The 72,089-nt window shown below is 35.7% G+C and overlaps 2 protein-coding genes across 2 annotated transcripts; both read right to left on the bottom strand.

Annotated features, from left to right (window-relative positions):
- Positions 1 to 35,554: 35,554 nt before the first annotated feature.
- On the bottom strand, positions 35,555 to 50,075 carry LOC142342211 (uncharacterized). Its single transcript, XM_075393460.1, has 3 exons — positions 49,663 to 50,075; positions 44,767 to 45,132; positions 35,555 to 35,933 (listed from the first exon to the last, which is right to left on the bottom strand). Exons 1-3 carry the CDS (start codon positions 49,714 to 49,716, stop codon positions 35,664 to 35,666), a joined length of 690 nt encoding a protein of 229 aa, XP_075249575.1. The 5' UTR covers positions 49,717 to 50,075; the 3' UTR covers positions 35,555 to 35,663.
- A 123-nt stretch (positions 50,076 to 50,198) lies between these two features.
- Positions 50,199 to 56,717, bottom strand: LOC142342210 (four and a half LIM domains protein 1-like). The gene is made up of 4 exons (XM_075393459.1): positions 56,566 to 56,717; positions 55,996 to 56,352; positions 54,918 to 55,044; positions 50,199 to 50,554 (listed from the first exon to the last, which is right to left on the bottom strand). The coding sequence occupies exons 1-4, from the start codon at positions 56,605 to 56,607 to the stop codon at positions 50,328 to 50,330; spliced, it is 753 nt and encodes a 250-aa protein (XP_075249574.1). The 5' UTR covers positions 56,608 to 56,717; the 3' UTR covers positions 50,199 to 50,327.
- Between the last annotated feature and the right edge of the window lie 15,372 nt (positions 56,718 to 72,089).

Below are 72,089 nucleotides of genomic sequence, written 5' to 3'. Positions count from 1 at the left end.
CAATCAGTTTTCTCCTCAGAATGACAATCTTGATTTAATTGTGCGGTTTACGTTCCAATGATTTTCTGTTTGATCTCAATCTTCTGAATTTTTTCAGGTCTTGAAAATGTCTGCTGCTAAATTCAACTGGTTAATTATGAGTAATCAGAAGGATGACGTTCGAATTATTGACGCAGACTCAGATATGTGGGGCTGTTTAAGCTATTTCGAAAAAGTGAAGCTGGAAGCGGGTAGTAACATAATGCTTAACAGGGATGGTAATTTGTGTGGTTACTCAATTGTGCTGCAAGGTATTGATGATTTTTCAAGCGAGCTAGAAGAGTTAAAGCCAATTACAAAGCCTCTCAAAGCTGTGGAACCTGTGACTGTGGAAAATTGCCCAGCAGCTTCGGAAGTATCCAGCGGCAGTTGCTTGAATCCACAATCTTCGTCAAAGATTGCGAAGGGATCTATTGTCTCGGTATGATTATCTTTTACTTGCATCATTGAAATCCTAGTCGGCTCAAGCACTGATGATTGTTTCTTTTTAGTGTTGTGCAAAACATAAAGGAATGCCTGAAGTTTTGCTAGAGAATGAGAAACGGATGCATGACTTGGTCGACCTTCTGCGAGGCTCAACAAGTCAGGCCGCCGATGATTTGCTAGCCGTGAAGCGCAACTTCAATAATTACGTTAGTCTAATTTGACAACTTAACTTACATTATCATTTTAAAAAGTTTGTGTTCTCTTGAAGGTCACCAGCGCGCTTGCAAGTATTGACGAGATTGCAGAACTTCCGGAAGAACCTGGTAACGTTGAAGATAACCCAGACGAGGATCAAACGGATAACCACGACGATCTTGATGAGCACACAGTCTTTCGGTTTGTGGAGAAGAAACCTCCTGTGCAGTTTGGTCTGAACGGGAAAAATCTAGACCATGTCTACAGTGGGCACAAACCCTCCGAATACGGACTGGCACTTCGTAAGTGGATTTACGGAGTTGATGGATTGGCTTACGAAATGATTCTACCCACAAAGAGCCTGACAGATGGAAGAAAGTGTGCATCAAAGGAGTCCTTGCTAAAATTTTTTCGTGAGTTAGAAGATTTCTTGTTTCTGAAAGATGTTTGACGTTTTCCCAAAATCCCGTGAACTCCCTTTAGTAAGTTAACGTTTAACAAGTCTCAATTTTAGGATCAGTTGAGAGAAAGTTTCCGAGCTCATCATTCCCCGATGCCAGAAAACAAGCCAAGAAAGCGGCCAATAAAGCTGGATTAAATGCGAAGCAGAGGTTAGAAGGTGAAGGCAAGTACAGCGAAGAAGCTAAGAATAAGAAGAAAGATTTGTTTCGGGGAAAAAAAGCCAACCAAGAAAATGCATAAACATAGATTTATTGAGTTCACTCACTTTGTTCCAGATCCATAGCTCATTCAAGGTGCTAAGAGTATACTTTACTTGTATGTACTTCTATTAGTTCTATAACTGTCAGATGCAACAGGACTCAGATGCAGCAGTTAAATTTATGAGTTTGTTTAGATTTCTAATGCTTTAAACTGAATCAAAGCTTCCAAATTTGTTTTATGAGATAGTGTGTAGTTTCACTCATGAACCCACAAGAAACATAATGACTTTCAATCTTATTTTCTTTGATTCTACTTGTTTGTTTTCAACTATTTGACTTGCTTCGATGTGAATAATTTTCAATCTGTCTTTCAGATCTATGGCCAATTCCAGCGATCGCCCTAAGAGGCAAGTAAAAATTCCCAGCTTTGAGACGGACCCGGAAACACAAGTTGAACGCAGCATTCGTCATGAGCATAGAAATACGTTGTTTGTTTTCATATACGAAGAAGCTTGTGTATCGACGGGTCTCAATAGTATTGCTTGTCCCAGAGGTTATTCTGACGAAGCGAACCTCGCCTTACAACCTGGAGAGTACGAATTCATACGACACAACCCCGATCCTCGCAGAATGCTGTATTTGGGTAGAGGTCCGGCCGAGAGAGTGCGCGAATACAAGAAGCAAGCGGCCGAAATTTATAAGAAAGGACAGCGACCCCCCTTTCTCTGGGAGGGGCCAGGAACAACAAGCGCAACTCAACCTGCAGCTACTCATGTCGAATCACCTGATCTGCTTTTCTCGTCTCCCGAACTGACTGAAGCTACGCAAAGAGAGATGCCTCAAACGTGCCCAGAAAAAAGTCTTGGTCCCGCAATAGCCAGAGCAAAAGTAACAGAAAAAGTGATGGCCCCACAAAAGCAGTCGCAGAACCAAACAAAGAGACACGGTCACTTCTTTTTCTGCCAAAGGCGACAACGGCTGCTGACAAATCAGAGGTTTGTTGTTTTGCTGTTGAAAAATGGCGTAAGCTTTTGCTTTCATTGTTCAATCCCTTAATTGGAAAAAGTTACCAAACCATTGGCTGACATTATACATATTTTTATTGTAAAGTGTCCAAAACTTTGCTCTCTCAATACTTTTTTTTAATTTCTAGAGCTGCTCAACTTCCATGTGCAAAGAGTTCGAAGACTTCTTGAAAGGTCACGACGAAATAATGAACCGTGCACAACAAGTGGGGGTTGGAATTAAAGCAAAGCATGACAAGAAGCGACGCAAAATTCTGGGCAAGCTCGATGATACGGTTGGTTTGAATTTTTTTTTTCAATCAAACACGAAACCTTTTTTTCCAAGGTGTTCTATTTCAGCTCGAAGACGTTCAGGAAATCTCCATTCTTCAAAAGTTTGGGTTTCAAAGCATTGACGAGAATCCAGATTTGAGGACCGCATACCCAGTTCATAGAGTTGAATTCGAGGGAGAAGATCTGATGAAGACCCATGCGGCAAACTGCTATCCATCTCAACTTGGCCGTTGTTTGGGCAGAAAAACTTTGGAGTTGACGGCTTGGTTGATCAGATGATGTACAGTCAGAGCTCAGGCACACGTACAGAAGCGCCTCTAGAAAAACGAGATTTGTTTGAAGGTTTTTGTACTTTTCTGTTGATCTCACTCTCCAAAAAATAGTTCTAGAAAAATTGCAATAAGTTAGCATCTGTCTTTTATTCTTAAAAATTATTACTCATGCAGAGTTTTCTCTTGTTTAGACGTCGTGAAGCAAAAGTATCCTTTGACACCTCGAATGGCACTGAGGAAGGCGACAGATTCTGCAAACCAATCAAGAAGGGAGAGGAAAAGCTATCTGAAAAATGCTGAGGTTGTTGAACATAGGCAAGAAGTATCAGAGACGCCGACGACTGCGAACAATCAGGCGGAATGAAATAACAATAGTTTTCTTGTAAAACTTTTGTAGCCAAGAGGAAAGGTTTCAGTTAGACCTCTAAGTTAGCTATATTTAAACTTGACATTTGATTTAAACTTATCATGACAGTGGTTACAAAGAAACAGAACATTTGTCTAGTTTTTGCCTAAATTTTACGGCGCAGTTAGTTGTAACTCTAATCGTTGTTAGTTATGACAAAATTGATTCATTTTGTGGATTTGATTTGTAAATGAAGTCATTTGTCTAGTTCTTGCTTAGATTTTCCTTCTGATTTAACGATTGGTTTGATTTAATTCATCGGTGGCTATGTGTTCTCTCATTATGCAGCTTTAGCAGGCAGTTATCAAAATTACTCCCATTTATGTCGATTTTTTGTGCTAGAACTGAAGGGAATTTTGAAGTCGGACTTTTTTCCCTGTATCATATTCATATTGCAATAGCTCCTCAAGAATTTGTGTTTCTCAATGTAGTTTTTAATTTAAGATGAAATGGATAATATCAAAAAATTGGCCCAAATTGAAGGTTTTGTCGCTGAGCGTTATGTTCAAAAAACGGCCAATGAAATACATTTGCTCAGAGAATTGATGTCCCAAGAAAGTTACATGAATTTGATTGATTCTGACAGAGATTTCAAAAAGCTGAGTCAGGATATGGAAGAAATTTACAAATGTGCTCTCACTGAAGGTTTTCGTATCGAAGCTGACAATTTCGGCGGGTACTGTTTGGTGAATCGCAGTGGAAAAATAATCAAAAAAGGTGAAATCAAATGTGCTGTAGGCTTGCTGGCAAAAAAACCAAAAGATCGTGTGATTGATGACTGGTCACTTATGGAAGGCGATAAATTGTTAGTTGGCGTCGCAAGGTGGGCAAATCACTCGTGTGTCCCAAAATGCGATTACTACATGAGTAGTGGCTTCAAAGGTAGAGAGTGCGTACGACTGCGAGCGATTCGTGAAATCAAGCCGGGCGAAGAACTGACTACTTATTACAATGAAGATTTTTTCGGAGAAAATAATAAGTTTTGTCTCTGTGGACATGTATCCGAGCACGGTATAGAAGCAGAGGAGTCAGAAGATAAAATGAGCGAAGTAGGTATGAAGCCCTCAAAACGAAAACGAACAGTGATTCCCAGAATAAAAGTAAATGCAAGGGATGTGCGTTCCTCATTGCTCACTGACCTTATCAAGTTCTATAGCGAAGATTCAAATGCCAGTTTTGTTTCGGAGACAAGCTCAATTCCTCTCAACTGTGGCCCCGCCTGTGACGGAGATGATTTGGCAAGATTTGGAAGTCCAGAATGCAATGATTCATCAGATGGAGTTAGTAGCACCGTTATTAGCTTGCCTTCGGACCATTTTCAGAGCAACACGGCATTTGATCTGTTCAGCAACCACAGTTTTAACGATAGTGGTGATGAAATTGTGTCGTATGAACGTAATGATTCAAATGGGCTTTTGCATCAAGTATCAGGTGTTTCTGTGGAGAATTTGAAAGCCTCGCTTTTGGCTATTGTTTCGGTCCATAATGCTTCTGATGCGCTTTTGAACGATCTCTTGAAGCGTGATCAGCTGCTCTTTGACGGTCAATCTGTTTCGCCGTGGGCAGTTAAAAAACAATTTGAAGATTTCTGCAGCTCTTATCAGTGTGACAGGACGTTGGTTGAGAAAGGGGAGCTGATTTTAATGAATTTTCGCCCGTTGCTTGTCGATATTGTGAAGACTTCTCTTTCCGAAATGTTTGAGTACGCTGAAAAGAAACTTACCACGCGCGATATTCTAATGCCAAAATTTGCCATGAATGATCAAAGGGAGGTGATTGTGAGGTTAATTGTAAACACAGATGGAGCTGCTGTTTGCAAGACTCCGACAACCTCGGCGTGGCCGCTATTCTTTGCTATTGCTGATCTACCACCTAAGCCGCGACAACTTTTTAAAAATCTTGTACTAGGAGCGCTGTTTGTTGGTTCAGGCTATCCAGATTTTGATGTTTTTTTTGAGCATATACAAAACGAGTTGTCTGTTTCGGAGAAGCTCACTTTCAATGAAGAAGAATTGACAATTACATTTGAGCCAATCTTGTTAGTAACTGATCTGGTTGCAAAATCCAAAGTACTCAAAATGAAGCAGTTCAACGGTTACTATGGTTGCACTTTATGCACACAGAGAGGAATTCATCTAGCATACACACATCGATACCCTCATGATCACTCTTTTGAAATGCGCTCATTCGATTCGCATTTGAGAAACATACAACAGCTAGAGAATGGAAGCATTGATAAATTAAGAGCGGAGTTGGGACCAAAAGAGGACTGCGAGGTCAAAACTCATGGCGTAAATGGTAGAAGCAAAGCTTTTGATGTAATTTCAAATCAACGCCTTTCGTCTCTAATTGACCCAATGCACCAAATTTTTCTTGGTGTAGCAAAAGATCTTCTTCAACATCATTATAATAAAATGGATGCAGATCATAAAGCTGAAATTAATTCGTTCCTCGAGTACGTTGACTTACCGAAAGAGTTCAAAAATAACGTCAGAAGCCTCGAAGCCTTAGCCAGCTTCAAAGCCAAGGAAGTGAAGTTTTTGTTGTTTTATTTGTCAGCCATAATCTTCCCTCCGTATTTGCATGGTGAAGAACGAAGAAGTGACGCAGTGGATCTCAAAAAATTGGTTTTTGCTCTTCGTGAACTTTTTGAATCTAACGAGAATGCTAATTTTTGTGATAAACTGCTGTCAGAATTCTGCATCAGCTTGTCGGAGAAAACAAATAAGATGGAGTCGATAAATTTTCATCTACTCCGGCATCTAGGATGGCAGGCGAAAAATATAGGACCATTGTTCACCGCATCTGCTGCCATGTTTGAGTCGGCCGACAGACTTTTGATTGCACCACTCACAGGAACCGTAAACCAGCGTCAGCTGCTAGTACGAAGATTTGTAAGAGTAAAAATGATCGCGAAAATGACTGTAGAAGACGACTGTCTGACTGAAATGCTCACAACTTTTAACGAGAAGAAAAAACTAGATGAAGGTTACAGATTTGTAGAAAACACTGAGACAAGGAAGTTTCGCACAGAAAATCCAAATTTGAAACTGTTTTGTCGTAAAATTGGAAATTTTTTCTTATCATCGGCGGCCTACGGACGAGGATGTGTTGCTGATAAGTTTGTTTGTGTCTCAATTGACGACGACCTAAGTGGCGACGACTATTTTGTCGGCGAAATTCTCTTCTTTTTTCGTGGAGATGTGGAACGCTGTGTGCTCCGAAAACTCCGAGTTGTCAAGAAAATGAAATTAGTTACAATGCAAGAGCAAAAATTTGTTCCTTTTGGTTTCGTTGTGGAAGATACAGAGGAGATAATGGAAATAGTTTTGACGGCCATTAAATATAAACTCTTCTATTTTAAATTTAATGAAGTCTCCTATCTGATTACAAAGCTCAGCCTCTTCGAGCACAACTAAGGAGCCCAAAAAATTTTTAGTCTTTTGTTAGTTTCGATTTATAGCGTGTTTGTTCTTTCCTAACAAATTTTTCAATAGATTATTTTGCGGCATGGTTTTTCGGACTTCTGTGTTTCTATTATAGGCAAATTCAAAAGGGTCAAAAGGTTGTTGTACATTATAGCACGTGTATACAGAGTGCAAGACGAAAAGAGTTTTTGATATAGCTTGCGAGGGAAAAAAGTTAGTTTTTCGTACGTTAATTTCCGATTAATTCGAATAATTAATTTTAAATAATTTTTAAAAATAGGTCTTCTTGATTAGGTCTTAGAGTTGTCCAAATTGAACCAAACCTGGTATGGAGTATCCCCTGTGTAGGTAGAGTGTAGGAAAAAAAGAATTTTTGCTATAGTTTGTCTAGGAAAAAAGTTAGTATTTCATACGGAACTTTTTGAATTTCTCGAAAAAGGAATTTTAAAAATAGGTCTTTTTTATCGGATCAAGAAGTTGTTCAAATCAAACCAAAATTGGTATGGAGTATCCCCAGGGTATGTAAAGGGTAAAACAGAAAGATGTTTTGGTATAGCCTGGCTAGGGAAAAAGTTAGCTTTTCATACGGAAATTTCTTATTATTTCCGTAAAATTTTGAATAAGTAATTTTAGAAATAAGTCGTTCTGATTAGGTCATAGAGTTGTCCAAAGTGAACCAAACTTGGTATGGAGTATCCCCAGGGTATGTAGAGTGTAAAACAAAAAGAATTTTTGGTATAGCTTGCCTAGGAAAAAAGTGAATATTTCATACGGAAATTTGCGAATTTCGCAAATAACGAATTTTGAAAATAGGTCTGTTTCATTGGGTCAAGGAGTTGTCCAAATCAGACCAAACTCGGCATGGAGTATCCCAATGGTATCGAGAGTGTAAAACAAAAAGAATTTATGGTATAGCTTGCCTAGGAAAAAAGTTAGTCTTTCATACGGAAATTTGCGAATTTCGCAAATAACGAATTTTGAAAATAGGTCTTTTTCATCGGGTCAAGGAGTTGTTCAAACCAAATTAAACTCGGTATGGAGTATCCCCAGGGTATGTAGAGTGTAAAACAAAAAGAATTTTTGGTGTAGCTTGGCTAGGAAAAAAGTAAGTTTTTCATACGGAAATTTCACATTATTTCCGTATAATTTTGAGTAAGTAATTTTAGAAAAAGCTCTTTTTGAATAGGTCTTAGAGTTGTTCAAATCAAACCAATCCCGGTATGGAGTATCCCATGTGTAGTTAGAAGGTGAAACGGAAATAGTGTTTGGTATAGCTTGCCTAGGAAAAAAGTTAGTATTTCATACGGAAATTTGCGATTATTTCAAATATTTAATTTTAAAATATAGTATTTTTGATCGGGTCAAGGAGTTGTTCAAATCGACCCAAACTCGGTATGGAGTATTCCCAGGGTATGTAGAAGGTAAAACGAAAAGAATTTTTGCTATTGCTTGCCGAGGAAAAAAGTTAGTATTTCATACGGAAATTTGCGATTATTTCAAATATTTAATTTTAAAATATAGTATTTTTGATCGGGTCAAGGAGTTGTTCAAATCGAACCAAACTCGGTATGGAGTATCCCCAGGGTATATAGAGTCTAAAACAAAAACAATTTTTGCAATTGCTTGCCTAGGAAAAAAGTTAGTTCTTCATACGGAAATTTGCGATTTTCGCGAATAAGGAATTTTAAAAATAGGTCTTTTTCATCGGGTCAAGGAGTTGTTCAAATCGAACCAAACTCGGAATGGAGTATCCCCAGGGTATGTAGAGGGTAAAACAAAAAGAATTTTTGGTATAGCTTGCCTAGGAAAAAAGTTAGTATTTCATACGGAAATTTGCGAATTTCGCGAATAAGGAATTTTGAAAATAGGTCTTTTTCATCGGGTCAAGGAGTTGTTCAAATCGAACCAAACTCGGAATGGAGTATCCCCAGGGTATGTAGAGGGTAAAACAAAAAGAATTTTTGGTATAGCTTGCCTAGGAAAAAAGTTAGTATTTCATACGGAAATTTGCGAATTTCGCGAATAAGGAATTTTGAAAATAGGTCTTTTTCATCGGGTCAAGGAGTTGTTCAAATCGAACCAAACTCGGAATGGAGTATCACCAGGGTATGTGGAGGGTAAAACAAAAAGAATTTTTGGTATAGCTTGCCTAGGAAAAAAGTTAGTATTTCATACGAAAATTTGCGAATTTCGCGAATAAGGAATTTTGAAAATAGGTCTATTTCATCGGGTCAAGGAATTGTCCAAATCAAACCAAACTCGGTATGGAGTATCCCATGTGTACCTAGATTATAAAACAAAAAGAATTTCTGCTATAGCTTGCGTAGGGAAAAAGTTAGTTTTTCGTACGTTAATTTCCGATTAATTCGAATAATTAATTTTAAATAATTTTTAAATATAGGTCTTTTTGATAAGGTCAAGGAGTTGTTCAAATCAACCAAACTCGGTATGGAGTATCCCCAGGGTATGTAGAGTGTAAAACAAAAAGAATTTTTGCTATTGCTTGCCTCGAAAAAAAGTTAGTATTTCATACGGAAATTTGCGAATTTCGAGAATGACGAATTTTGAAAATAGGTCTATTTCATCGGGTCAAGGAGTTGTCCAAATCAGACCAAACTGGGCATGGAGTATACCAAGGGTATCGAGAGTGTAAAACAGAAAGAACTTTTTGTTTAGCTTGCCTAGGAAAAAAGTTGGTTTTTCATACGGAAGTTTGCTATTATTTCCGAAAAATTTTGAATAAGTAATTTTAAAAATAAGTCTTTTTGATTAGGTCTTAGAGTTGTCCGAATTGAACCAAACTTGGTATGGAGTATCCCCTGTGTAGGTAGAGTGTAAAACAAAAAGAGTTTTTGGTATAGCTTGCCTTGAAAAAAAGTTATTATTTCATACGGAAATTTTCGAATTTCGAGAATAACGAATTTTGAAAATAGGTCTATTTCATCGGGTCAAGGAGTAGTCCAAATCAGACCAAACTGGGCATGGAGTATCCCAAGGGTATCGAAATTATAAAACAGAAAGAATTTTTTGTTTAGCTTGCCTTGGAAAAAAGCTGGTTTTTCATACGGAAATTTGCTATTATTTCCGAATAATTTTGAATAAGTAATTTTAAAAATAAGTCTTTTTGATTAGGTCTTAGAGTTGTCCAAATTGAGCCAAACTTGGAATGGAGTATCCCCTGTGTAGGTAGAGTTTAGGAAAAAAGAATTTTTGCTATAGCTTGCCTAGGAAAAAAGCTGGTTTTTCATACGGAAATTTGATATTATTTCCGAATAATTTTGAATAAGTAATTTTAAAAATAAGTCTTTTTGATTAGGTCTTAGAGTTGTCCGAATTGAACCAAACTTGGTATGGAGTATCCCCTGTGTAGGTAGAGTGTAAAACAAAAAGAGTTTTTGGTATAGCTTGCCTAGAAAAAAAACTATTATTTCATACGGAAATTTTCGAATTTCGAGAATAACGAATTTTGAAAATAGGTCTATTTCATCGGGTCAAGGAGTTGTCCAAATCAGACCAAACTGGGCATGGAGTATCCCAAGGGTATCGAAAGTGTAAAACAGAAAGAATTTTTTGTTTAGCTTGCCTTGGAAAAAAGCTGGTTTTTCATACGGAAATTTGCTATTATTTCCGAATAATTTTGAATAAGTAATTTTAAAAATAAGTCTTTTTGATTAGGTCTTAGAGTTGTCCAAATTGAGCCAAACTTGGAATGGAGTATCCCCTGTGTAGGTAGAGTTTAGGAAAAAAGAATTTTTGCTATAGCTTGCCTAGGAAAAAAGCTGGTTTTTCATACGGAAATTTGCTATTATTTCCGAATAATTTTGAATAAGTAATTTTAAAAATAAGTCTTTTTGATTAGGTCTTAGAGTTGTTCAAATAGAACCAAACTCGGTATGGAGTATTCCCAGGGTATGTAGAAGGTAAAACGAAAAGAATTTTTGCTATTGCTTGCCGAGGAAAAAAGTTAGTATTTCATACGGAAATTTGCGATTATTTCAAATATTTAATTTTAAAATATAGTATTTTTGATCGGGTCAAGGAGTTGTTCAAATCAAACCAATCCCGGAATGGAGTATCCCATGTGTAGTTAGAAGGTGAAACGGAAATAGTTTTTGGTATAGCTTGCCTAGGAAAAAAGTTGGTATTTCATACGGAAATTTGCGATTATTTCAAATATTTAATTTTAAAATATAGTATTTTTGATCGGGTCAAGGAGTTGTTCAAATCGAACCAAACTCGGTATGGAGTATTCCCAGGGTATGTAGAAGGTAAAACGAAAAGAATTTTTGCTATTGCTTGCCGAGGAAAAAAGTTAGTATTTCATACGGAAATTTGCGATTATTTCAAATATTTAATTTTAAAATATAGTATTTTTGATCGGGTCAAGGAGTTGTTCAAATCGAACCAAACTCGGTATGGAGTATCCCCAGGGTATATAGAGTCTAAAACAAAAACAATTTTTGCAATTGCTTGCCTAGGAAAAAAGTTAGTTCTTCATACGGAAATTTGCGATTTTCGCGAATAAGGAATTTTAAAAATAGGTCTTTTTCATCGGGTCAAGGAGTTGTTCAAATCAAACCAAACTCGGTATAGAGTATCCACAGGGTATGTAGAGGGTACAACAAAAAGAATTTTTGGTATAGCTTGCCTAGGAAAAAAGTTAGTATTTCATACGGAAATTTGCGAATTTCGCGAATAAGGAATTTTGAAAATAGGTCTTTTTCATCGGGTCAAGGAGTTGTTCAAATCGAACCAAACTCGGAATGGAGTATCCCCAGGGTATGTAGAGTGTAAAACAAAAAGAATTTTTGGTATAGCTTGCCTAGGAAAAAAGTTAGTATTTCATACGGAAATTTGCGAATTTCGAGAATGACGAATTTTGAAAATAGGTCTATTTCATCGGGTCAAGGAGTTGTCCAAATCAGACCAAACTGGGCATGGAGTATCCCAAGGGTATCGAGAGTGTAAAATAGAAAGAACTTTTTGTTTAGCTTGCCTAGGAAAAAAGTTGGTTTTTCATACGGAAGTTTGCTATTATTTCCGAATAATTTTGAATAAGTAATTTTAAAAATAAGTCTTTTTGATTAGGTCTTAGAGTTGTCCGAATTGAACCAAACTTGGTATGGAGTATCCCCTGTGTAGGTAGAGTGTAAAACAAAAAGAGTTTTTGGTATAGCTTTCCTAGAAAAAAAGTTATTATTTCATACGGAAATTTGCGAATTTCGAGAATAACGAATTTTGAAAATAGGTCTATTTCATCGGGTCAAGGAGTTGTCCAAATCAGACCAAACTGGGCATGGAGTATCCCAAGGGTATCGAGAGTGTAAAACAGAAAGAATTTTTTGTTTAGCTTGCCTAGGAAAAAAGCTGGTTTTTCATACGGAAATTTGCTATTATTTCCGAATAATTTTGAATAAGTAATTTTAAAAATAAGTCTTTTTGATTAGGTCTTAGAGTTGTCCAAATTGAGCCAAACTTCGAATGGAGTATCCCCTGTGTAGGTAGAGTGTAAGCCAAAAAGAATTTTTGCTATAGCTTGTCTAGGAAAAAAGTTAGTATTTCATACGGAACTTTTTGAATTTCTCGAAAAAGGAATTTTAAAAATAGGTCTTTTTTATCGGATCAAGAAGTTGTTCAAATCAAATCAAAATTGATATGGAATATCCCCCGGGTATATAGAGTCTACAACAAAAAGAATTTTTGCTATAGCTTGCGTAGGAAAAAAGTTAGTTTTCCGTACGTCAGTTTCCGATTAATTCGAATATTTAATTTTAAATAATTTTTAAAAATAGGTCTTCTTGATTAGGTCTTAGAGTTGTCCAAATTGAACCAAACTTGGTATGGAGTATCCCCTGTGTAGGTAGAGTGTAGAAAAAAAGAATTTTTGCTATAGTTTGTCTAGGAAAAAAGTTAGTATTTCATACGGAACTTTTTGAATTTCTCGAAAAAGGAATTTTAAAAATAGGTCTTTTTTATCGGATCAAGAAGTTGTTCAAATCGAACCAAAATTGGTATGGAGTATCCCCAGGGTATATAGAGTCTACAACAAAAAGAATTTTTGCTATAGCTTGCGTAGGAAAAAAGTTAGTTTTTCGTACGTCAGTTTCCGATTAATTCGAAAATTTAATTTTAAATAATTTTTAAAAATAGGTCTTCTTGATTAGGTCTTAGAGTTGTCCAAATTGAACCAAACTTGGTATGGAGTATCCCCTGTGTAGGTAGAGTGTAGGAAAAAAAGAATTTTTGCTATAGTTTGTCTAGGAAAAAAGTTAGTATTTCATACGGAACTTTTTGAATTTCTCGAAAAAGGAATTTTAAAAATAGGTCTTTTTTATCGGATCAAGAAGTTGTTCAAATCAAATCAAAATTGATATGGTATATCCCCCGGGTATATAGAGTCTACAACAAAAAGAATTTTTGCTATAGCTTGCGTAGGAAAAAAGTTAGTTTTTCGTACGTCAGTTTCCGATTAATTCGAATATTTAATTTTAAATAATTTTTAAAAATAGGTCTCTTTGATTAGGTCTTAGAGTTGTTCAAATCAAACCAAACTTGATGTGGATTGTTCCCGGTGTTCCTAGAGTGTAAGGCAAAAAGAATATTTGATATAGCTGGTGTTGGTGCAGAAGTTATGTGTTTTAAGTGTTGATTGGTTTTTTTTTTAAAAAAATTAAAAATGTAGAGTTAAAAATGGGTGGGACGCCTTTCGGGCGTCAAGATTTTTCGGTGCTCTCCCTTCCCCCTCCCTTCGTTCCCTCGCCCTTGTTTTCGTCTCTCGTTCGTCTCTCGCTCGTGTCTCGCGTTCTCTCGCTCGTCTCTCGCTCGTCTCGCATTCTCTCGCTGGTTTTTCGCTCGTCTCTCGCGTTGTCTCGCTCGTCTCTCGCTTCGGTGTTTTGGTTTGAGTCTATGATGTGTGTTTATGATGTGTTATATATGTTTATGTTGATTTTAGCTTTCTGGAATGAGTGTCAAAAAAAGTCTTATCTTATTAGAGGTTCATTTTATTCTTAATGCTGATAGACAGACACCTTGAATAATTTTGCTCACGCCAGTAAAAAACGATGTCTACTATTAGTATAAAGATGTTCATGTACCTCACGTAAAAAAAAGACTTTAAATATCTGGATTTGTGGAGTTTTGGAACCCTCTCTGTCTTCAGCTTCAAAGATCTGCACTGCACCCCAGCAGGTAATATTTTTTCCGTCTGGTGAACGCACGAAAGTCTGGACATGAACGCACGATGGTCTGGACATGAACGCACGATGGTCTGGACATGACCGCACGATGTTCTGGACATGAACGCACGAAAGTCTGGAAATGAACGCACGAAAATTTTTCGTGCGTTCATGTCCAGACTTTCGTGCGTTCATGTCCAGACCATCGTGCGTTCACCAGACCATCGTGCGTTCATGTCCAGACCATCGTGCGTTCATGTCCAGACCATCGTGCGTTCATCCGTGTTTCCAGACCGTGTAATTTTGAACGCACGACACCCCCTTCGTGCGTTCATTTCGGTCTGGACATATCTGGTTTCTGTCTGGGACCTCATCCTGGGTAAAAGCTTTTATTAGGTATTGTTGAGTAAAACTGGTTATCTTTCCTTAATTTTCCTCTAACTTATTATTTGAAAAATTATGAACATCTGTTTTAAGTTTTTCCAAATGGCGATCCAGAAAATCTCTAACTCTCAAATTCTTCTGTAGTGCGTTATGCTATCCCAGGTTGCCCGAACTCGGAAAACTTGGTAAGGCCGTAGTACGGCACCGTATAAGTCTTTGATCAAAACCGTACTAAGATCTTGTTAAGTTTTCTACGTGCCGTAGCAAGGCCGTACTAAGATTTCTAAGGTACCGTACTAAGGCCGTACCAAGATTAATAAGGTGCCGTACTACGGCCGTACCAAGATTAATAAGGTTTTTAAGGTCAAATAATAGCTGGAAAATTGTCGGAAAAGGCTCCAGTCAAGTTGAAAAACCGACTTTTTGAGACTTTTTCAGTATGTTCTGGGTGTGTTTCCCTCCTCCTTTCTCATCCGGGCTGGGGACCGGCTATGGCGGAGTTACAAACTAAGGCTATAGGAGAATCGAGCAGAGCACTAGATAAAAAACTAGGCCCGAAAAGCTCTCTCCAAAACAAACAACTTTTAAACGTCACTTTTGAGTACCGTGGATCAAATATTGTTTTTGGAGGAAAACCTATACAAAAAACGGAACTGCTACGTTGGTTTTTGTCAACATTCGACAACTCTAAGACCCGATTGAGAAAAAGACGTTTTAAAATAAAGTTTTCATTTAAGCGAAAAACCTCAACAACAAGAATTACTTTTTTTTTACAAGCTAAACCAAAACCTCTTTTTGCACTTGGACCCAGTCAAAACGTTGGACTCCTACGTTGCTTGTTGTTAGCTTTCGACAACTCTAAGACACGATTCGAAAAAAATTCGTTTTAAAATAAAACTTTCAAATAAGCGAAAAACCTCAATTAAGAGACGAACTTTTTTTCTATACAAGCTAGACCAAAACTTCTTTTCGCACTTAGACCAACATAAAAAGAGGGACTCCTACGTTGCTTTTCGTTAGCTTTCGACAACTCTAAGACCCGATTGGAAAAAAAGACGTTTTAAATTAAAATTTTCAAATAAGCAAAAAACCTCAACTAAGAGAGGAACTTTTTTTCAATACATGCTAAACCAAGAATTTTTTTTGCACTTAGACCAACATAAAAAGAGGGTACTCCTACGTTGCTTTTCGTTAGCTTTCGACAACTCTAAGACCCGATTGGAAAAAAAGACGTTTTAAATTAAAATTTTCAAATAAGCGAAAAACCTCAACTAAGAGAGGAACTTTTTTTCAATACAGGCTAAACCGAAAATTCTTTACGCACTTAACCCCGCATAAAAAGTGGGACCCCTACGTTGCTTTTCGTTAGATTTCGACAACTCTAAGACCCGATTTGAAAAAGAGACGTTTTAAAATAAAATTTTCCAATAAGCGAAAAACCTCAACTAAAAAACGAACTTTTTTTCTATACAAGCTAAACCAAAAATTTTTTTCGCACTTTGACCCACATAAAAAGTGGGACTCTATGTTGATTTTCGTTAGCTTTCGACAATTCTAAGACCCGATTGAAAAAAAAGACGTTTTTTTATAATAAAATTTTCAAATAATCGAAAAACCTCAACTAAAAGACGAACTTTTTTTCTATACAAGCTAAACCAAAAATTCTTTTCGCACTTTGACCCACATAAAAAGAGGTACTCCTACATTGCTTTTCGTTAGCTTTCGACAATTCTAAGACCCGATTGAAAAAAAAGACGTTTTTTTATAATAAAATTTTCAAATAAGCGAAAAACCTCAACTAAAAGACGAACTTTTTTTCAATATGCTAAACCAAGAATTTTTTTTGCACTTAGACCAACATAAAAAGAGGGTACTCCTACTTTGCTTTTCGTTAGCTTTCGACAACTCTAAGACCCGATTGGAAAAAAAGACGTTTTAAATTAAAATTTTCAAATAAGCGAAAAACCTCAACTAAGAGAGGAACTTTTTTTCAATACAGGCTAAACCGAAAATTCTTTACGCACTTAACCCCGCATAAAAAGTGGGACCCCTACGTTGCTTTTCGTTATATTTCGACAACTCTAAGACCCGATTTGAAAAAGAGACGTTTTAAAATAAAATTTTCCAATAAGCGAAAAACCTCAACTAAAAGACGAACTTTTTTTCTATACAAGCTAAACCAAAAATTTTTTTCGCACTTTGACCCACATAAAAAGTGGGACTCTATGTTGATTTTCGTTAGCTTTCGACAATTCTAAGACCCGATTGAAAAAAAAGACGTTTTTTTATAATAAAATTTTCAAATAAGCGAAAAACCTCAACTAAAAGACGAACTTTTTTCTATACAAGCTAAACCAAAAATTCTTTTCGCACTTTGACCCACATAAAAAGAGGTACTCCTACGTTGCTTTTCGTTAGCTTTCGACAATTCTAAGACCCGATTGAAAAAAAAGACGTTTTTTTATAATAAAATTTTCAAATAAGCGAAAAACCTCAACTAAAAGACGAACTTTTTTTCTATACAAGCTAAACCAAAAATTTTTTTCGCACTTTGACCCACATAAAAAGAGGTACTCCTACGTTGCTTTTCGTTAGCTTTCGACAACTCTAAGACCCGATTGGAAAAAGAGACGTTTTAAAATAAAATTTTCCAATAAGCGAAAAACCTCAACTAAAAGACGAACTTTTTTTCTATACAAGCTAAACCAAAAATTTTTTTCGCACTTTGACCCACATAAAAAGAGGTACTCCTACGTTGCTTTTCGTTAGCTTTCGACAACTCTAAGACCCAATTGGGAAAAAAGACGTTTTAAAATAAAATTTTCAAATAAGCGAAAAACCTCAACTAAAAGACGAACTTTTTTTCTATACAAGCTAAACCAAAAATTCTTTTCGCACCTAGACACAAATAAAAAGTGGGACGCTTACATTGCTTTTCGTTAGATTTCGACAACTCTAAGACCCGATTGGAAAAAGAGACGTTTTAAAATAAAATTTTCAAATAAGCGAAAAACCTGAACTAAGAGACGAACTTTTTTTCTATACCAGCTAAACCAAAAATTCTTTTCGGACTTAGACCCACATACAAAAAGGATCTCCTACGTTGCTTTTCGTTAGCTTTGGACAACTCTAAGACCTAATTGGGAAAAAAAAGACGTTTTAAAATAAAATTTTCAAATAAGCGAAAAACCTCAACTAAGAGACGAATTTTTTTTCTATACAAGCTAAACCAAAAATTCTTTTCGCACCTAGACACAAATAAAAAGTGGGACGCTTACATTGCTTTTCGTTAGATTTCGACAGCTCTAAGACCCGATTGGAAAAAGAGACTTTTTAAAAGAGAATTTTCCAATAAGCGAAAAACCTCAACTAAAAGACGAACTTTTTTTCTATACAAGCTAAACCAAAAATTTTTTTTCGCACTTTGACCCACATAAAAAGTGGGCTCCTACGTTGATTTTCGTTAGCTTTCGACAATTCTAAGACCCGATTGAAAAAAAAGACGTTTTTTTATAATAAAATTTTCAAATAAGCGAAAAACCTCAACTAAAAGACGAACTTTTTTCTATACAAGCTAAACCAAAAATTCTCTTCGCACTCTGACCCACATAAAAAGTGGGACCCCTACGTTGCTTTTCGTTAGATTTCGACAACTCTAAGACCCGATTGGAAAAAGAGACGTTTTAAAATAAAATTTTCCAATAAGCGAAAAACCTCAACTAAAAGACGAACTTTTTTTCTATACAAGCTAAACCAAAAATTCTTTTCGCACTTTGACCCACATAAAAAGGGGGACTCCTACGTTGCTTTCCGTTAGATTTCGACAACTCTAAGACCCGATTGGAAAAAGAGACGTTTTAAAATAAAATTTTCCAATAAGCGAAAAACTTCAACTAAAAGACGAACTTTTTTCTATACAAGCTAAACCAAAAATTCTCTTCGCACTCTGACCCACATAAAAAGTGGGACCCCTACGTTGCTTTTCGTTAGATTTCGACAACTCTAAGACCCGATTGGAAAAAGAGACGTTTTAAAATAAAATTTTCCAATAAGCGAAAAACCTCAACTAAAAGACGAACTTTTTTTCTATACAAGCTAAACCAAAAATTCTTTTCGCACTTTGACCCACATAAAAAGGGGGACTCCTACGTTGCTTTCCGTTAGATTTCGACAACTCTAAGACCCGATTGGAAAAAGAGACGTTTTAAAATAAAATTTTCCAATAAGCGAAAAACTTCAACTAAAAGACGAACTTTTTTTCTATACAAGCTAAACCAAAAATTTTTTTCGCACTTTGACCCACATAAAAAGTGGGACTCCTACGTTGCTTTTCGTTAGCTTTGGACAACTCTAAGACCCAATTGGGAAAAAAAGACGTTTTAAAATAAAATTTTCAAATAAGCGAAAAACCTCAACTAAAAGACGAACTTTTTTTCTATACAAGCTAAACCAAAAATTCTTTTCGCACCTAGACACAAATAAAAAGTGGGACGCTTACATTGCTTTTCGTTAGATTTCGACAACTCTAAGACCCGATTGGAAAAAGAGACGTTTTAAAATAAAATTTTCAAATAAGCGAAAAACCTGAACTAAGAGACGAACTTTTTTTCTATACCAGCTAAACCAAAAATTCTTTTCGGACTTAGACCCACATACAAAAAGGAACTCCTACGTTGCTTTTCGTTAGCTTTGGACAACTCTAAGACCCAATTGGGAAAAAAAGACGTTTTAAAATAAAATTTTCAAATTAGCGAAAAACCTCAACTAAGAGACGAACTTTTTTTCTATACAAGCTAAACCAAAAATTCTTTTCGCACCTAGACACAAAAAAAGTGGGACGCTTACATTGCTTTTCGTTAGATTTCGACAGCTCTAAGACCCGATTGGAAAAAGAGACGTTTTAAAATAAAATTTTCAAATAAGCGAAAAACCTGAACCAAGAGACGAACTTTTTTTCTATACCAGCTAAACCAAAAATTCTTTTCGGACTTAGACCCACATACAAAAAGGGACTCCTACTTTGCTTTTCGTTAGCTTTCGACAACTCTAAGACCCGATTGGAAAAAAAAGACGTTTTAAAATAAAATTTTCAAATAAGCGAAAAACCTCAACTAAGAGACGAAATTTTTTTTCTATACAAGCAAAACCAAAAATTCTTTTCGCACTTAGACCCACATAAAAAAGGGACTCCTACGTTGCTTTTCGTTAGCTTTCGACAACTCAAAGACGCGATTGGATAAAAAGACGTTTTAAAATAAAATTTTCAAAAAAGCGAAAAACCTCAACTAAGAGAGGAACTTTTTTTCTAAACAAGCTAAAGCAAAAATTCTTTTCTCACTTACACCCACATAAAAAGTGGGACTCCTACGTTGTTTTTCGTTAGATTTCGACAACTCTAAGACCCGATTGGAAAAATAGACGTTTTAAAATAAAATTTTCAAATAAGCGAAAAACCTCAACTAAGAGACGAAATTTTTTTTCTATACAAGCTAAACCAAAAATTCTTTTCGCACTTAGACCCAAATACAAAAGGGACTCCTACTTTGCTTTTCGTTAGATTTCGACAACTCTAAGACCCGATTGGAAAAAGAGACGTTTTAAAATAAAATTTTCAAATAAGCGAAAAACCTCAACTAAGAGACGAACTTTTTTTCTATACAAGCTAATCCAAAAACTTCTTTCGCACTTAGACCCACATACAAAAGGGACTCCTACTTTGCTTTTCGTTAGCTTTCGACAACTCTAAGACCCGATTAGAAAAAAAAGACGTTTTAAAATAAAATTTTCAAATAACCGAAAAACCTCATCTAAGAGACGAACTTTTTTTCTATACAAGCTAAACCAAAAATTCTTTTCGCACTTTGACCCACATAAAAAGTGGGACTCCTACGTTGATTTTCGTTAGCTTTCGACAATTCTAAGACCCGATTGAGAAAAAAGACGTTTTTTTTATAATAAAATTTTCAAATAAACGAAAAACCTCAACTAAGAGACGAACTTTTTTTCTATACAAGCTAAACCAAAATTTTTTTCGCACTTAGACCCACATAAAAAGTGGGACTCCTACGTTGCTTTTCGTTAGATTTCGACAACTCTAAGACCCGATTGGAAAAAGAGACGTTTTAAAATAAAATTTTCAAATAAGCGAAAAACCTCAACTAAGAGACGAAATTTTTTTTCTATACAAGCTAAACCAAAAATTCTTTTCGCCCTTAGACCCACATACAAAAAGGACTCCTACTTTGCTTTTCGTTAGATTTCGACAACTCTAAGACCCGATTGGAAAAAGAGACGTTTTAAAATAAAATTTTCAAATAAGCGAAAAACCTCAACTAAGAGACGAACTTTTTTTCTATACAAGCTAAACCTAAAATTCTTTTCGCACTTTGACCCACATAAAAAGTGGGACTCCTACGTTGATTTTCGTTAGCTTTCGACAATTCTAAGACCCGATTGAGAAAAAAGACGTTTTTTTATAATAAAATTTTCAAATAAACGAAAAACCTCAACTAAGAGACGAACTTTTTTTCTATACAAGCTAAACCAAAATTTTTTTCGCACTTAGACCCACATGAGAAGTGGGACTCCTACGTTGCTTTTCGTTAGCTTTCGACAACTCTAAGACCCGATTGGAAAAAGAGACGTTTTAAAATAAAATTTTCAAATAAGCGAAAAACCTCAACTAAGAGACGAACTTTTTTTCTATACAAGCTAATCCAAAAACTTCTTTCGCACTTAGACCCACATACAAAAGGGACTCCTACTTTGCTTTTCGTTAGCTTTCGACAACTCTAAGACCCGATTAGAAAAAAAAGACGTTTTAAAATAAAATTTTCAAATAACCGAAAAACCTCAACTAAGAGACGAACTTTTTTTCTATACAAGCTAAACCTAAAATTCTTTTCGCACTTTGACCCACATAAAAAGTGGGACTCCTACGTTGATTTTCGTTAGCTTTCGACAATTCTAAGACCCGATTGAGAAAAAAGACGTTTTTTTTATAATAAAATTTTCAAATAAACGAAAAACCTCAACTAAGAGACGAACTTTTTTTCTATACAAGCTAAACCAAAATTTTTTTCGCACTTAGACCCACATGAGAAGTGGGACTCCTACGTTGCTTTTCGTTAGCTTTCGACAACTCTAAGACCCGATTGGAAAAAGAGACGTTTTAAAATAAAATTTTCAAATAAGCGAAAAACCTCAACTAAGAGACGAACTTTTTTTCTATACAAGCTAATCCAAAAACTTCTTTCGCACTTAGACCCACATACAAAAGGGACTCCTACTTTGCTTTTCGTTAGCTTTCGACAACTCTAAGACCCGATTAGAAAAAAAAGACGTTTTAAAATAAAATTTTCAAATAACCGAAAAACCTCAACTAAGAGACGAACTTTTTTTCTATACAAGCTAAACCTAAAATTCTTTTCGCACTTTGACCCACATAAAAAGTGGGACTCCTACGTTTATTTTCGTTAGCTTTCGACAATTCTAAGACCCGATTGAGAAAAAAGACGTTTTTTTTATAATAAAATTTTCAAATAAACGAAAAACCTCAACTAAGAGACGAAATTTTTTTCTATACAAGCTAAACCAAAATTTTTTTCGCACTTAGACCCACATGAGAAGTGAGACTCCTACGTTGCTTCTCGTTAGCTTTCGACAACTCTAACACCCGATTGGATAAAAAGACGTTTTAAAATAAAATTTTCAAAAAAGCGAAAAACCTCAACTAAGAGAGGAACTTTTTTTCTAAACAAGCTAAAGCAAAAATTCTTTTCTCACTTACACCCACATAAAAAGTGGGGCTCCTACGTTGCTTTTCGTTAGATTTCGACAACTCTAAGACCCGATTGGAAAAAGAGACGTTTTAAAATAAAATTTTCAAATAATCGAAAAACCTCAACTAAGAGACGAAATTTTTTTTCTATACAAGCTAAACCAAAAATTCTTTTCGCACTTAGACCCACATACAAAAGGGACTCCTACTTTGCTTTTCGTTAGATTTCGACAACTCTAAGACCCGATTGGAAAAAGAGACGTTTTAAAATAAAATTTTCAAATAAGCGAAAAACCTCAACTAAGAGACGAACTTTTTTTCTATACAAGCTAATCCAAAAACTTCTTTCGCACTTAGACCCACATACAAAAGGGACTCCTACTTTGCTTTTCGTTAGCTTTCGACAACTCTAAGACCCGATTAGAAAAAAAAGACGTTTTAAAATAAAATTTTCAAATAACCGAAAAACCTCAACTAAGAGACGAACTTTTTTTCTATACAAGCTAAACCAGAAATTCTTTTCGCACTTTGACCCACATAAAAAGTGGGACTCCTACGTTGATTTTCGTTAGCTTTCGACAATTCTAAGACCCGATTGAGAAAAAAAGACGTTTTTTTCACAATAAAATTTTCAAATAAACGAAAAACCTCAACTAAGAGACGAACTTTTTTTCTATACAAGCTGAACCAAAATTTTTTTCGCACTTAGACCCACATGAGAAGTGGGACTCCTACGCTGCTTTTCGTTAGCTTTCGACAACTCTAAGACCCGATTGGAAAAAGACGTTTTAAATTAGAATTTCCAAATAAGCGAAAAACCTCAACTAAGAGACGACCTTTTTGTCTATACAAGCTAAACCAAAAGTTCTTTAGTTCTTTACACACTTAGACCGAAATAAAAGTGGGACTCCTATGTTGCTTTTCGTTAGCCTTCGCCAACTCCAAGACCCGATTTTAAAAAAGGACATTTTAATATAAAATTTTCAAATAATCGAAAAACCTCAACTAAGAGACGAACTTTTTTTCTATACAAGCTAAACCAAAACTTCTTTTCGCACTTTGACCCACAAAAAAAGTGGGACTCCTACGTTGCTTTTCGTTAGCTTTCGACAATTCTAAGACCCGATTGGGAAAAAAAACGTTTTTTTAAAATAAAATTTTCAAATAAGCGAAAAACCTCAACTAAGAGACGAACTTTTTTTCTATACAAGCTAAACCAAAAATTCGTTTCGCACTTTGACCCGCATAAAAAGTGGGACTCCTACGTTACTTTTTGTTAGCTTTCGACAACTCTATGACCCGATTAAAAAAAGACGGTTTTAAAATAAAATTTTCTAATAAGCCAAAAACCTCAACTAAGAGACGAACTTTTTTTTCTATACAAGCTAAACCAAAAATTGTTTTTGCACTTATACTCACATAAAAAGGGGGACTCCTACGTTGCTTTTCGTTAGCTTTCGACAACTCTAAGACCCTATTGGAAAAAAGACGTTTTAAGATAAAATTTTTAAATAAGCGGAAAACTTCAACTAAGAGACGAACTTTTTTGCTATACAAGCTAGACCAAACAATTTTTTCGCACTTAGACCCACGTAAAATATGGGACTACTACGTTGCTTTTCGTTAGTTTTCGACAACTCTAAGACCCGATTGGAAGAAGACGTTTTAAATTAGAATTTCCAAATAAGCGAAAAACCTCAACTAAGAGACGACCTTTTTTCTATACAAGCTGAACCAAAAATTCTTTACGCACTTAGACCCACGAAAAAAGTGGGACTCCTACGTTGCTTTTCGTTAGCTTTCGCCGAATTAAAAAGACGTTTTAAAGTAAAATTTTCAAATAAGCGAAAAAACTCAACTAAGAGACGAACTTTTTTTCTATACAAGCTAAACCATAAATTCTTTTCGCACCTAGACACACTTACAAAGTGGGACTCTTACGTTGCTTTTCGTTAGCTTTCGACAACTCTATGACCCGATTGGAAAAAAAGATGTTTTAAAATAATATCTTTAAATAAGCGAAAAACCTCAACTAAGAGACGAAATTTTTTTCTATACAAGCTAAACCAAAAATTCTTTTCGCACTTAGACCCACATAAAAATTGGGACTCCTACGTTGCTTTTCGTTAGGTTTCGACAACTCTAAGACCCGATTGGAAGAAAAGACGTTTTATTATAAAATTTTCAAATAAGCGAAAATCCTCAACTAAGAGATGAACTTTTTTTCTATACAAGCTAAACCAAAAATTCTTTTGGCACTTAGACCCACATAAAAATTGGGACTCCTACGTTGCTTTTCGTTAGCTTTCGACAACTCTCAGACCCCATTGGAAAAAAAAGACGTTTCAAACTAGAATTTCCAAATAAGCGAAAAACTCAACTAAGAGAAAAATTTAACTTGAGGGCAAGAGTATATATAACTTTTGAATCATAATTATTGAAAGATGAACAAAAAACAAGATATATCAACTTTAATCGTGTTCAAAATGATCAACAATAACAGACATAAAAATTTTATTATCGAGATCGATGCGAAGAAGCTTGTTGCAGATATCACTGGTGAAGATTTCTTTTTTGTAGCCAGCATACTCGACCTCAACAAAACTCAAAATTTCAGTTTCTTTGCTGGAATCTTTATGTGAGACACATTCGACAATTCGGAACACGTTTAATAGACAAGTAGTTATTTCTGACTTCTGGAAGAACACAATTTCACCATACTCTTTCTGATCCGCGTGCTTGAAACTGACGTAAGCGTTATTGTTTGTTGAATATGCAAGAGAATCCAAATTGAACGTGCGCGTGGACATGGTTGAATATAAAGTTGTATCTGTGGGATCAAAGTGTATTGGTAGTGCTGTTTCATCAATTATCTTATGCTAGGGGAACGTTTTCTTTGAAAAGCAAATGCTCTGCGCAAAAGGAAGCAAATCATCGTTGTTCAAATGAGTTAGCACTAACTTTTTACGCCGAACATAGCGCTCTACTATCAGATCCAGATGGTTAACTGTACCTGTGAAAGGCCTGCTGAGCAAATGGTTAGCCGACTCGAACATGAATGCTGACGTGGACCACAACGGACCAAAATTTCGGACCTGCCAGCTCAAGTGAGACAAAAAGTGGACATTGATTGTGAAACAATATTCATCATATTGTGATTCCGTCATTCTTGCAAATCGTTTGAGAAGTTTTCCAGCTTCTTCAGTATGATTTGTGTCTGTTAGAAGGAGTCGAATTGCATAGCTCAGACACATGAACCGTTCATAACTTTCGGGGCAAATATTCAATTGGAAAAATACAGGACCAAAATACAGAAGCCAGTCTTTACACTCGCTTCCTTTGAAATAAGGTAGATCGGAAAGACTCCTGGAGGAACGTTTGATTTCATGAGGAACCTATGAAAACAATCGAACAACCAAGCAATCAGCAAATTGAAAAAAAAATATATACAATAAACTTACTTTAAGGTTTTTAACTGCTCTTCGTAACTCCTCTTTGCAAATGCCTTTGATTTCTTTCGAAATCAGATCGAGAACTGTTCGCGCAACCCCAAGTGCAATCTGATGCATATAGTTGACAGGCATGGATAGGGGCAAATTTGGCAAAATAAAACTCGCAGCACTGAAACCTTTCACAGCTTCCCAATTCTTTAAAGAAGGATGCTTTCGGACGAACTTCACGTTATCTGCATATTCTTTAGTCGTTCTCATTTTGGTCTCTATGTTGGAACAGAAAAGAATTTCTCCGTATCGCTTCCTTTCGTTGTAGCAATAACAACAACAAAAATAACCATTGAAAGAAGTCCAATTGAGAAGGGAGTAGCGTGCAGGAGTATCGGCGACAAGGAAAACAGGCTTCAAAACAACGGTATATTGAGTTCCTGAAAGCTTGAAAGTTGTCGGTTTTAATTGCTCCCTGATTGCTTTGAGAAAAGATGGCCAAGGAGGCTTATCAGTGCCAAACCGCAACCCCGCAAGAATTATATTCTTGAAAGCAGACCGCAAAATAGGAGGCAAATTTGCAATAGCAATCCATACAGGCCAAAGCGAGTTGTGGCGACATTGAATAACTTTAATACCGTCGGCATTTAAAATCAGAAAAATGTTCAATTTCCCCGAGCCTTTTTCGATGGCATTAGGCAATTTCAAGTCTCTGCTGGCATCTTTGTTCTCATTGTATTTGACGATTACATCAATATTGCGCTTCAGAAGATTTTCGATCTCCTCCACGAAGTTCAGAACACACCATTCTCCTTCTTTTGACGCTTCCGGTTTCACAACCCGCCGAAGGGTTTCAAGAACATTTCGCTTTTTCAGCGTTTTGAAAGAAGGAATTGAAGTGTTTGGATGAGTTAGACGGCACAAGCGCAACCAACTTCCCGCTTCCTTATCGGAAGTTCCATGAAGTGTCGCAAGGCTTTCAACGCAGAAAATGAAATTATCAACTGATATCTTTGTACTGTTGTTGATTGGCTGAAAATCCATAATATCAAATTTTTCATTTTCTGGTGAATTCGGAGCTTTTGATTCTGCGAGTCATCGGCTTTTAGGGGCTTGGTTAACAGTAGTTGCTGTTGATGAAGAAAATTCGTTTTCCAATGCAACCGTAGAAGTCTGGGTACTTTCCTCACTTAAATGATCACTTTCGCTACATGAAAGATCACTTGTTTCACCATCAGGAAGCCTCAGATCAATCCAGCAAGTCTTTTTGGGAGTCACCGGAAGATTTGGATGGCGATATTGCCGCTTAAAATTCCTCATCTTAAAGATAACTTGAGTTTCTGTTACATTTGAGTTATCTGCAATAAGCGACAATTCAACGGAAGCTTCTGGTGCATTTGTGGCAGGCGTGCTTACACTTACATTAGAACTTTCGTTAGGGAATTTGCAATCTCGATTACCAGGTCCAAAAAAGTCAGTTCCATAGAAACACAGCAGCTCTGTTCCCGTCAAAATATGCTGTCGCGTAACAATTTGAACAGCCTTTTTCCCATTAATTTCAACTGCCTGATAATCACAATTTGGTCTGCAACTATGATTTACGAAACGTGCAGGACCCACCATTAGGCGGCTCAACTTTGAGCCTTCTCTTGGAGCCATTACGGACAGGTTTGAAAAGTCGGGCTCGTCTTTCTTTGGAATTTTTTCCAAATAGCCCAAAATCGAAATCTTCTGACTTTTTTCAAGAGTTTTCTTTCCTTGGTAGAACAAAACATGACCGTCAAAAAAATCTGGCCGTATGACGCAGTTCTCAACCTTCATTTGATGATAAACTTCCATAAACAAATTGTGAGTCGATTCGACTGATTAAATTGTGTTCTTCAAATCATCGTAGTCTTCTTCCGAGATCAAAGCAACAAACGATTTTATATCAGGATTTTGAAAAACCAAAAGTGCGACATATCTGTCCATCTACTTAACAAAGTAAACTGTGTTTTTGACTTCTCGCCAAAAAATTAAAACTGATGACTCTGAAACCAAAAAAAATAAAAGGAACACTTGTATAAAACGTTTTACAGTAGAATAGAAAATGAGAGTAAGAAAACAACTTCCGGTAAATTTTTTGAAAAAAAATTACTGTGACGCGATTTCAAAACCAAGTTCATTATCAGTGAAAAAAAATCTGGTACTGCTAACCTTAATGCATTCAAGCCTACGAAACCGTTTCTCAGCAAACAAAACTTGGGAGACCAATATTTCTTGAGAAAACATTTGCAACATTGATAACAAGCCTGAACGAATAACAGAGCAAAATCAGAAGTACGGAACTCAAAGCACGTAGTGTTAGAGCAAAGTAGAGGTATAACGTACAAATGATACAGATAAAACTCAGTAATTGACAAGAAGCACAGATGAAGGAATCAGAAAATCAGATGCCAGTAAAACACGCTATAAACATATGACAAGCTGATATCCAAGCTGACAACCTTTGAAAAGCTGATATCTAAAATCATCGTACGGCTTTCTTTCAACCCCGCAAGAATTATATTCTTGAAAGCAGACCGCAAAATAGGAGGCAAATTTGCAATAGCAATCCATACAGGCCAAAGCGAGTTGTGGCGACATTGAATAACTTTAATACCGTCGGCATTTAAAATCAGAAAAATGTTCAATTTCCCCGAGCCTTTTTCGATGGTATTAGGCAATTTCAAGTCTCTGCTGGCATCTTTGTTCTCATTGTATTTGACGATTACATCAATATTGCGCTTCAGAAGATTTTCGATCTCCTCCACGAAGTTCAGAACACACCATTCTCCTTCTTTTGACGCTTCCGTTTTCACAACCCGCCGAAGGGTTTCAAGAACATTTCGCTTTTTCAGCGTTTTGAAAGAAGGAATTGAAGTGTTTGGATGAGTTAGACGGCACAAGCGCAACCAACTTCCCGCTTCCTTATCGGAAGTTCCATGAAGTGTCGCAAGGCTTTCAACGCAGAAAATGAAATTATCAACTGATATCTTTGTACTGTTGTTGATTGGCTGAAAATCCATAATATCAAATTTTTCATTTTCTGGTGAATTCGGAGCTTTTGATTCTGCGAGTCATCGGCTTTTAGGGGCTTGGTTAACAGTAGTTGCTGTTGATGAAGAAAATTCGTTTTCCAATGCAGCCGTAGAAGTCTGGGTACTTTCCTCACTTAAATGATCACTTTCGCTACATGAAAGATCACTTGTTTCACCATCAGGAAGCCTCAGATCAATCCAGCAAGTCTTTTTGGGAGTCACCGGAAGATTTGGATGGCGATATTGCCGCTTAAAATTCCTCATCTTAAAGTTAACTTGAGTTTCTGTTACATTTGAGTTATCTGCAATAAGCGACAATTCAACGGAAGCTTCTGGTGCATTAGTGGCAGGCGTGCTTACACTTACATTAAAACTTTCGTTAGGGCATTTGCAATCTCGATTACCAGGTCCAAAAAAGTCAGTTCCATAGAAACACAGCAGCTCTGTTCCCGTCAAAATATGCTGTCGCGTAACAATTTGAACAGCCTTTTTCCCATTAATTTCAACTGCCTGATAATCACAATTTGGTCTGCAACTATGATTTACGAAACGTGCAGGACCCACCATTAGGCGGCTCAACTTCGAGCCTTCTCTTGGAGCCATTACGGACAGGTTTGAAAAGTCGGGCTCGTCTTTCTTTGGAGTTTTTTCCAAATAGCCCAAAATCGAAATCTTCTGACTTTTTTCAAGAGTTTTCTTTCCTTGGTAGAACAAAACATGACCGTCAAAAAAATCTGGCCGTATGACGCAGTTCTCAACCTTCATTTGATGATAAACTTCCATTAACAAATTGTGAGTCGATTCGACTGATTAAATTGTGTTCTTCAAATCATCGTACTCTTCTTCCGAGATCAAAGCAACAAACGATTTTATATCAGGATTTTGAAAAACCAAAAGTGCGACATATCTGTCCATCTACTTAACAAAGTAAACTGTGTTTTTGACTTCTCGCCAAAAAATTAAAACTCATGACTCTGAAACCAAAAAAAAATAAAAGGAACACTTGTATAAAACGTTTTACAGTAGAATAGAAAATGAGAGTAAGAAAACAACTTCCGGTAAATTTTTTGAAAAAAATTACTGTGACGCGATTTCAAAACCAAGTTCATTATCAGTAAAAAAAAATCTGGTACTGCTAACCTTAATGCATTCAAGCCTACGAAACGGTTTCTCAGCAAACAAAACTTGGGAGACCAACATTCCTTGAGAAAACATTTGCAACATTGATAACAAGCCTGAACGAATAACAGAGCAAAATCAGAAGTACGGAACTCAAAGCACGTAGTGTTAGAGCAAAGTAGAGGTATAACGTACAAATGATACAGATAAAACTCAGTAATTGACAAGAAGCACAGATGAAGGAATCAGAAAATCAGATGCCAGTAAAACACGCTATAAACATATGACAAGCTGATATCCAAGCTGACAACCTTTGAAAAGCTGATATCTAAAATCATCGTACGGCTTTCTTCCAGTCGCACGGCTGGTTTTGTTTCCTATGATGAGAAGAACTAATTCACACTTCTCTCCTACTCCAAAGAGGCGACGCGCAAGCTCACGGCCCAAGATACTTGGCTTTTCGGGTGCGTAAAGCCTCATCAAGTCGAACTCTTTATATATGAGCAAAGGATGAGAACTCTCAGTATTGTTGGCAATTTCTGCTCCACTGGTGCTAACATTAAGATGGGCTGCCCAGATGTTGAGAAACTCTCTTTTTTCAGCTTTACGAATTTTCAACATCTGGTCGCAGAACTTTCGCTGGATATCCAACATCATCTCATTTTGTTTCTTCTGGTCAGCAACCAATTCCCTCAGAACAGCCAAGACCTTCAAAAAACCAAAAACGGTCTTATAAAAGTGGGACCAAATTTAAAGCATTTTGCAGACCTGTACATACCATATTTAAAAAATGGAATGATAGCACATGAAATCGATGAAATTTTGGGATGAAAACTTTTCTTTGGTGCACAAAATTGTTCAACTCATCTCCAAAATTAAAGAAAAACGAAGTGAAGAGAAATATTATACCTCATCATCTTTGTTTGAATCCTGAACTAAAGGGGACAAAGCTGTAACAGGACTTGCATTGTCGTCTACTGGATTATACAGTTCCTCTCCTAGCGACAGAACCGGCTCTCCAAGCCTCTTTCGCGCCTTTGGAGGCGACGCATCTTCCTCATCATCACAATCAGCCAACGCGGCTTTCCTGCCCTTATTCTTTCTCTGAGTACTTGTCAGAGGTGATGCATCGTTTTCAACAAACAGATCTGCTACCTGTTTCCCATTGGTTTTGGGGTCAATATTTTCACTTTCTTGATCACTGAAAAAGAGAATAAAAGAGGGAATTCTTAATGAACTCTCATAATTTCCATCATAAACAAAAATTCCACTTACATTAGAAAATATCAGTTTTCATCAGACTTTGGGTCTAAGAAACAAGTGATTTGATTCAATCTAGTTTTGAAAAAAATTGTGAAAGGAGCCGATAAATCTTCAGACATCGTTAGCATTACAATGTAGTTATTCATTTTTGACTTTTCTCAACCAATTGTCATCAAACACAGATGCAACCTAGTTTGCAAATATCATCTTCCAAAGTAGACCTACGAAAAAAATTTTTTAGTTGATTGATTGAACCTGCTGCCTAGAAACTAAGTTATAGATAAACCACTAACTCTAGGGACATTGTCAGCTCTGCAATGGAGATGTTATTCAACTTCGCTTTCGCAAGTATTCTCATCGCTCGCAACGATTGGGCATTATAGTCCTTCTGCAAACACGTCTCCACAAATTGGCAGTCGAAAATTCCATCTTCCGTTTTCAGAGAGAGGACAGTCCCTTCTCAATATTTACCTTGTCATGAAACCCATAGTTGGTGGGCCAGGCATAATGATTGAGGTACAATGGCAATACAGACTTGTCATACCGGCAAAAGAACACCCACCGCAACTTGAGAGCCCTGTTGTATTCCGCATCAGTGAACACTTCTTTTCTGTTGACACCGCGATTTTCTCTCTTTTTAGGATCAAGCAATTGTGAACTCAGCTGACTCATAATCAAAAAGATCTGAAGTTCAGAAAAATTTCAACCTCAGTTTAGGGGAGAAAACTTACTGACGAAACAGACAAGCAAAAATGTGTCTACGTTTCGCTTCAAAACCAGAGGGAGAGAGAGAGAGAGAGCGCGCAATTATTCATATAAACAAATAAACTGAACAATACACTCAAAGTAATTGACTAACAAACAACCGCATTACAATTTTTTTTGGAGAGCATGTAGGGCACTATGTCTTCAGATGGGAACATACTTTGATCAGATGGGTGAACAAATTCCATTTTTCACTCGGTTTTGTATATTTAGAAACCATCCTAGTTGATTCTCTTCACTTGCAACAGATGAGATCAACTGGGATCGCTTATCATAGAACGACAGTCAAGGACAACCACCCAGGTGAGAATTCTAAGACCTCCACTTTAGTCAGATAGTCGGATAACTCTTGCACGGCCTCACAAGGGGCGTAACAGATTTTTGCTATTTCAAACTAATTCAAGGTAAAATTATTGAACGTCATGTGTACCTGCAGAGCAAATTAATGTCTGAAAACACACTTTGGACAAATTACAAAACTTGGTACGGCCTTATACGGCGCCGTACTAAGTTTTTTAACTTTTCATAGATGTGAAAAGTGCCAAAAATTATTGAAAAAATGACTTGTATGAGATAATCGTTTTTTTACAAACCAATTTTAGGAAGGTAGACTTTAGAAATGCCCCTTTTAAATCAATAGAATCTGCCCCCTAAGCGTTGGTCAACCCCTGAAGCGTAAACTTAGAACTTATAAAAGCTCTAAAAGAGTGTTTAAAGACCTATTGCCCTGGGATTTTTTCAGTTTATCCCGTTATTAAAGAGCTAAAGTCTTCATAACTGGCTCGAGCTCATGTTCACCTATAAATGGCTGTTCGTGATCGTGAAGGTTATAGCTAAAAAGTCAAAACGCTCCAGCAAAAGTTTTGCATAGTTAAAAAAACACTCAAGTTTACAACAATTGCTTCAAACTTCGATTGAGAGCAACCAATCATGATTATTTTCCTGTCTGGAGCGTCTGACATGGCCTTTTTTATCACGATAGCGCCAATCACAACTTTAGCTAGATCATGTAACGTGATTTTCGCAGATTTTTTAAAGAAATCAAAGGTATTAAGGACAATTGAGAACCCGCACGTATAAATGATTAAAGTGAACATTTGCTATATTTGCTCTCAATTGTCAAATTTATGGGTTCTCGTCTGGGCATTTAATCAATCTTCTCTAACTTATTCTTCGCAATTTATCCTAGCTTGTATCCCATTTGATATCCCGCAACTAGACTTGCTTACTACTCTGTTTAACTTGCGGTCCTTTAAATTGCGATCATTCAGCGTTCTCGGGTATTAACAAACTGTTTGGAACGAGTAAGTATCCGCTGTTTTGGATGAGCGGCCAGCGGAGAATGTTCGCAGAATTAGTACCTGCAGCCACATTTGTTTCAGAGACTTCACAAATTGTTATAATTTTGATTACAATAGCAACGGGGTATACTGATATTCTCTCTGAAATTTTAGCTGCATGATCGCTGTCATTTTCAACGCACTCAACAGCTTTTTCAACTGCAATTCTTTGACCTGCTTGTTTGAGGATCTCGTCTAAAGTTGGGGTGGGTACCATTTTAAACGGAGAATCGCGGTGGGTTGCGGAGGCAAAGTCAAACAGCTTATGAGTTGTGCTATTTGCAGTTGCACAACTGCACGAAATAAATCTGCAGTTTGCTGGGCTAGCAGGGTTTGTTATTGGACTGGTGAGGCTGCAATCGAAGCAGGGTTTAATAAATTTGGGGTCACAGAGAGGTTAATTGCCCCGGGACCAACAGTTTTGAGTGGGTTGTCACCTGTGCATGTTAGAGCAACCCCATTGTTGTTGTTTGTAATGTTGGTGGCGGTGGTTGGAGTGTTAATAGTACCGGTGGTTGAGTTGGGGGGCGTGTTGATCACAATTTATTATTCGTTTTATGAACTCCTGCTCTAAAGGGCTTTCAAATTACACTTGCTATTTTTCAAAAAAAACAGTTGGATGCAAGTGAAACTGGAAAATTTTGAAGCGCGACTAAAATAGTAAAAAAGTCAAAAAAATTTTTTTAAAATCATTTTGCGTTTTTTTTGTATTACAGATGGAGTTCCTGGTTATAGGTGATTCAAACTTGAGATGATCTCTGAATCATCTCTATCAAGATGAATTTCTGCAAATTTACGGGTAATTTTTTAAACTGGCCATTAGCGTGTTTTTTTTTCAAAAAAAATTTAACAAAACAAGTACGTTACAGGGCTGAGTACAACGGAGTTGGTGGCCGCAGATGCAGTGATTTAGAGTATCTTGTTGACTTTGCAAACACTTTTAGTCATGTCTTTGTTATTGTTGGAGATAACGACGTAAGAGAGCGTTCTGTAGGCTATATCCTAGAAAACTTTCTACGATTTAAGGAAGCTGTATGGCCTACTCACGTAAAATTTGCCGAACACTTCAGTGGTTGCGAACAATAATACTTTTTTGAGTGAAAAACTTGGTGTAAATATTAAGAGCACCAGACTTGTGAAACGCGAGGACTTCGATGATGAACAAGGTTACCATTTTTATCCTCAAGGTCAGGACGAGAGACATTTAGCTGCAATGATATTATCGGTCTTTGAAGAGTTCGTTAAATTGTGGTGATCTTAAACACATTGCGACCTCGTTATGTTTAATTTGTGTCTTATGTGTTGTTGTGATTTTTATAATATTATCCAGCACTTCACGGTTAATAAAGTTCATCTTTCATCTTTGATATCAAATGTTTTATTGTTCTTATTTTACACAGCTTTTTTTCGCCGGTTTCTAACTTTTTCAGATATATGAGATGCAATTCCTGGCAAACAGTTTAATTCCTGGTGATCGACCAATTATAACGCTCAGTGAAGTCAACTGTATTCATATGGCTGCAGGTAACCCGGCTGCAACGGTCCTCTGCAATGCAATCATCCCCAACAACGAATACCCCCCGTTCCATGCGATCTAATAACACCCACTACTGCTGACTACACTAGCTTCAAAGTGAAAATGACAGTGCGTATGTACTGAAAATGACAATGCGAGAAATAGACTGAAAGGAATACATGAAAGGGAAAATGGGGAAAATATCTCCTGAACTTGAATGAATTCGGCTGTTTATAGACTGTTGCTTTATTTTTGTTTCGTTTGAGATGCATTTAGCATGATTTTGATAATTTATTCTTTCCGCTATTGCTTTCTATCGCAAGAACAAAGCCACTTGAGTTGAGCAAGCGTAGATTTGGCGGGTAATTGTATAAACAAATGTGCATATAAGCTACGCAGCGCTCGTATTGTGTGTGAGTCATGCTGCAGAGTAGTGGAGCGCTAGACAGGATGCACAGTATATGAACTTTCGCTACACATGATGCACAGTATATAAACTTTCTCTTTTTCATGCTAGACAGATTAAGTTCATGCCTACAAATGCATCATATGCAGAAATTAGACAGAATAATAATCTAATTGCCATGATGAACAGTCTATATAATGCCATGAACAGAACAATTGGAAGCTTAAAAAACATTATGAAAATATAAAGAAACAGAACTGAATTGGACAATTGGTTAACTCCGGGATGCAATTTGAACTGGGGAAGAGACATAACTGTTCAAATATGTAAGCTAAGCATCAAAATTTTTTCACCGCAAAAATTTTATTTAATTTTGCTATTTATTTAATTTTGCAATGACTGTTGATTTTTTCTGCTATATAACTGCTAGAATGCAGCGATCTTTTTTGAACAGTTTGCTGCATTCATCGTTCAATATTACATTATCAGTCCTTCTTACATGATTTTTGCACGGACTGTTGCGGGGAAAGCTTTGCCTTAGGGGAATTTTGTCTCAATTGACTGCTTGAAGAAAAATAAGCTTACTATTTCAAAATTATATTCTAACACTCGACAACACTGGCAGGACTGACATCGATGACTATAAAATCACATGTAAATTAGGAAACAGTTACTAAGTCTGTAAAATTATTACAATCTAGTGTCTTCAAAACTGTCGTTATCATCGTCGATGGGGCTCGAAAATGCTTGATCATAGGGCACAATTGCATTCTCTAGCAATCCACCTCCAACAGTACTACTAGCTGCTGCACCTAATCGGCTGTTGGTGGCTTTTGATTGGACACGAGTTGAGGGTGTGGAGACGATAGTGGGGTTGCTGTTTCTCGTGCTTCGTCCACTTCGGACACTACTCGCTTTGTCAGTCGTGTATTGACTTCCGATTGAATGTCGGGACATCTCCTGAAAAAATTGATTAATTCATGTTACAATAAGTATGCGGTCTAAAACAAAAATTGGTCATTAAGATCTTGCGAGGATCGAGCAGTATCAGTAGGGGATCATGTTAATTCTGACAGGATTCTTACTGAATCCGACAAAATTAAATTTCCTCTTGAAAGGTGTCAATTAATGAATTAATACAAATCTTTGTTATCAAACTTTGATTCGGAATTAAAAGTTTTTGCTCATTAAAGTTTCAAATAAGTGTGTTTTTTGTTGAAGAATTCTTCACTCTTCTCAATCGCACTCTATAACATCAGTCCTGTTCTCCTTAAGTTTCAGAACTCTTCTCGTTTCAATCTTCTATGAACTCTTGAAAATTATTTATGTTCTCCCCGCTCATTGGGTGAGACAATATTGCAAGATATGAAATATGTGAGTCAAGTCATTGCAAGATTGGTTTGTTGATCAGAAGCTCTTTTATGATGAATTTTATCTCAGAAGATCTTGTAAGATTACTTTTCATTAAAAAGACAGGTTTTAGTTGAAGAATACGCTTTCTGCCGGCTTATCAGGAAAAATGTGTGGTTAGGATAATTTTCCGAGAAATCAACAGAGACGCAGAATATGTCTTCAAACAAAAACGAGATAAAAGTTTAAAACTGGTTAGAAACAACATGACCCGGGTCACCAATCATTATCTTTCTTTGATTTCATACTAAGTCACATATGATTCTAAGTAATCATGATAGGTCATATATGGTTTTTATGATTTCTTAGTATTCAAACAAAAAACATATATAAATTCTCGGAAATCATACAGGAATCATTAAAATATTAAGAACCGGACAACAGTATAAGTGTGATAATCGGTAAATTTCGAAAAACGGACTTGGAAGTCGTACAAGATCATATATGGTGCATGAAGCTTTGACTGATGCCAAAAATCTCGCAAAATGTAGTCGGAGAGCAATTAATATATTGTGCGCATTTACCTATTTGGATGCAGTAAAAAATTTTGATTTCATACGTAACTAAAAAAAGATTGAAATTCAAGTATGACTTTTTTGTAGGTTTCTAATAACTGGGCACTTAAAGGTATAAACACGCTTCAGAAAGCATAAAAATTTCAGACATATTGAACCAAACAACTATGCAATAGGTGTTGCATTACAGGGTCTTTTGGCGGATCACAACGTGATGCCGGGTAACAACAGAGTGATACCTCAACGATGAAAAAACGCAATTTGAGGCGAAAAGATGTTTGATTCCTGTTAATCACACTAAGATCCTAATGGTGATCGTACAAGGATCATAATTGATTTTATTGGTTTCATCCTAGGATCGTACTAAGAAATCAAGTACGGACAGTGTGAAATCTTATGTGATCCTTGTATGAAATCAAAGAACTTCAAACAGGGGAACTTTAATAAACTGTTGTTTTCTTCATGAACAAGCTTTGAAACTGCGAGTCTAAACTGACATGTTAAGTAGTATCCTGAGGGTAACAGTAGACGTTTGGCAATTTTTTTCCAACTCTACCAGCGGTTGTAACAGTGGTATATAATTCACTGCCGCTCTGTTATTAGACTACACAAAGCTCCTCCCATTTTTTCGCAACTTCCCATATAGCAGGAGGGACGAAAACATATCGCCCGAAATTCTGAGTCAGAGCATTAAAACATTACCGAATAACTTCGGACGAATCGCCCCCAAACGACCGGCGAGCGGTTGGCTTCGTCAGTAGCTAGGCACGGTTTAGTTAGACTAGCTTTAGTTTAATTGGAGGGGCGTAAGTGAGCACATCGGGGGTGCACCGCAGCGGGGTTAAAAAAGTGGATTGAGTGGACTGATTTGGGGGTGGTGGGTGAGTCGGGGTGTGGGATCAATTTCGAAGAACCGCCCTTCACACCATAAGTGTAAGTCTCATAAACAGTTTCTGTTAATCGCATACATGAAGACTAGTGGTCTGACCGGTTCTAAAAAGAACTTTATGCAAACTGGGCACTACCTCTTCATCCCGTTTCTGAAGACGAAAGTCAAATGAGTCAGACGAAAAATTGGCCGAACAAAAAATTGCATAAAAGAGACGAACAGGTATAATATATTTGCTGCAAAATGCTTTTGAGAGCAATTAAAAATCAGTTCGTAAAAAAGGGTAAAATTTTATGATAAAAAAAATTATACTATACCTCATTGATAATAAGAAACAAAGATAATGACATTACGCCACATAACAGCAGCTGAAGTGCGGCATCAACAAAGAGAGAGAGAGAGAGAGAGAGGGAAAGAAATCCTAACCGACAGAGAGACAAAGAAAGAGAGATACAAATATTTTCCAAGATTGGATTCGACTCTAGTTTCAACTTCGATGCAACTTATAGTTTTCTAGCCTTCTTAGTAAATGAATCATATAAAAAAATGAGAAAGGCAAAAAAAACACAAGATGTCAAGCTCGCAGTAAAAAATGCCATTATTTGTCTCAAAATATCTGTTATGTAACCCATCTCCAAGAGTTAAAAACTTCCTTTCGAGAGTAATGGTCGTTAAACTCAGAAAAGGACAAAAATATAAAAAATTTTTGTAAACATTTGCTAATTCAAAAAAAAAAACAAATTCAAACAAACTCTTGCCAAAATTAAAGATCTCGGTATGACCTGGAATGCTTTCACTGGCTCATAAAGATCCATAATCAGACAGCTCAAAAATTTTCCAAAAATATGAAAAAAAACCTAAATTTTATCCAAGAATTAATAAACTGGAATCATTAAAAATTTTGATGACCATTCCATTGACTCCAGAAGCCATGCAACAGCTTATTATCAAACATCTGAGGAGACCCTGGCGCCGGAAAAAAATTCAAAATAAGGAAAATTTTGCAAAGACTTTACTAATATCTTTTACATTCGTGGGTGAAAAACTTTCCATTACAACTACAAACCAAGCACTAACATATTATCAAACCCTAGAGAAATTGCCTTGGCTCTTGATGCTAGTGAACCCTAAAAAATGACAAAAAATTTTTTTAAAAATATTTAAAAAAAGCACGTTTTATAAAAAAAAATTGCTAGAACTTGTGATAATAAAAAGTTGAAAAGTAATCGATGACCAACAAAAAAATTCCAGTAAACTATTTTCGAATCCTAAAGTAGGTGATCTGACCCTTGAGGCTCAAAAAAGTGAATAATGACTAAATGTCAAAAAATTGAAAACAAAATGTCAAAATTTGTCAAAAATATTCTTGAAGTTAAATTCTTGCAAGACATTTCATTACATCTAAATTTTCACATATTAGAGGAGGTTCCATGGCTCTTGAGGCTGATGAAACCTAAAAAACGACAAAAATAAGCAAAAAAATTGAAAAAAAAGCAAGTTCTATCAAAAAATTGCTAAATTTTATGAAATTATAATGTTGAAAAAACTATTCCATTACCCTTCCATTACTACTAGAAACTATGCAGTAACCTATTATTGAAACATATAGGAAATTCCTTGACACCTAGGGCTAATAACAATATTAAATTGTCAAAAATTTTTTGAAAAAAAGCTAAAAATTTTTGCAAAAAATTAAATTTGCGTTTTTAGAGAGCGTTCTTTCGTCAGTAGCTAAAAACGAGGGGGGTGCACCAAGGGCTTATGAGGGGGTAGGGGGGTTGAGGACAACAGTGGGGTGGCGGGGCGGGGTAATAGCGCGGGGGGGTGGTTGGGGCAATATTGGGGGGTTTTAACAGTCGAGGGCTCTTCAAACTCTAAGAAGCTCCCTTCACACACTAAGTATAAGTCCCCAAAACAGTTTGAGCTGTTACCTAGCTGAAAGGCTCTAAGAGCAGTTAATGCCCACTAGGCGCTACCTGTTTATCCCGTTTTTGAGGACGAAAAGTCAAAAGAGTCAGACGAAAAATCGGTCAAGCGAAAAATCGCATAAAAAAGACCAATATAATTGCTACCAACTTCGTTTGAGAGCAATTAAAAAACTCAGGGCTAGGAAACAAAAATTTAATCTTCCATAATCCAGCTACAAGGTATTCTTAAGATATAAATTAAAATATTATCTAAATTAGAGCGTGCTGAATAAAATTTTGCAGGCATCAAACTTTTTACTAAATAAACAGCACTATCTTAGTGAAGATACCTTAGCTAGCTTAGCGGTCATAATTGTTTTTTGAAATAAAAAAAGTTATTCAATGGATTCCTATCTCTTTTGCAAGTTTGACATAGATTAGCAATACACCCTCATTAAGTTTGAGACTGCAGTATTAATTGTATAGACTTTACGTGTATAACAAAGAGTATGAAAATTTCATAAAAACTATAAACACTGGTAGAAAATATGAATTTCTACCCTTTGGTGTTCCATTTAACTTAAAACAGTCCTAGTTCTGCTCTGAAATTGTACTCAAAACTCTGGCGCAAAAACCGTGTTAGGGAGATAGCTCTCTTGGGACTCTCAGGACAATTGCGTTCTCAAAAAGGCCTCTGAAACGAGTAGAGCAGATAAAACATTGTTTCATCAAATTTTGTCAATTCAGTTAAGAGTGTAATTACTGACACTGTAGAATTCAATTTTATGCCGAGAGATTTTCTTCACATTTCCTACAGTTTTTAAAGGTTCCATTCATAACTTGAGTCAAAACGTTGCTAATCAGTCTACTTTTCCCCCATTTTGCCATATTTCGAAGAGCAAAAATTGCGAGAAGAAAAGCAGCGTTAAAGTTACTATGATCTCAGAGGAGCTGCTTCCATTGATCAGGATCATCGAAGTGATATTTAAGATCTAGCTTTTTTATCAATAATTTTCAACTGCTGTTAACTTTGATTATCAATATTCCAGTTAACAAGGTTGTTGTCTCCCGTGTTTCGAACCCCAGTCACAAAACAAATGTTTAACATATTTAAGAGCATCAGCAGAATATCAGTACAGTAGTGAGAAAAGTGTAGCAAAAGGATAATTGATTTTCAAAGCAAAATGTTGCCATTGTTTTGATTTTATAGTAAACTTGGGGCCTTATTTGAGCTCTTTTTTACTCGAAATTGGTTCTTATTCCATCATCTAGGAGATACTTTTGTTCTCCAAATTTGGCATTTTATTTTCGAGAAGGCAGTTTTGTAGGATTGTTTTTAGTTTTTTGATTCAAGAAGAGTCACTTATCCACAAAATGAATCATTTTTGTTAATGCATAGCTCTAATTAATTTTTATTGCTGGTTGTTAAGGTCACTGAGTAGCTATCAAACTCCAAGGCAGAGTAGATTTGTTGAATAAATTCGGGTTGGGATAACAACCGTGTGCAAATTATCATTGCACTTAACTTATGCCAGACTGCAGCTGATGAGACTTGGATATACCAACAATAGAGTGGGAAGTAGATTGAGTGTGCCAAAAGATTGCCAGGTGAGTTCATCTGTGAGTTATGCTACTGTTTCTACTACAACGAGAATTGATAGAATTTTTTTACAGTAGCAATGCATATTACATAATTTAATTAGGGTTTCTCAAACTTGTTAACCGAGAATCAAAAGTTGAGAAAGATTGCAGACGCATACATTGAAAAAGAGATTAGGATATTATTTCAGAACAGCGTCTTGTGAATTCTACAAAACTTGGATCAATTGAGGCAAAATTGTGCAATATGAAAAGAATACAGAACTAATAATAATTTTTAAAATACAGAACCAAGAAGAAATAAAACAGATAGAACTATAGTTCTAAACTACCATCCGATAGTTTGAAAAGTGTCCAATGGCTTACTGGCAGAAATTTGTAATTATTTTGAAACACACACACACACACACACACACACACACACACACACACACACACACACACACACACAGAGAGAGAGAGAGAGAGAGAAAGAGAGAGTGAGAGAGAGAGAGAAAGAGAGATTGAGAGAGAGAGAGGACTGCAAACAAAATCACATTAGCGCCCATGCTTTAAAAAGTTCTTCGTTTGCTCTGAATTTTTTACATTTGTTTGAGGTCCTCGGGTCTTTGAAATGTTTTTTTCTCAGTCTTCTAAAGTATTTAAACATCTCACGATATAGACAATGCAGCGAATTAAAACCTAATCCTTGCACCAAAGAGGTTGATTAAGGTTTTATAAGGAAACTTAAGGAAACGATCACCAGTTTATATGAGCTCTGATACTCCTAAAATCCAGCTGCAATGTTTCTAACATCGATTAAACGAATGTCTTCTCTACTATAATATTATGTGTCCTATTCTACAAGTTTAACTATTTTGCAACTGCGTGGAGTTTTTGTTAAGGCTTTTGTAGCCTGACGAAATTGACTATGAATTGCAATACTAACTAAAAATATCAGCAAAAAATTTTTCCAAGGATTTATTGTGACTGAAAATTTATTGTAAAAGTCATTGCTTCATTGATTATAAAAAAAAACAGTTGCCTGTTAGTTTGCCGCGAAATCTTTAAGTTTTAAATCAAAAAAATGTTACTCAACGTTTTCAAAATCTGGTTCAATACAAAGAGTACTATCGGGGGCGCGAAAGAACCGATATCGTGTATGATTCTGCGAGACTCTGTTAAATGACAATTATTAATCTCACAATTGTCTAACAAAAGGCAGTTACCCTTTAAAATATACAGGATCCGTTGGTTGGTTTTTCGTTATTTTTTAGTTATGCTATTCTCAACAACAAATTACTGAATGAATTATCTCTAATTTGGATGTATTGTTAAAGCACTCAGTACGGAGAAACACAATGAAATACTTATATTGCAAGTATTTGATTATTTTTTGATATTAATTTGTTTGCCACAAACAATTTGTACAACAAGTGGCCTTCATTTTTTGCACTATTGGAAAATAATTTCACATTGTTTTTGTGATATGACGGTGATTCTATTCTAATTTTGTTCATGCAGATTGCATTTTTTTCAAGGTGATCAATTACGTTGCAAAGAACTTGTAGGACGAAAGATAATCCGGTAAGGATCTTGTGAGACAAGTGTTCACATTGTGTAATTCCTTCAGAAAATTTTCTCAAGACGAAGCATCCTCTTTGGAGATTCTGCTAAAATTTTGTAAGATATTACAGGATAGCCATCTCCTGTTTAATCTGGTTCTTTTGATACCTCATTACGTTTTAATTTGCGTTTCGTTCCAACTGGGCCTGACTTTTGTGAATTAGACCTGATCAGACTATGCCAGACCGAAATTGCCTCTGATCGGACCGTTCCATGCCGAAAGTGTCTCTGATCAGACTCAACTGCACTCGACAGTTTCTGTGCGCTCGAAAAACGAATCCGTCTCTGATCAGATTCAAGCGCGCTCAACATTTTCTGTGAGCACAAAGTGCGTTCGAATTTCTCTCTGATCAGACTCGGACTCAAGCACGTTTCTGTGTGTTCAAAAGGACTTGCGTTCCTGATCAGACCCACGTGCGCTCGAATATACTTCTGATCAGACCCTTTCACGTTCGAAGTTGGTTCTGATCAGTCAGTTGCGCTCGAAACATTGTCTGATCTAATGTTCTCTGAAATGTTCTCGAAATGGCTTCAGAGCGCAGAGTTATTGACTAACTTGCGATCGAACCGTTTCTGATCAGATGCAGTTGCTCTCAAACCTTTTATGATCAGACCCAGCCGCGCTCGAGCCGTTTATGGCAGACCCAGTTGCGCTTGATTTCAATAATGATCAAATTAAAGCCCGCTTGAAACCGGTTCTGATCCGACTCAGGCGCGTTCGAACTATTCTGATCAGAGAATGATTTAGATTAAGAAGAAATCTCTTAATTTTGCTATAAAATATTCATTTCATAAAAATTGATGATTGCAGTATTATACTCAACTATGGAAGTACCAATTTTTACAGTTTTGCTACGGAAATTAAAACCCAGCTGTTGCAAAAATAATTTGTTTTGAATACCGTTAGTGCATAATTCTGACTCACTAGATAAATGAAATTATATAGCTTTCAAAAAAATCTCTTGATCTACAGTCAATTAAAATTCTCTAAAGGGGAACTCATCTGGACCCCTTGGTTCTGATCAGAGCTAAGATGAGTCTCTGATCAGAACTCTGCTTTATTGTTGCCTCTTGGCAGCTCCAACATCTCTTGGTAAAAAATAGAAAAAATTAATGCACTCGAAAAGGTCTCTGATCAGACCCACTTGCGTTCCAAAAAAGTTTCTGATTATACCCGGTTACGCTCGAACCGTTTATGGTCAGACTCAACTGCGCTCGAAGCCTGTTATGACAAGAATCAAGTGCGCTCGAAATCGGTTATGATCAGGCTCAATTGCGCTCAAATCCGCTCCTGCGCTAAAATTTTTTCTGTAAACTTGAGCGCGAAACGGTCAGGTGTGCTCTCGGAATGGTATGACCCGGGTCGAGGTTTTTGGGTGAATTTTTGTATGAAATGCGGTGGATCCGGTGAATTTGGGTATGAAATGCGGTGATTGCAGTGAAAGCGGTGAAAAGAAAAATCACAGCGTTTCATCACATTTCTTACAAACGTTCACCGCGAAATTCAACGTATTTCTTACAAAAAATCACCGCATTTGTTTTCTAACGTTTATTTGAATTCACAAGAAATATCAAAGAAGTAAGTGACAGTTGATGCAGAGAAATAAGAAAATGAAGACATGTTGGAGATAAGAGGTTCGACCCCTGAGAATGACGTGTCTTTTTTGTTAGAATGCCGAGAACGCGGTGAAAATGAATAATTCAACGCGATTCACCGCAACAATATGTAAGAAATACGTGATGAGAATTTGTTTCACCGCATTTCACAGCATTTCTGACGAAAAAGCACCGCCAAACCTCGACCCAGGGTTCAGTACAATTTCGAACGCACAAAGTCTGGTGAAAGTGGATGAATCGGTGCTTCTTACTGCGCTTGGTAGATGAATTGAACAAGGGCTTGCATCTTTGTTTGAGCCAACGTCCACAATCAAGTTCGGATTCTGATGATAAGTTGCCGATCCATTGTTGACTCCTCCCCTGGTTATAAATTTCCTACCTGAGTTGGACCGAGATTTGATCAGGCAAATTATCATTGTGACTCCCAAACATAATAAAAAAGAGCCGATAATGATTAAAATTAGGAAAAGTATGGCATAGTGGTCACTGGCAAGGAATGAGAACGAGTTTCCGGATTGAGCTGTATTGAACTCTGCTTCACTCTGCGATGAGGGGTTGTGGGAGTTGGACCAACTTTTGGAGGGTTCACTTTGTTCACCAATTGATGGCCGGAACACCTAAAATTTGCGATCTAATAGTATGACATAGATTTGATCGATATTATTGCCCGTTTAACTCAAATTAACGCTATTAGGAGTGCAATGAGACCCGGATTACCACTTACTGGGTTTCATGCAAGGATCAAATATTACGTAACACAATTCATAACGTATTTCATGATACGAAACAAGGAAATCATATATGATTCTTGCATGAAATATAGGAAATCATATAAGATTCTTTCATGGTAACTAGGAAATCATATATTATTCTTGCATGAAACATAGGAAATCAAATATAATTCTTGAAAGGAACTCAGAAAATTATTTAGAATCTTAGCAGGAAAATTAGGATTTAATTCACAATTCGCATCTCTTAAAACTTTAGAAACCCAAGCAAAAACAGTTTATGTAGAAATACGAGACCCAGGAAATCATGTGTGATTTTCGTACAAAGCCCAAGAAATCTTATATGACTCTTGAAAGGAACACAGGAAATCATATATGATGCTGTCTTGAAATCGAAGAGATTCTATCTGAACCTAATGAGAAATCAAGTACTCAATCAAGTATTCAATGTACAATTGACCACTCATAATAGCGAAACAAAATTGATTGCTGCTCCTCAAACCCATTATTTGTTTTTTCCAATGCGCGGAAATTTGATTGTTTTTTGCATGATTCAATAATAAACAATACGAATTAAATGTATAACCCAGTATAAATACAACAAAATTCTGATTTTTTTTTCTCTCTTACCTTCGCCAAATTTAATCATGGAAAAAATTGCTGCTCCTGCAACTCAATATTTGCTTTTACGCTGCATTCCATTTTGTATATTTTGTTTGCGTGATTTTGTATGACTACTAAGAAATCATACAAATCAAATTTAACCTTGTATGAATACAGGAAATTTTGTATATCCTTGTTTGAAATCAAAGAGTGTTGCATAATGCGCAAACCGGAGTGCATCCAAATTGGGTGTGCAGAGTACAGTCTAACGCTACTTTTAGTCCTTGAATAATCCTTGTACCGTTCTGAGATATCCGTGAAACTATTTGGTTTAGGTTGTGGGTTGGTTTCATTATTTTTTTGTTTCTTATTAAATGACATAGTTCAGTTTAGGAGATGTATAATAGTAAAGACATCTTTCTAAGTCAGGCTTTTGAGAAAATTGGAAAAAATGTTGTAATTAACCCATTGCTAAAAATTTTTACATCAATCGCCAACATTGAAAAAAGAACAAAATTTACAAAAGTGGAGAGCTCCAAATCTAAGTGTTGCAGAATTAGCTCAAAGACAGAGCCACGATTTAATTAATATGATTAATGCAACAAAAAATGGACTGAAATTACTGCAGAGAGACAGAAAATCAACCATTTTAATTTTCGTTCTATTAAAGTTACTACAAGCTTGGTCACGGTAAAGTTCAACTGATAACTGCAAGTAGACATTGTTAAATTGATCATAAATTTTTGGGAAAAATTGTTCTTGATTATATAAAATTAGGCCGCAAGATTACCGTAAACTACTTGAAAAGTCCTCTCCTCCAAAAAATTGACTTTCAAAAACTACTACTTCAGAACTACTCAAAAAACGTGTAAGAAAACAATTTAGAGTCAATTTTTGGAAAATTGTGACTCAAAAATTATCTCCATCACAAAAAAAGTGATATTTCATTTGTTTCGTCAAATAATACAAGAGAAAAATGAAACGAGAACGCCTCACTGATCAATTGTAGATCACAAAAGTGGCCATAAAGTTACATGAGAGACACATTAGGCTTAAACACTTATCCAAAATTGAAGATGAATTCAAAGATCTACTGACAGAAAACAAAAATTTGCATTTTTGGCAAATTCCCCAACAAAAATACTGTTTCATAAAATCAAAACTGAAGGAAACGTATTTTAAATTTTTATGCAATAAGTTTCTATGTAATCGCCAATGAATGCGATAGAAAAAACTGCTTAAGCTGCCTTAAAAAGTGCTTCAAATTCACACGACAGAAAAATGAATAATAATGTCGCTTCTACAATACTCCTCTTCGAAGAGTAAAGCACTGATCCAGAACAAACGAAAAAAATTCAGACTCATCTGAAAAAACTATTTGAGTCCATTAGACACACAACACGACTTTGGGATTATTTTCCACAAGTCAAAAATGAAATCAACGGTTTTCGCTTCTCAGAAATATTGCTCATTTAGTTCTGGCTTGTTCTAGATTGACACCTACAAAAAGCCAAATCCATTAGAGATTGTATTAATCTTATCTTTACAAATAGACCTGAAAACGTTCGATAGATAGTCACTATTGCCCTTTCGGTGTATTTGAAAAAAAAAGTTGATCAGTAAAAACCATAACTGGAAGAATTGCTCTGAAATGACTGGTGGGAGCTCGAATTTATAGCAGTTGGGTGAAGACGACCTAATTACACTACGGCGGCCTAAAATGACGTCAATAGAGAATTTTATATACCAAAATAACACCAAAATATAAAGTGGAAAAAATATATTTATTTCGGCGCACTTTTCGTTTGAATTTTAGTAGTGAACTGCCACTATTCGAGCTCAGCTGCTGAGACTTCTCAAAGAGAGGTATTTAGATCAAGCAAAAAAATCAAGGGCGAAAAGTTTATCGGAAAAGTAAAAAAAACGGTCAACTGGAAAATTTGCATAAAAAAGACCAGCACGTGTGCAATAATTGCATCAACTTTCGTATGAACAATTAATATTTATTAATATTTATTAATATCTTATTATCTTTTCTAAATGCCGATATTCTGCAGCGCCAGAAGTTAAAATGCTAGAAGTTCCTACTTACCCAGAAGTTGACTTCCGTTAACTTTCATCAATTTCAAACTTGCGCGTTTCGTGTTTTAAGAATAATTACGTGACTCTGCAGAGGTCACTTCGAATTTCTGGCATAATACCTTGAACTGCTTCGCGGTTCTCAATAAATGCCAGTAGCAATAAATGCCAGAAGCAATAAATGCCAAAAGTTCCATAAGTGAGTTCAGAAGTCATTTTTTTGAGTGAGGTAAGTCACGCAATTGGCCTAAAAGCAGAAATGACGTCACGCACACAAATTTTAACTGCAAAGCAATAGAAATCAGTGAAAAGGTCAATTCCAAGAAGTCAGGTTGTAAGAATCGTCGATGGAGACGACGAATTAAAAAAAACATAGCAGGACAAGTCCTGACGTACAATTCAAAAATTTTTTCATTGACTGAACAGAAAACTAGACCAAGAACGAACTATGAATGGATTGGGAAAACTATTTAAAAAAAACCCGATCCAAAAAACCAAAAAAATTGTAAAAATCAAAGTGAAATTGCCGCATGTGAACAAAAACCACTAGCGAGAAAGCGAATTTTTGTTCAAACACCGTTTTTGCATTCCACTTTAAATTTAGAGCGGAAAAATTTCACGCCGCAAAACCACTCGTTTTTTCGCTCCACTTCCTGTTTTGGCGTGACCAAAATCACTACTCTAATTTGACTTCAAAAATCTTGAAAATGTGTGTCCAAATCTTAAAAAAAACATAGCCGGAAGATTTTCGGAAAGGACTCGAAGGAGAAAATTGCCCATCCTTATGACTAAACAACTGAACAATTTTTGTGAACACTTAACCTCCACAAATGCCATAAAAAATTAAGGAAGAAAAGAAACGGCATTCAAAAACAAATTGAACAAGAAAAACTATAAAAACTTAAGTTTTCTTAACTTGAGTTCTTTTTTAAAGTACAAGAAAACATAAAACCGAATAAAGTTCCTTTGCAATTAGAGCAATGAAAAGCTCACAAAACAATGAGAAAGTCATAATGGGCTAAGAAACTTGTCTGAGAATAAAAAAAGGAACGTCAAAAAAATAAGAAAAATGGTTTTAAAATTTATCAATTTTTCTGTCAATTTTCTTAAGAAAAAAATGAATTTTACCAAAAAAAAACTTTAGTCAATTGGTATCTGAAAATTTCTTAGGTAACAAGTTTCCATCAAAGTCCCATTTAAAGCATTAAAACAAAAAAACAGGCAAAAAATCTTTAAATTTCGTCTAAAAATCAGCAAAACTGACCAAAAATCTCCAAATTAGCATTTAACTCAAATTTACTACTTGAAACCTTCAATTCCTACCAGAACAAGCCTAAAACTAATAAAGTATCATAATCAAACCTCTCAACTATCAAAAGTTGCCAAAAACTGCTTTTAAAAGCCGCACGTGAACAAAAAAACTCGCTCGCTCCGAGAAAATTTTTTTACACATCAATTTTTCGCTCTCTTTTCGCTCTGCTCTTCACTTTTGTTCACCACCAAAATCACTCCAAACTTTTTCACGCGTTTCATTTCCCGCTTCAAAAATCACTGCAATAAAATTGATTAAAAAAAAGGACTTCTCCAATACTCCTCTTCGAATCGTAAAAAAGACAGCGCCCCAATACAATTCAAATTCTTTGAATTGTAAAAAAAACCACGGGGTCCCCAATAATAGCCGCTATCTTAATTAAAAGAAAACAACTCAGGGAATTAGCTCTCACATCTGGTACTAACCTCAAACTCATGTTGCATTCTTCCGAACAGTCCAATTGGAGGTCGCTTACACATGCATGGAGGAGGAACACATCGGCAATAATCTGTTGGGAGAGATATTTGAGTATCTTAACTGGCGATGATAATACTTTATGATTTCTCGAACTGCTATCTCCTATAAAAAATCTATTTCACAATTTCTAACTGCCATGAAGATTGGACTCATTTTATATTTTTCCACGCAACGAACAATTAGCACACGATGTAGTTAAAGGTTTGACTGAATCATGTGTGTTGGTCAGTTTCCCATGTAAATATGATTCGATTTGTTTACACCAAAACGTAAACAAAGCCTATTCCTCGCTAAATTCCCTTATAACCATTAGTTTTGTAAAGTACACGTAAACTACACACTTCCTTTTACTACACTTAGTATCGAAGCGTCCACTGAACAACTGGAAATGGGACAAGTTAATGGAAAACGATAAACGGAAATAAAATCAATGGAATAAAATCAACTGGACATGCGACTTTCACTAGAATCAATTTTTGCACAATCCGTGAAAAATAGTTCAATTGCTAAGAAGTTGCTTTAAAAAGAACAAAAGAACTTTCTTTGTAAAACTACAACATTTAGCACCAAAATTAAGGAGCTTGGAAACTTATTGTTCAAGCACTGGGTCGCATCATATAGAATGTCTGGCCTTCATCATCTCAATCTCCTCCTGAGTAGGAATCCAAGGATCAGTCTGGGTGGCTTGATCACGTGACTTTTCCTCCGGGGGACACTCCCCCAGACATACTAGCTTTCCAGTGTCGATTTTGAAGCGTCTGCCTGCCAGGTTGATGCCACATTTGACGCAGACAAAACATTCTTTGTGAAATTTCATGTCTTTTACACCACTCGACGCACCTGATAAATATTTCAATTGCCACTATCAGTTTAAGATCTTGAGTTTATGATAATCCTTACGAGCCGATTAGCAGAACATAGCCGCCATTGACCCCCTTGAGGTCATCAGGATTGAAAAGGAAAAAGAAATCGACCGGTTTTCTTCTGACTGCCAACAAATTTCTAATATGGTGAGAAGTTTAAGACTTTTATTCTACTTATCAACGGAAGGATATATGGCCTAATACCCCAATGCCAGCTAACAATCACTCTAATGAACATTCTTGTAGATCAAACGTAATATTACTTAATGACCAGCCTTTGTCGGTTCATCTTGTTCCTTGACCGCATTCACTGTTTTTTTAAGTTTCTGTGAAGAAATTCTGATTTCAAGACAATAACTAGCTTTTAAGAAATAATACGTTGTCTTTAAACGTTAAAATTTACAGCCTGGGCTTTATGGGTTTATCCAGTTTGTTTTTTTTTCTCTTTTGACAGCATTGAAAGTAATTAATCGATTCAATTGGAATGTGAACGACGTAAATCAGAAGTCAATCATAAAGAGGTGATTTGTCTGAACAAAAAATATGACCTATAGCTAAAACAAAAAAAACTTAGCAGGACAAGTTCTCAAGTACAATTCGATAAGTTTTTATTGAATAACTAAAATCTAAACCTGTATTTGACTAAAAAATGATTCGACAGAGCATTTAGAAAAAATCAAAGAAACCCGAAAAACGATATGAACAGAAATCAAGCGTTCCTACACGTGAACAATAAAGTCGAAAGCGAGAAAAAAAATTCACTCAAATACAGCTGATTTACTTTCCTTTGGAATTAAGGTAAGAGAAAACCCCACCGTTAAACCACTCTCGTTTTCGCGTCACCAGAATCACCACTCCAAGTGAACTTCAGCAGTAAATAAAATGTGTGAGCAGATCTGAAAAAAAACTATAAATAGAAGTCTCCGAAATCAACGAGAATTCCAAATTTCCTCAATTTCAGTTAATTGCGTAGTAAGCAAAATAAAAACAAAATACTTTTTTATTCATATCAGTATGAAACAAAACAGCAAAAATTTGGTGAAATTAAGATCTACGTATTCCTGAAAATTTTTCACGGATCGTAACTCCAAAAGAATGATGTGCAACAGTTCGTGCAATGCAGCTAACTTTTGTAACAACAAATTCTCTACCAAACCAAATATTGACAAAAATTTTTTAAAAAACATACATTCAAACTCTTATGTAATTTTTTTACAACTTCTTTGAAAGGGCAGCCTCTCTGTAATGTACGTTCAGTTTTATTCTGATCAGTACGTACCCAACTTACATCGACCCACATGTACTAAAGAACAATAAAAATAGACAAAAAAGCAAAAATAAAATATTGAAAAAAAATTGGCATGTTGTCTGAGTGTAAGCAGCGCTATCTGAAAAAACAATTTCTTCCGTGGTAGAAACAATCAAAGCCTAGTTCTAAATGAAGGATTAGACATGAAAAACAATGAAATAAGATCAAAATTGCATCTAAAATTATGATATTGACCTCAGGTGGTGAAAAATGTGCAATCAGTGGTTAAAAAACTGAGAATTATAACTTTAAATAAAAAGACAGCACCTCAATTCATTTCAAATTCTTTGAAATGTAAAAAAGCAGAGCGTCGAAATAATAATCTTCGAGATGCTGACTGAGGATGGCTGTCAATAACTATAAAACAACATTTTTTGTCCCTCGTAATACCAATAAAGGCAGCTGCGCTGGCTCATAATTTAGGAGCGCCCCCATTATATCTCTATTAATTTACTGGTTCCTTTCTTACCATATCTTGTACACTGTCAAGCCTTTATTTGTTCCGGTCCCTCTTGAGGTGTGAGGAACGATATACTCAAAGGGGATTTTTTTCTTCAGTTAAATTTGACCAATGGATATGTTCATCGTAGAGTTGTTAGTGATTTTTTTAAAAAGTCCACCCAGCGCAGATTTTGGAATAAAAATGTATTTTGAATTACGTTTTCGGGAGCAAGTTATCAACGTTTAAAGTTTTGTGAAAAATGAGACTGATTTGCGCTATTCTTATTCACATTTTCAGGACGTTCCGCTTGAATTTATCTTTGTGGTAAAAACCCGTAAAACTTGTTAAAAATAGTGTTGTTGATTTGATTTCCAAGGATGAAAAAGCACTGTTGATTTTTTAAAATTAATTCCTTGGCTAAACTTTTGGCTTAATATTTCAAATTTCAACCATTTTCATTAAAAGTTGCACAAAATAAGCTTATATAGTCCACTTTGATTAAATTTGCCGGAAGTACAAACCCAAAACCAAAAACAAAACCTTTGAAAACTACACGGGGGCTGGTTTTAATGCCAAATCCAATGAGAGTGCTCAGGAATTAACTTTTCGCCTTTTTTATGCGAACTTTTCCCTAAGATTATCAAAAAAGCAGCAAATAATTTCCATATTATTACTAACAAATTGGCTATATTTATAACAGTCGACTCAATTAAGTGTTCAAATTTTACAAACAGTGATAGCAAGGCCAACTTTGGGCCAATTTTGGACTGGTATAATACAAAAATAATTTGGATAGTAAACAGTCGGCCTTTTTTATAAATAAAAAATTTATGTTAATTGAAGAACAGAACAATTCAAATCAAAAATAACTTTGATAGGTCCAATTGGCCACCTAAAGAGTTCCTAATTAATGTATTTTTTGTACCCGAAACCTGTAGTCTTTTTTGATTTTAAAAACTAATTGATTTTTAAATAAACAATGGCTTTTTGAACTTTGCCACCCATTTTCTCTTAATTAGGTGAAATTGTAGCTTAGTTTCCGCAAAGAGATAATGCTTCTTTTTTATACTGGATTAAAATTTAATCTTTATTGCAGTTTTAAGTTTTAAGGTATGGTCTTCTGGATTTGATACTACCAGATTTAACACAATTTAGTTTTATTTTTAGGAATTTGCCTATTTTTCACGATTTTTTCTTGCTTTTATGCATTATCACATTATTGACTGTACACAAAGCACCACCTTTCTGAAGTTCAAATGGGGCACAATTGATTGTATCAAAATCTGTAAAGGTACAGATTATTGTCGTTTTGATTATAGTTTTAACGGCTTCGACGCTGGGTTTAACTGTGGTTTAACTGTGGTTTTCGCTTTGTCCTTTAGTCGTATGAAATTTGCTGGAGATTGACATGTCTTATTGGCTATTCATAGAGGATGAGATCAGCCAATAATCTGATTTGGGTACATAGCTGATGGCAATTGTTTTAAAAAAAACAGTTTTTAATTTCGATTTCTTGTACCTTTTTTGTGTGTATTTGTTACCTAGTCGAGTTAATTACACGTTGCTTATGACATCATTTTCATCGAGAACAAGTGCAAATGTACAAAAGCGAAATTGTTTAAAGAATTTGTTATGACTTTGCTGCTTTCAACCCGAATTTTCTAAAAAAAAACAGTACATTAGTTTTTGATGGAAGTTTGATAGAACATTAAAGTTTTTCTTAATTTTTCCCTTTGGCTCTTTTGTTGTCAAATTAATATTTAGTCCCATTAATGAGAGCTTACATAACATTTTTGGCAGTCGGAGAAGGCGCAACTGAAAATGTATTGAGGTGCAAGATATTGCTTTACGGCTTCGACAGCGTTTTCTCGCAAGTTTCAATTGAGTTTTCATTTGTTGTGTCTATTTGTTGTAATTTTAGTAACCGCAAAAAAATTTAATGAATACGGTCTTAATGACCTCCAATATAGACATCGGTGATAAAAGTTTTGATTTTTTCAGCTGATACCTAATGGATTTCGTTACTTTGAAATTTGTTCTTTCTTAAAGAATAAGCGAATTTATTAACTTTGCTGTTTTGTTCTTTTTGTCTAATTGTAACCGATCCTTTTTATGAACTGGTCTCTTATCTTTTCTAGTAATGACGAGCTTTTTTTTAGTTCCAGTCTTTATCTGACACTATCTTGTGTTTGTTATTAATTTTTTTAAAAAAAAGAACGGACATAAATTTTGGATGTAAATAATGTTTTTTATTGTTGTCTGATTTTGTTGTTCGTTGTGCCTCGCTTTCTTAAAAATGACAGATCTCATCAATCTAATGCCCTTTTCATATTCCACTGATGTATTTGGGTTGGAGGCAATTTTTGGTAGACAATTACGCCAAAAATGTGGATAAACGGGGTCGCAACTTTATGTGCGAACGCACATTACCGAGCCTCCTTGTTTGTATTAAGATACGTTTTGTGGAATTAAAGAACAAAAGAGCTAAAATGGACCAAACGGTCCACCTTATTTGCTAAGGGCGCCGGCTTTTAAAGATCTATTTTGCAACCTATTGATAAATAAATTATTCTACATGAATTTGAGAACCTTTGATAATTGGAAGGAGACATTTGAAACATGTTTTGCAATGTTTGGTCTGGTAGCAGCTCTCGCATGCCTTCTGACCATCTTTCAGGCTGTAAAACTTCATTCCTGACAGTTCTTTTTGGCAGTCCTGAAATTTGCATGCTTATCAACTTCTAAAATAAAGTATTACGAAACAAGGGGGATCGATAGAGTGCATTTGTACAAAACCCATGTTCAGAACCTATGATCTACATCGCACCATAAATTTCTATGGTCTTGGATACTCTGGAAACGTTCCATAGACGTCATGACTTTGATGTGGTTACTGGTGTTTGATACGGTGGTAAACTTAATTTCAAGCCATGTTTTTGAAATCCCTGATGCTTTGTATTAAACAATCACTCCCTATAGAGATTGTGAGCTGTAAAAATAACTGTTACGGAATTAAGAAAAAAATCGGGAAAATGTAGGGCAAAATGAGTTAAAGAGCTATTATTGTGTTTCCTGTAAAGAGTAAAATCTGAGCTAACAAAAAATTGACTAAAATCGGACGGAAAAAACTCAACCAAGGTTTTCCCCAACTTTCTCTTCCTTCCGTTGAAAACTTTGGGTCTGAAAATATCTGTTCGTAATAAGATTCAACGAATAAATCTATTCCGTAAGAATGCATTTATTAACCATTGCAATGGGCATGGCTGAAAAATTATTTCCGTTTGATTATGCGCATATTCAAATGACCTGTCAAAATTTTAAATATGATGGACAATTCAAACTTTTATATGCCAAAAGTCTACAAAAAACCATTACCAATGTTCTTAAGACTGGTATACTGAATGTTAAAAGTCAGTTTTGCACCCTCAACTTCTACTCTAAAACTCGCCTTCTGAGAAGTTCATGAGCTTTACATTGGGAGTCCGCGGTAATATTTCAATTTCTTAGGTCCGCAAAAGCACTCTTGTTGTTGATCCTTGTCGTTAAAATTATATTCGAAACTTGGTCAGAAGTTGAAGTATTATGGCGTCAAAAACTGAATTTTTACTTGGTACCATTAGGGGGTGTTAACGAATTTACGTTTGACACGTTCATTGTATGTACTCACCAAACAAACGAGGACTCCTCTATCGGGCACAGTGCAATCCTTATGCTCAGGCAGTCCTTTTTTGTTGAGAGTAAAACCCGATTCAATTAAATTCCCACACTTGTCGCACTTGAAACACGCTTTATGATAGACTTTTTTGTCCGGCGTCATAATTGTTGGTTCTTTTCCGACAACTTTCTGACATCCATTGCATTTGTGCGCCTTTTTGTCATTGTAGCATTTTTCACAAAATAGTTTGGAGTCGACAGTGAAATGTTTTGCGACAGTCATAGTTTGGTCACAAAGTGAGCATCGAAAACAATTGTTGTGGTACTTTAGTCCATTGTTCATTACCTTTGTGTCCCAATACGTTATTTCCTTAAAAATGCATCGGGTTAAAATGATGAGCTTCAGTTTTCAGTGAAAATGATAACTTTTCTTCAATGAAAACGAGACAAATCGATCTGATTACAAACAGCTTTGAATTAAATAGTTTGATTTTCAGTTTAAATTTTTTACAGAATTGGTTTTTCTCTGTAATTTGGCTTTAATTCATTAAAAATTACATAAGAGTTTTGAATGATCAGTTACCTTTTTGCATGAAACGCAAATTTCTTCAATTGGTTTTAACATTTTCAACGATTTTATGTTTAGTTTTTAATGGAAGATGTGGCTTAGTTTATAAAACATGAGTTAATTTGAGCTGTTGGCAATCTCATATTTAGTAGTGAGAAGGAAAAAAGTAGTCGGAATGAATATTAATGCACGATAACTTTTAGCCATCAAGAGTTTATCGGACTTCGAGGCCCAGTTTTTGAATAGATCACATATGACAATGACATCCGTGTGTTTATAAGATTACGAAGCTGGGTCATTATTTTTGACCGTCTCCCTAATGAATATTACCACACAGTTGTTATCGCCACCGAGAAATTATCAAACTCCGAGGCGAAGCGGAGGTGTTATGAAAAATTCGAGTGAGATAACAACTGTGTGGTAATTTTTTTAATCAACACAGTTGCGATTATGTTTTCTCCTCTACAAGTTTATCAAGCTGTTTCCATCATTAGACTACGAGTTTGTCACCACTCTTTTATTGCCACTGATTAGTTAGTAACAGTGCGATAAAAAGAGTGTGATAAACTCGTAGTCTAAAGCTAAAGTGTTTTTCCAGTGTTTATTGGGCATTAAAATTTATTACAATGGCAGTTTATTTAACTGCTATTATCGCAACAGGTGTTGATTAAAACTGTTTCAGTGGAAGGAACAGGAGTGGCAGAAGTAATGGTTAACAGACTCTGCTTGAAGTCACTGAGAACTTTTGGCGTTTACCGAGAACCGCGAAGCGATTCGAGATATTGAGTCGAAATTTCGAAGTGACTTCTGCAGAGCCACTTAACCATGCTCAAAACACGAACTGCGTAAGTGTTAAAATAACGAAAGTCTGCAGGGCCAGAAATCAAAATGCCAGAAGTTGCTACTTAGCCACAAGTTGAATTTCGCGGACTTTCGTAATTTGAAAACGTTTCGTGTTTTAAGCATGGTTACGTGACTCTGCAGAAGTCACTTCGAAATTCTGATTTAATATCTCGAATCGCTTCGCGGTTCTCGATAAACGCCAGAAGTTCTCAGTGACTTCAAGCGGAGTCAATTGACCGTTACTTAAAACACGAAACGCGCACGTTTTAAAATGACGAAAGTCAACGAAATTCAACTTCTAGCTAGGTAGAAACTTCTGGCATTTAAACTTCTGGCAATGCAGACCTTCGGCAATTTATAATGTGCACGTGAGTGTTTTAACTTATTCTTAATATAATCAGAAACAAGGTTCTCGGCAGATGACAGATTGAAGACTTTCCTGGTAACTGTCGGCCGCTAATTTTTTTTAATCGATCTATATGAAAGATGGATCTTTTCCGTTTGTGCCCCCAGTACGTTATACGCCCCCAATTGAAATGCACGTGCCATTGCGTAGTAAAACATTATGTAAACATAGAACGTGCATCTAGGGGATGCAAAAAAATGAACCCATTAAGATGGGGGGGGGCACAAACGGAAAAGATCCTACAAGGTTTAGCAATACTTTTCAAAACATTGCACTGCTCTAATGAAGAACCCAGGGTACAATTTCATCAGTCATTTGTACTTCAAGGCAGAACAATTAGTGTGAAGGATTAAACTTAGACTAAAAGAAGCAAACGTTTTTTGTCCTAAACGTAGTGTCCCATAGGACACTAAATTTAGGACCAAGAAAATTAGAAATTCACTCCATAATTCTAAGATCAATCTCTCCAACTCAGAAATCAAACTTTTTGACACTTGAATCAAACCAATAAAAATAAGAGGCTGCTTCACTATCGGAGACGGAGATGTTTGGTTTACTTCAACTCCTTTTTTAAGAAGCAAATTTTTCTTTCACTGATCTGCAAAATGTTACTCTATCTTCAGTTTCAAGCCGAATTCAACACTTTTGAACCCCTTTTGGTTGTCTGAATACGTTACAACTAAATCTTGGTCCCACTCAGGCCTCGTGCCCAGCACTCGGGCGCAAGTGCCCTCATTTGAGGGCACTAATTTCCTTGAGCTACTAAAGTTCTCTTCCAAAACATGCTAAAGAATTTGCCGTCCTCTACGAGGAAAACTCTAAATAGATTGCTAAAATACAGTATAAGAACACAAAAATTAAGCACACTTGGCCTTTTGAGGGGAAATATTCTCACCTTGCGCTGTTAAATTCATTTTCTCGTTGGGCTTAAGCTACCAATTCCTTCCTTTTGGGGAAATTTTCAACAAGAGAATAGGTATGTACAGATTCGCGAGGTCAAATGTTTTTATATCTTACTTCCAAACTCCAAATTCAACATTTGAACATATATAAGTTTCAAATTTGAGATAGACAAAATCCAACTTTGTGTCTTGCCCCATAGAGCTTGGTACGCAGATTTTAAAATCATATTTTATGGACAATTGACACAGTACATAGCTATGCAGCAGTTTTCAAACACTGAGTTTAGTGGAACAGATCCAATTTTTGGACCTCAAATAAAAAATGAATTTTTGTATATTCAAGATTTTTTGGCGAAATTTTGAAGTTTCGTGATACAGTGAGAGCTGAAAGTTAAAATAATCTCTACTCTGTTTTTACCACAATTTTATTCAATTGTAAGTTGCTCTTTTTTGGCTGTTCTCCTCCAAAAATTTAGCTTAATTTCCGACTTCGAAACCTCGAAGTTAAAAAATAAATTTTGACCGAGAAATTACTCCATTTTGTTCATTCGGATAGCTGGTTTATAACGAGTAGAAGACAATATCTAACGCAATCAGTCAGAGTTGATCCGGAGTCACCTCACTCAATTCTGACTGATGTAAACTACACGTACTTTTACTGTGGAGATTTAAATCCATTTTATAGCATTTGCAATGAATTTATTTCATATTTTAAAGATATAATTTTTTTTTACTTTTTAATTCGATTCAAATCCGCTGACTTCTATTATAAAACACAGCAATTTTCTTAGTTGGAGCTTGTGCCAATCAGCGTTTAGAAAATATTGCATTATTTGCAAACAGCGCAAGAAAATCTTGAAATTAATGTGTAAAAACAAAGCGTTAAAGATAGCATTAGAGAGAATTGACATCTCGTTATCATTTTTAAAAGAAGAAAACTAAAGGTAATTTTTCTTTTATACCATTTCACTGCAAAAAAAATCTTGTTAATTAGAAACAATTATTTAAGAGCCAGGACGATTATCACTTGAAGAGGTCTCTTCGTTATATGTTTGCTAATTTAGCCATTATCATAGTTAGTAGATTCAATTGTACATTTTGATGAAATGTATACTACTAATTGGAAACGGTTAAACTAGGTCCACGGACTAATTTGACCACCTATTCTCTCAAGCTTGGTTGATTCTACTATCATCAGTATTCTATTTACACTGGTCTATTATAAAATCTTAATAGTGAAATAAATTACAATTTGGTTCCTATTGACAGGCAGGGCAACAAAAAAGACTGGGCTTGCAAAATTTGTTGAACCTAGCACGAAATTATCACTAAGAGTGAACTTATGTCCATTCCTAAAGTTGCAGGACGTTTAAGAAGATTACAATTTCACGTGGATATGTGAGTCTATGTATGTTGGCATGAATATGTATGTGTCTACGTTTGTATGTACATAAGTATATATCTCTCTCTTTGTAGGTTTGCACAAATTTAATTAAGTATCTATGTTTGTGGTATGTATGGTTGATTTTATATAATTACAAAGATATTTATATGCATATGCGTGTTTTTATACGAACTTTAGGTTTTTACAATAGAAGTTATAGTTATAAAGTTAAGAAGGTTTGGTTGTCTTGCAATCATTTGTTAGCTCGCATATCCACTGTTTTTCAGCTTGTGTGACGGTTTTTGAATGTCCTTGCTGGTGTTCAACATTTACAGGTAAGTAGAACCATTTCCTGCTATTTTTCAATTTATATTTAAAAAAATATTTAAATTTTGCTGAAAAGAAACATAGTTCTTGTCAACAGGTCTTTATTTTTATCCATTTTAGTTGGAACCCTGATGGTGCATCTGAATTTCAATCCATAAATCGCACGTTCAACAATTAGAATGTGGTTCGCATTTGAACTGAAGTTATCATCAGTAACTGAAAACATTCAATATGATATTTTTATGTAATTTCAAATTCTATTTGTAATTTCACTAAACCAGTCTTCACAACAATTCCTTTTGACTCTTTTAAATTAAACAACTGCGTTAATATCTTTGATAAAAAGGCTGATTTTAAGGTATTATTGTGATTCAGTGGAAATAAATTTGTCACTTTTTTTGGCTCTGATTAGATTTTATCGGTAGCGAAGTAACTGATTGTAATCGATTAGATAATAAAAAATTGTTCATAAGTACATTCTTTATTCGATGTTATTGGCTACTTTTTTGGGTTATGAAATGTCAGTACAATCGATTTCTATTGTAGCAGTAGAAATACTAGATGTACAACTCCAGCCAATCAGAAACTGAGAAGACACTATTTTCTTTTTTACAGCGCTGACTCCACTTATTATAGTTAATCTAATAGAGTAGTTGCACGGTGGTGTGTATACCTCTTACTCCGGTGTAAACTGTTTTATACATCGTTATATTTGAAGTATACCTTCAGTGTTTTACAGAGTCGGTTAGTCTGAGAGATATAGGTTAGCCTACATCGCGCGCAGAAATAAGTAGCCATTATATTCTTTATAAGTAGCTCTTTATACCTTAGGCTGTAACAAGAGCCCGTCTTGGGTCTGCCTTAACTTGGGTCTGCCTTAACAAACTCTAACCGTAAAAAGAACTCACAATAAACACACTATTCTTTTTTGAGACGAAAACTTAGAACTAGTTTATAAAATGTTATACTCTTTTTACATTTAAAATATAAAAAACGGGGAACACAACCCCAGGAAATAATTCAAACAACAAAATAAATCAGATATACTAATGAAATGAACCGCCGCACTGGCTAAACGTCCTCAAAATTCGACCCACATTCCGAAGAATTACAATTAGCTGTTCTGACACAACAGAACAAACGACTTATACAAGAAATTTTACCATTTCAGATTGCACAATATCAACACCGCGACGAGTTAAATATGTTTCTAAATACAGAAAGACAAGCAACAGCCTCGTTTGTCATTACCAGACAAAGCTTCACAAGTTTCACATATCGCTTTTCTCTCATATCTGATTGAAATTTATGGAGCTCAACTCACAAAGGGCTCAATCCTTTTCATTTGTTATCCACTAACCTCGACTTATTTCCCTCATCTATGACACATTAATTACTCCACTACCAGACACATTATTTGAATTCTTTAACGGAATATGGACAGAATTGCAAACCTCTGACAGAGCTGGCGCGTTTACGAAATCATCATTTGAATTTCTAAAACGCCTGGCGTCAACATTAAATACCGCAGCCGTACAGTCAAGAAAAGCAAGCTTACACAAATCTGCCATACAAGCAACCAAGGATTTACTCAACTTATCAAAACTTACATAAAATCTGCGAAAGAGGCAGAATTGTTCGAAGTAGAGATATTAGACTCTCTAACACTTTTATCTTGGTATATACACAGATTCTAGAAAAGCTGAGTAAGACAAATCTTTCCAGTTACAAAATCAATAGCAGAAACATACCCAAAGTTGAGGAATCAACTACCGGTTTTATTAAAAAACTTTTTTGACCCAAATTTGTTCCCTGAAAACTTTGTAACTATCACAGAAGTATCATCGGAAAATATACAAAAACTGAAAATTAATTATAACAATTTTGAAATTCAAAATCATAATCCAGAAAATCGACATTCACTCTCACAAATATCCCAGAGAACACAAGTACATCTTTTGAAGCGACACCTATAGAAAACATGAAAACTATAGTCCATTCACGACCACTGGATACCAACTCCAACAAAATTACACAAACGGATTTTAATCTCATACCCTAATTGACCTTGAAAGTAACATCAACAATAATAATGATGACCGTAATGATATCACTATTGACACAACGAATAACACAAAAAATTATGAATACCACAAAAATAGACAACCCGTGAATTCAATTGAACTAAAACAAAATCAGACCCTTTTAAAAACAAGTCTTACATCTTTACCAAAACTAAACACACCTTTACCACGCTTACAATGACAAAACTCAGTACACTTTAACAATGAAACTGTCGTTTTAAATACATCAACCCAACCAACATCAAATAATAACAAAAATACCAATTAACCACTCGACAATTAGGAAATTTTGTTAGACACTTTAACTCACAAAAAACTCAACAAACAACAAATGCTCCAACCCCGAATTATTTGCGAGCCGCTTCATCACAAACACCTTCATTTGTTATTAGACAAAAATCACAAATGATTTACTCTCATTTAGGAGGTTCAGTGCCTATGCAACAGTCCTTAAGACCGTTTGATGCTACTGACCCCTAATACACTACAGAAGATTTTGAAAATGCTATCACAGCATTTATGGCAATGACAGCAGGACCTGAACAAGTTGATTCACTATATCATGAAGCATGGATTCTTAAACGAATTGCAATGATACAGACGGCCCTAATCGGTCCCGCGCAACAATGTTACTCACACCTACCTTTGGAAATCAGAAAAAACTGGCGAGCCTTTTGTCGAGAATTTTAAAAGAACTTTGATAACCAACAATCGCAAGCAAATGCTAAATTATTAGTAGAAGGCACAAAACGTGCTTCAGGGGAACAAATAAAAACACTAGCACTTAGAACTGAACGAATGGCTTGAAAAGCATATGTTAATAACGCTCCAGATATGAGAAATGGGCAAAGGAACGACGCACTTGTCAAAGCATTTGACCCACAATTAGCCCGAATAGCTCTTAAAAATATTGCAAATCACTAATCAACTGCATTGGAATCACAGCTTCCAGTTGCACAATTAGTGGAGAAGATACACCAAGAAGACATTACTAGAACACAAACCGATAGACATAAACTAAACAAAAATTCCACTCAATCTTCTTCCATAAACAATATATCTTTGGATATGTATAATTTCACAGTAGATGACGTACGCATAATGGAACACGATATTGCGTACGAGATCAACGTAGTACGACACAGGTACTCAAACGATCAAAGTTTCAAAGGAAAACCAATTTTCCCTAAATTCTGTAAGAATTGTTCACGATCAGGACACAGTGTTTCCACTTGTCCCGATAAACGATACACAAAACATCTTGAAAACGCCAATTTCCAGAAAAAAACAATTATTCAAGCAATGAGAGGGAACCAAAACCTCCCGAATAAACAGGTTACATTAAACAATATGACTGGTAAACCTTTACCTTTTTCATATCGCTCTAGTAGCAACAGTAGGAAAAATCTCGACACAGAAGTCCGAATAAATCGTCCTATACAAATTCCAAATTCCTCATTATGGGATCAATAACTTCAAACCACTAAGTAGAACTGGTTTACCATACCTCAGACCACCAAAATATCGGAAAAAACCTAGTTATAACAAAAATCACAAGTGTTCAAATAATTCTAGGCCACAAGCACCTAATTACAATAGAGATGCACAATCCTTCACGGCAACCCTTCTCGCGCAATCACATCCGCAGTGTACGAAACTATGTTAATTCATTCCTAGATCAAGAACAAATGGATGAAACAAAATCAAACACAGAAAATACAGAATCAAAAAAGTCCCAGAAAAACAATTTTTAGAACAACAATTCAATGATCTTTTAATCGAATTAAAACAAAAACACACAAGAAGAATATTTTAGTTGCCAGGAAGAGTGTAATACTCTCACTGAAGAATACATCCTTTCTACATCGTGTAAAATAATATTTGGGTACTACCACTCAAAATACATACAAAACAGACACCTGATCATACAAAAACAATATCCCTACCACATCTCGAAAACGACTTCTTAATAGAAAAAGGGCGATACACTTATTGTACTAAATAACGATACGTGGATTGAAAAAAAAAATTTACACAAACTACAACTGAAAGCATCAAAATTTGTTCTCTAAACAGCCAATAACTCTAAGCTCCAATCAATTGAAATGGTAAAACTTACATTTGACACAGACATCACAGAATACAGAATTTCCAGAAATATAAATTTTACACTTAAATTTCATGTCCCAAATACCAAATTCAACATTCTAGCGACACCATTCCTAGAGAAATATGTTTTTGAAATTCTATGGCTCCTCAATAAAATCACCTCCATATTATTCAAGATTATTTCCTGTTATTGGAGATCATTCATTCTATTTTCAACTTTCCGAACACAGAATTTTAACTTACTCATTCGCTGCATATGAAAGCAAAAGTTAACATGCAAATAGTACTATAATTTATAAATCCAATTTTTCATTTGTGCCCCATCGTAAAAAAGGTTTTTCTATTATGAATATAAATAATCTCGAACATCCTTATCAATCTTTCATCCACATTCTAATAAAAAATCCTTTAAATCATCCACTAACACCTGTAAAGGATTAATTGGGTATGCACAACAAGAAATTTCACTTACTGACCTCAAAACAACAAAATACCACATTAATGAACTCACAGAATTTATAGGCGCCTACACTTTAGACTACCTTACACACGGCACATCAGAAACACTCAAAAAACTCTATTGCTTAAATCTCACCAAGCAAAAAAGAACGTAAATACAAAGCACAGCCAGAAAATTCCACATACCATTTCATATTTTTATACTGACAGAAACAGATAAAAAAACTTTTCAAAATGTTCATTTTTGAACACACTAAATTGACACAACCACAATTTGAACAACTAGCACAACATTTAAAACAATATGAACACTGCTATGCAACTCCTAATTTTGATGTTGGAAAGTTCCTTGTTGATTTAAACCTAGCTTTGAAAGCAACAGCAGTATTTAAAAATCAACGAGCTTCTCGTATACCTCTACAATTAATAGAACTAGTACAACATTACTTGACAGTTTAACACGCTTTGACATTATTGCGCCTGTAAACACAGATTTTCTCACTACCGGAAACACATTTATCAATCTAGTAATCATACTCAAGAAGAGAGAGTCACTCAAGATTGTTTTAGACGCTCGTCAGTTAAACACAATGATTCACGAATCAAAATGTAGTTGGCCAATAGAGCCAATAAAGATCATACTTAGAAGTATTAAAGGCCAGGTTTTCTCCATAGCGACAGAACAGTGCCTATCCAAAGATTCACCAACTTTGTTATTGCTGGACAACAATACTGTTTCAAACGCTTGTTTTATGATATTTCTATCGACCCAGCCGCCTTTTCATCTTTTATCAGTAGCATCTTCAGACCACTAATTCGAAAAAAAAATTAAACCGTATCTTGACGTTGTTTTTATTCAAGTTACAACGACAGACACAATGGTACACAAGTTAGAACAATACCACAAAATTCTCACACATGAAAACTTCAAAGACATCAGATACAAAATAATCACTAAAACAATCAAAAAACAAAAAAGACTACGTCGGATTCCTCTCTTTTATTTCAAAATACATTTACAATCTCCAGGTTTTTTTGACATTCAACTTAGAGATACAACAGGTTTTAAACGAACCCTGAACTACAACAAACATCTGGTAGGGTAAAAAAACAATTTACGGATGGTACATTACGCCTCGCAATTCCTAATTCAGATAAACGCTATATATACTTTGCGATGCCTCAAACTATGGCACTGGAGCCGCCTTTCAACATAAAAATCAATTTGGATAAAGGAACTTGTCTCTGCAAACTCTCGTTCATTTTCAAAACAGAATTTAGACTTTCAACCATTTTTCGTGAACGTTCTGAAATAATCAAAGCACTTTCCGAATCTGAATTTCTTATCCAAGGGTACAGCATTCTATTATTTTATGCACTGACCACAAACCTTTTCTCTTTTTGTTTACACAGAAGAACAAGCCGAATCACAGAGTTTACATATTGCAATTGATCTGAATGAAATTTCCGAACCTACACATAGTTCGGACGGAAAGAAAGTATCTTTCACTTTCAGAATTATTAAGTCGCTCCGTTACGACGACAACACAAGACGAACATCGTCTAAGAACGGTCAAAATCCCTGATTTGATAAAGTTCTTTTTGACACATAGACAACAATCACAACCGATACAGTGCAACTATGCTGATTCAAAAGAACATTTTAACACAGTAACTATAGACACGGCTGTAGAATAACCACATTTTCCTATATTTTCGAAAATTAAAGATAACTATTTTAAAGTACAACTAGAAAAGGACCTATATCTTCCCGTTTCATACCAAGAATACCAAACTAAGGCACAGCCCTTAGAACATGTTCATCTCCACAAAACTCAACAAATAAAACACAGTTAATAACACATACAATCTTTTCCTATTATACAACCTGCAGATGTCACTCTGAACACTAGTAACAAATAATGGATGATTTTATACCTAATACCCCAGAAATATTGTTTCATATTACCCCAAAGAACTCATCAACCAAGAACAAATGTCGAAATACTTTTCCGAAAACCTTTTATTACAACTTCATACTAAAAAACCGACGATCACAAAGTCGAAATGTCTCGTTCAGTCTAAACAACCCAGATATACCACTAAATAATGAACATTCGCCCACCACTTTGTAGTTTGTCTGAAATACCCGAGAGAAACTCGGAAAACTACAACATAAGAGACACTACTTTACGACAAGAATCGACAAAAGATTATCGAGTCTTCATACCACAGTCAAAAATTTCGATTTCAGGAACAACGCACTTGTAGAATATATAGAAACTACTACAATAACACACTAAATTGACTCTCTCGCTTTAGTTAGCCGAACACATTTTAGCATAATACACTTAACACACCGTACATGGAAATACAAAAAAACAATTCCTGCGTTCTATTATACGGGAGGGATAATTCGGACAGTTTTTTCACCCCTCTCCCCCTTTACTTTCACAATTACTTTCACTTGGAGAATTAGCAAAGCCCTCCCTCTTTCCACCTGCCACCCTAGCAAAATCACAAAACACCCTCCATCAGAAAATGAAAAAGAGGGTAGTAGATACCATTCCCCAAGACAAAAAAGAAAGTAAATTATCTAAAATGAAGTTAGCAACCGACACACAGATCGGTCTGGGAACAATTCTGCAATCTAATTGCCTTAACAAGACATGATTCCGTAACATTTTTTCTTACCGAAGAAAAGTCGTGGTCTGGTTACGCCGCATCGTCTAGAGTTACTTCACATTCTACCTCGCTTGCTACTTATTTGTCTATCTTCTCACTCCTCTCTCAAATAAAAACTCTAGCTCTACTATACATTCTCTCAACTTCTCTCTTGCTATTTTGCGAAATATTTTTCTCTTTCTATCTCATTCCTTAACTTAGAAATTTTTTTCTATGTTTCTAATAATCATTTTTTTAAATAATAGTTCTCTCACTTCTTCTCTCCGAGACTAAGAACTGTCTCACAGTCTCAGCCAGTCCTAAAGGCAAATATCAACCAGGTCCCAGCAGCACCAATTCAACGAAATAGCTAACAGAAGCTCACACTATGCTACAATCTACCACTTTCAATCTCACAGTACTGAAAGCTCGATTACTCTACATACAGTAGACACGTAGGCAAATTACTCCACAACACCGACTCGAAGTATTGCTTCGTAGAACCCCATACGCTGACACTTTCAGATATATTCAGAGTTTTTAAACAAAAAAATACGTTTTCAAGATATCTTTTATCATCTAGATCACATATTACATTCTCAAACTTGTTGTGAAAGGCTTTTTATATAAAAGATTTTAACAAAGAACACATTGCTCTTTTTTATCTTCTAATTTTTCCACCACAAGCAACAGACAAAATAACTGAACTTCTTTACACGGATATTGTATACAAGATAAATTTAGATGCTATCCCAGCCTCCTATGATATAAAACATACTTAAGAACGTCTTAAGTGGGATGAACATTACAAACAACTCACAAAATGAAATCAAATGTCCTCGTAAATTTTTTTCATTCGCCCGAAAAGGTTGTACAATTGCAAAATTGATAACGGTTTTTTTTCTGCTGACTTTTTAAATCTCATCTATCAACACAATGTGCTCCCGCCAGAATCATCCTTGCAGCGATCCTAATTAGTTTAACCCACTTTAAATTCACTAATAATTGCCATTCCGTTTTTCACTCACTATAAATGGTTCTAATGTGATAATTGCCCCATTCTGAGCCATCGGCTATTATCACAATTGCGTCCTATAATCAGCAGTCCAAAATTAACCCAAGTGCTCCTCCAGTCTCAGAATCACCAAATTGCTGATACAATGATGCGAAGAAGCAATCCACCGCCAGAAATGCATCGTTAAAATTCTTTAATAAAAATAACTAACACAAGAAATCGAAGAACACCCCTACTCAGTCATTACTATTGCCAAATCTGCAGATTGACCTCGTCCTACTGGACAGCCCCCCCCCCCATTTTACCCCTCAGTCAGTGATCCCATATCCACCTATGAAAGTAAAGCGCAAATACACCCAACGCAAGTACAACAACAGCAAATAAATACACAAAGTTTATTGCCTTATTCAGGTTTTATTGGAAACGCAACATTACCACAATCTCCACTTATACCTGCCCTACCACTAGCACCACAAACAGAATTATTTAAATATTCAAACACACCACAATTCTCAACTCAGCCCTTTAATTTTGCAAAAACAAAAACACTAGTAGCTCTGAGTTGCCACAGCCAGTTCACACTGTTTCTAATATAGACGATACAACACAAGATATCAGTTTCATATCTGACAATTCTACTTCTGATCCACTTAGTTCTCAATTCTCGTCACCTACTCCATCACAGATTGCAAAAAATTCCTTTAATCCGCCACAAGTCTCAGTAACTAATAATGAACGTTTACTTTCACTGGTATCACTCATTTAATATAGTCAATTCATCTCCTGCATTTCAAAACTCACTACCACTCAGTTTTCACGGTACACCACCAATAATCACTCTTAGCTCAAAATCAAGATCCTACACCAGATCAAGATCAACATTCTCCATTGTATTGGGAAAGAACCCGACACTACTCGAACCTACCCTACTTTTACCACTAAAACTTGATCCAAAATTTGTAGTTCTCCCACCTGCCCTTTTTGGAGATCATAATAGCGGCAAACAACTACATAATTGGACAAAACAACGAATCTCCTAATCATACAAGATCACTCCAGTACCAAAACAAGGAGTTACATAAACAATCTATGATCACCTTTTCTGTTGAAATTGTATTTGAACAGGATAAATTATTTTTCACCCACAAGCTGCTGCTCCAGCTTTTTTTTGAGTAACAGCAAATCCATCACCTTTAATTTGCCAAGAAACACACTATAGAATTGATAGATACACAAAAACACTGCAGAATATTTTGTCTTCCACAATCCTCTCCCTGGAATTTCTTGCACCTGTCCATTACAAATCTAATCATCTTTCTGATTATTTTATTTTTTCCATATCAACTTCCGAAAAAACAATAAAAGTTGATAATCACAATATTTCCGGCCCCAAATCAGGCGTTCAAAATCTAATAGTTACACACTATGATTGATCCCCACAGCATGTCACAAAGATGCAGTATTATATGCTCAATAAGATTGTCTGATGTAAAATCAAACCGGCAGACTTTCAAATCCTCCGCACAAGCTTTCATCTTCCCACAAATTCGAACACGTCAAGTACGCGCATACGCCCTATACGCTAAACTCACCGACAAAGAAAGCCTAGGCCACAGAATCTCACTTAAAAGAGGCTTCCGGTTTGATCACGATAATTGGTATATTAACAATATGAAAATACCTTCCTTTCCCACAGAAATCGAAGCTCGTAGAGAACTTTCTTGCGCTGTCTCATAAGTAAACACAACTATTATCTACAAAAAGTACTATTTGATGTGTTCAATGACCCACGTTGGCAAGCTAATGTTGAAGCTAAACAGTTCGTTTCCAACTCGATCGCTACCGCCGTTTCGCTTTCAACACGAAAACATGGTATATAATCCACGGAAACAAGATTGGATTGCCAAATCCACAATTAAACCTTGGGCTAACTGTCCCGGTAAAAGACCCGAACACGAATATCATTTCCTCAACATACTAGGATGGTCACTTCAATTAACTAACATCACGCTTAGTTTTGACGTCATATCCGAAAGTACACATTACCGCCAAACTCGTATGAAATTTGCTGAGAACGAAGTTACTGTCCACGCAATTAAAGCCACTGTTATTTGGGAACCTAATAACCACTGTCGTATTTTCGACGTTGGTAGAACCTATGCACGTATGATCAAAATCCAAAAACGCTACTTTTTTGAAACACTCACCGATACACACACTGGTCACCAACACAATGCACACATGTAGGATAGTCATTTCTAAAAACACTTATATAACGAATCGGATCTTTCTCGTGTCAAAGTACTTACTAAACCCATTTATAAATGTAACGAAGATCGCCCTTATTACGCCACACAATATCTCACAAGATATTTTCGTACAATATTATGAAAATTTCAATTTTGCTACAGGTAAAGCATCACATGAATTCAACAATGGAAACTTAACTATTCCAAACCAAGCACCTTCTCTCACACATTACTCTAAAGCAGACATTTGTAACCGATTTGTGATTACACAAGAATCAACAGTGTACAGATAGATGCTAAACTCGACTATAAGATTAGTCGAGTATTACTTGAGATGGATCACACAAGTCTATCATTTTACAACAAAACTCTGCGATCTCTATCGGAATCTAAACCAGACCGCCTTTATCCTATTAACAGAAAAATTTTTTCTTGTGGCACATTACATCACAGGACAGCGAAACACATTTGCTACATTTAAAAGCGCGAATGTTATCTCACTCTTTCAATATAAAACTGTATCTTCACCACATCAAAACTTAGAAAACCAATGTTTTGAAAGAATCCCCTTAGTTTATCAAAATCAACTCCAATTTGTAGATCAAGTCGCACGCAAGACCTTCCCCTGGTCTGTTAAAGCACCATTCAAATCAGTTAATTTTGATCAACAAATCACACTAGATGCGGATGGTGATGAGTCATGTCAGTTAAACCTTACCCCATTAAAGCACGAAATCCCGTTAGAACTTTCACGCCGGACGAAATTGCAGACCGCTTCACTGACGCAGACCTTACTGCGCAACAACTTGGCATAAATAGCCAACGTGATTGGAATAACCCCATCGATAAAAAAAGTTTAACCAATTAGTAGATGATGCCGCCGAAAAATTTGAAGTAGCACAAGCTGTAAAGTTTGCAGACCTTGCAAAACAAGCTCAATTATAGGCACAATTTGCACAACTACAAAAACAATACACTAGTTATTTTAACAAACTCTTTATTAACGGAAAAGAATTTACACTTTGTTGTCTTGATTGGCGTGACTAATTAAAAGCATCCCTCATAGGAATATTTGGATACCCTTGGCACGTATCAAA

The sequence above is a fragment of the Convolutriloba macropyga genome, chromosome 7 (assembly GCF_964194025.1).
Source record: "Convolutriloba macropyga chromosome 7, txConMacr16.3, whole genome shotgun sequence".
Classification (NCBI taxonomy): Eukaryota; Metazoa; Xenacoelomorpha; order Acoela; family Convolutidae; genus Convolutriloba; species Convolutriloba macropyga.
The sequence above is the reverse complement of the archived record's forward strand: the minus strand, read 5'-3'. Positions and strand labels throughout refer to the sequence as shown.

Bases quoted from the DNA above. Each gene is read 5' to 3' on its own strand.
- LOC142342211 (XM_075393460.1), bottom strand. From the start codon at position 49,716: ATGTGTAAGCGACCTCCAATTGGACTGTTCGGAAGAATGCAACATGAG. The intron at 45,133-49,662 runs GTTAGTACCAGA...CGCAAATTTTAG, and splicing joins GAATGCAACATGAGTTTGAG to GTGTTCCGGCCATCAATTGG. The intron at 35,934-44,766 runs GTAAGAAGCACC...CAATTTTTTCAG, and splicing joins CAATTCATCTACCAAGCGCA to GAGATGTCCCGACATTCAAT.
- LOC142342210 (XM_075393459.1), bottom strand. From the start codon at position 56,607: ATGTTAAAACCAATTGAAGAAATTTGCGTTTCATGCAAAAAG. The intron at 56,353-56,565 runs GTAACTGATCAT...TGCATTTTTAAG, and splicing joins TTTGCGTTTCATGCAAAAAG to GAAATAACGTATTGGGACAC. The intron at 50,555-54,917 runs GTTCTCAAATTC...AATATTTATCAG, and splicing joins TCTCCTTCCAATTATCAAAG to GTGCGTCGAGTGGTGTAAAA.